This window comes from Borostomias antarcticus, assembly GCF_949987555.1.
Source record: "Borostomias antarcticus genome assembly, chromosome: 6".
NCBI classification, from domain to species: domain Eukaryota; kingdom Metazoa; phylum Chordata; class Actinopteri; order Stomiiformes; family Stomiidae; genus Borostomias; species Borostomias antarcticus.
Genome location: NC_140239.1, coordinates 28,244,813 through 28,316,901, shown reverse-complemented (window position 1 = coordinate 28,316,901; position 72,089 = coordinate 28,244,813). Strand labels below are relative to the sequence as shown.

Sequence of the window (72,089 nt, the reverse complement as noted above, 5' to 3'; positions counted from 1 at the left end):
TGAAAGACAAACACTTTGAAAAGATTATGCTATAGAATTAAAGAGGAACTATGCAGCAAAACCACTCTTTCAGTGAAATATATAGGCTTAGACGTAGTGAAACACATCAATCCTGGTCCTCATTTCAACAGTTCCCGTTAGATGGGATGTTCCACATAGAAGGTCATCAGTTACAGATGTATTGTGTCTGTTGTGTGTAATGTGCCTTTCCACGATTTCCAGTTTTTATTGTAGAATATCTCCAACATAGAGAAAGGTAGACATTGATTTGGTTGTTACTCTCATGGCCTCTAATGTGGAAAAAGATCCACATCCACTAATTTTTATTCACACACTTGATAAAGATGTACAAAACAAATGGTATAAGAAAAAGTATACTGAGGTAGCCTATATTGATCAAACTTATTCACACAACTATTAACAATTAACTAGCCTATTATATACACACATTTTAGGGAATCGCCATTATTAAAGTATTAAAGTATAATATCTATTATTTAAGTATTCTATCTATCTATCTGTCTGTCTGTCTGTCTGTCTGTCTGTTTGTCTGTTTGTCTGTCTATCTATCTATCTATCTATTGATCTATTATTTGAAATACAATCCAACCAAAATGTATATTCATCATACATGCAACGTATTTGAAGTTAACTGGAAAGTTAGAGAAGGTATATAGTGCCCTACAATGGTTTCCTGTTTCCCTATGGTATAAAAGGGAGTGAGCACAAGTTTGAAACACTGTTGTCAACCATCATCATGGTGGAAGGCAGAGAAATCAAAGAATTCAAGACCTCTACAGATCGATAGATGGCAACAAAAACATCCATAAGAGTTTAAAGATAAAGCTTCCCAGTGTTATATCCATATCAGCACTGGAACATATGAGCTGGAACAGGTAGAGGTAGAGGTAGAGGTTGCAGGTTTATCTTGCCCCCAAGGTTCAAGAGGCAAAAAGAAGTCCAGGGGCACAGTTCACGATCTCCAAAACAACCTGGCATCTTGGGGTTACAAGGTGTCCAAGACAATTCACCAAAAAAGGCATCTTGAATTCGACAAACTACATCTTGTCTTATGGTCAGATGAAACAAGAATGTAGCTTTTTGGACATGCAGCCTTATGTTTGGCTTTTGTTTTGCATCCACAGGCCCTGGAGCCCTTGTTGAATACATGGAGCCATTAACTCTCCAGCATTTTGTCCAAAAACCTTGTTCCTGCAGATGGATCTCCCAACAGGACAGCAATCTCAAACATACGTCCAAAGCAACTACCAAATGGCTGACAGAGCACAACATCATCATCCTGAAGTGGCCACCTCCATCTCCACACCTGAATCCACTCAAGAAAGCAGTCCACAGACATCAACCCAGGAATCTGAATGAACTACAATTATATTATAATTGTAGTTATAACGGCCAAGGGAGGAACGACAAAGTACTGATAACAGGGGTGTGAATATTTGTGATTGTTGGGGGGGGCTGTTCGAATGTGATTCATGCCAATGCATCATTATTAAAGAACATAATATATGTATTTAATGAGTATAAAATAAAGCCTTTTAAACCTAAAAAATCCAATGAAGTAGCCTAATCTGAAATCTAACAGGAAGGATGAGCTATGGCTGCTACAGAGCAAGCTACACTGAGACAATGTTTCAAAAGTTATGCAGGCCTATGACTGGTGATAATTACACTCTTGTGATTATTTAGCATGCACATTTGTATGGTTTATTTTATATGATCTATTTTGTTCATCTTTATCAAGGACAGTGTGAATGAAAAGGGAGTTTATTGTATGGATGCCCAGGGCATAGCACTGTCCGGCGGTAGATTAGCGACATCTGCTGGACAACCTCAAGCACTGTTTTACAACAGATTTGTTATTGCCACTTTACACCAGAAGGAGGCAATATAGGACATTAAATGAAATGAAGTAGCCTGATCTGAAATCTAACAGGAAGGATGAGCTATGGCTGCTACAGAGCCAGCTACACCGAGACAAAATGTTACAAAAGATATGTAGGCTACTAGTCCCATGACTGGTGATAATTACACTCTTGTGATTTAGCATGCACATTTGTATGAATATTCTAATCCAACCTCACTTTATGTGATCCCGGTCTAAATTCCTTAATGTGCAGGGGGGCACATGTATCCTTAGTGGCGTTGATATTGAGAATAGATAAACCTAACCTAAACAAAGAAGTGTTTCGGAAATAACGCAAAAGAGACTGGGTCTCGCTGTATTACTCCGGCTGCACTCCAGCGTCTATTCACAGGCGCGATCCCACTACTGAGCGGCACGGGGGCTTTGACCTGCTCCGTTTCCGGCCTGGGCCGGTGCACCCCTCCTTAGACGACCTGGTGGTCCCGGGCTCCCCCAGGAGCACCATATCGATACCGAACTTAGCGCGGACACCCGATCGGCATAGTCCGCTGCAGCGCAGAACTCCTGAGCTCAAACGATCCGCCAGCCTCAGCCTCCCAGCAGCTTGGATTACAGGCGCGCGCCAACGCACCCGGCGAGAACGGAGGGGGATTTTAGAGCGTATGAACCTTCGAAATGTGACGTCATTGGGTGTCTGTAATGCCCTCTAGTGTTGGCTGGCTCTACCTACAACCAAATACATCATAATATGATTAAAAACTATGTATGTATGTATGTATGTATGTATGTATGTATGTATGTAGGCTAGTCTATATATTTATGTATTTATTTGTTTGTTTATATATTTAACAGTCCTTGGAAGAAGCTTGTTCATGTTGGGTGTTATTACCTTGTTTGCATGCAATGCATAGCCTAAAAATGTTTTAGGTCAGCATTAGATCAGATATATTGAATTAGATCAGATATTTAATAACACAGATATTGTAGGCTATTGTATGATTTATGTTATTATGATATGTTTATATTAGGCTATATTACACTATTGTCCAACTACTGCAGTAGATAAATTATATTCCCATAGAAGTAATTTCAGCTATCTTTCAGATCAAATGCGCATAAATATCTGAAACTTTGCAATCGCCTACTGTATGGCAACCATGGATGTATTAATAGAACGGATGGCAACCCACACAGAATTTAGTATTATCTTAATGTATTTCGTCTTTCCAACCACAAGGTGGCTCCCTTTACCGCCTTTGAAAGGATTTTAGGAAAAAGGGCTGAAGATCAAAAATGAGTCCGCTCTTGGTGCACCTGCTGTTGCAGTGATAAGAGTAGCCACACTGGCTGGGAGTGGGAGTAGGGGTCGAACAACCGGTTAGGGGGTTTTAACGGGGTTATGTGAAGGTCCCTGACACCCCGCTATACCCACAGAGAAATGCCATTGTTACTCTGACCCAAATTAGTTGACCTGGAACCACAGTCAAAGGGTTTCAATGAATGGAACCAACTATCAACATTTCACAACAGACCGTGACATCAACCAGGACAGCGCGCCGTTTAGTGTTGTGAATGAGGCAACACGAGGACCATTCTGACAGGAATCAACTGAAACTACACCAAGTGGGCTATAGCCTATTATGCAATAGCCTAACAGTAAATGGATGAAAAATGTTGGCTAGGTTAATACAGTGCAAGCTACGACGAGCACTAGTCTCAGGTAGACGAGGCTACTGAGTTCCTGACTCAAGACTGACAGCCTCCATTCCAGACACTCCGGCAACTCTACAGCGTGAGATTATTATGGTTTCCCTGGACAGGCGGTGTCGCATTTATGAGTGTATCTTTGATAGGCCCGTTTTTTCATTTTTCTTCCCCCGCGGGCCGTCGGGGGAAGCACATACATCTCGTCTACTTTTTCATTACGCTGACTGCGTTCTTTATAACCCTTTGATGAGACAGGGGAGCAAATCTGTGTGGGGATCGAAGATTTACTGCCGAGAGGAGTGTGTCGGCCATTAAGCTTCGTGTCCCGCTAATGAACAGTGCAATCACACTGAGGGTGTCATCCCAAAGTCAGGGGGAGCACTGAGTGCACTATGATCCTATCAGGTCAAAGGACATGGCTAGGCCACTTTTACACCCATATCTCCTTTGAAATGTAAACACACGTGTCAATGAGAAATAGCATCACAGGGTCAATTGTCCTTTTTTTTTCTTTAAAAAAAATAATCAGAATCAGTATATATATATATTTTTTATCAGAATCAGTTTTATTTGCCAGGTAGTTTTTACACATAGGGTAGGCTACTAGGAGTTTGGTTTGGTTAGCCTAATGGTGCATAACACTGATGGAGATTTGCCTATAAATTAGGGTTATGTTTAATATATAGGCCTATATATATATATATACATATAGTTTTTACACATAGGGTAGGCTACTAGGAGTTTGGTTTGGTTAGCCTAATGGTGCATAACACTGATGGAGATTTGCCTATAAATTAGGGTTATGTTTAATATATAGGCCTATATATAGGCCTATATATATATATATACATATATATATATACATATATATATAACCCAATGCAATATTCAAAGTACAATCACACATTTTGATAAGATAGTCTAGTGACGTTATTTCGCCTGATTTTGAAGGAAAGCCATTTGCTTTTATGATGAGTTGTGTGCGCCTCGTGACCTAAGATCAAAAACCACATTCAGCGGATTAGATTACCAGGACTCTAATAGCCAAGCGCTTACAGCATCAAGAGAGGATGTCTGGCGAACAGAAAGAACAATCAACCCCAGCAGAAAGCATCGCGTTCCTCACACTTCCGACCCGTCTCACTGCCCCGCCCCCTCTGGTCCCTGCGGGGTTTGACGTGTGCAGGATTTGGCGAGCCCAGCTGCTGCCTAGCTGGTGATGCCGCAGTACAGGTTGATGTCAGTGGGCCAGCGTCCCTCGGGAGCAGAGCGGAAGATGAGTGCTGTAATTAGAGGCAAAACGGCCCAGACGAGTGCTCTCCTGGGGGCCTCCTGGGGCTGCTGCTACTGCTGGAACACGTGGTTAACCTGTGGGGCACATAGCGACAGGTTCTGGGCCTCTCTGTCGCTCTTTGACCTCCATGTTGAAATTCCCTTAATCCATGGTCCTATGTTCTACAATAGGCTAGGTACTATGTGTTGAGGATACTTTTGCCGACACAACTGGTTAAAAGCATCAACTCACTCAAAATGTTCTTGTATACAATTTCCCAGGAGCTTGCTAGATCCTCTTGTTGACAGAGGTCAGAGAAGAATTTTTATAGTTCTCCTATATTGGCTCAAATCGGTGAACTGTTTTTTTTTTTTACTTCCCTCTGGAAAATTAGAGGTAGGATCAATATATGTTGCATCCTCCTTTCTTTCTTTCTTTCTTTCTTTCTTTCTTTCTTTCTTTCTTTCTTTCTTTCTTTCTTTCTTTCTTTCTTTCTTTCTTTCCTTCTGTAAAGCGCATTGTTTTGCCTTTGTGTATGGAATGCGCTATAAATAAAGTTTTTGATTTCATGATTTGTCCAAGGCCACTGGATCATGACTACTAGAGTCAGGTGACTAGTTGACTAGTCGGCTGCAATAAAAGCCTGCACACTTTCCCTGACTTCCAATTCTACAAATTGTCCAGCGTAGTGTCCACTCCTCTTCATGATCAGATTAACAATTACCCCTTGAGATCTAGAGACCCCTGCCCTAGATGGGACATCAAAAAATCTAACACACAAAGGGGGGAAACATCTAGAAATCTAACATACACAAAAAACTTTTTGATTTCTAATATCGGGGGGGGGGGGGGGGGGGGGGGGAGAGCATACCTGTACTAAGAGCATGCCGATGAACCACTCACCAGAGCCGTGTCACAGAACCACTTCCAACAGAGATCAATACTTGCCTCCCTGTGACCACTCCATGATGATGGTGATTTTTGACAGCATCTCACAGCAAAGGGTTGATGTCGATTTCTCATCCCAGGACAGGGGGGTACTGTGTCAATGAAATCTGCTTGCGGACAACCTCGCGTTGTGACTCTACCTCGCCTCACCTGTCTCTCCCATGATGGCAGCGATCGATAGGCCTGTCTAGAACACTCTCGTCTAAGTACTACAGAATAGACGGATGCTACTGCATGGAGCTGGGAGATTTTGTAGCACTTGAAATACTTCATATATGTGTAACGCTTGTATGAAACAATCGCTGTTTTTTGTTGTACTGTACGTGATTCCAGGTTTCCAGGATTCCTGTCTTGCACTACTGTATGTTTACGGTCATGCACCAACAGAGATAAATTCATTTTTGCCGCAAACCTACTCGGCCGAATACAATTCTGAATCTGAATGCGGAATCCTGATGAAAACATCTCAACTGAAAAACGTCTCTCTAAAGCAGTGTGTTTCATTTCTCTCATCTTGGACATTCTTTTTTTATGTTTCAACATATAGCTTACAAACTATCCTGCATGTGTGTGTGTTTTATGTGTGACCACCCCCTTCATAGTACATCTGTGCCAGAGGGCTATGAGTAAAGAGACGAGATAGATCCAGCTGGAGATGTGTGCAAGGGTCTGGAGCCCCATGGGAAATCATCCCCTCATGTCCACATCTTTAGCACCCCAGTGAGGTATCAATAAGTGGGTAATTGAATTTTGAGCACAAACACACGCGTTGAGTGAGAGTCAACAAGGTGTGTGTGTGCGTGTGTGTGTGCGTGTGTGTGTGTGAGTGGTGGGGGATGTTTTTCCTGTGCATGTTTGCTAGTCGGAAGGAGCTGGGGGAGAAAATGCTGGGCCTGTCATCGGACCTCTCTGGGGATTTGAGGGGAGAATTAATGTTTAATCCATTAAATAACAATTAGACTATGTAATGACACAGGGTGGTTGTTGAGAGAAGGGAGGGTGTAGGTTTACGGTAGGCGATGCCTTGCCTAATGGATCTCTCTCTAGGTACACGGTGAAGACAGGGAGACAGAGAAAGGGACTCCTAGCAGTAGCAGCTGAAAAACAGCTCTGAATCTTATCTAGGTAAATTCTGCTCGCTACGGTACAGTGTCATAGGAAGCGGCAATAACTCTGCTCAACACAAATCATTAGTGTTGCATCAAAAACCTTACAATGTTTTCTAATTCATTAAGGCTGTTAAATCCCATCCATATTTTCTTAGCTTAAGGTGTTCATAGATTTATGACACTATTAACCACCCTGGTCAGATAAAGAGAGGGGAACATGCACTGTCACGTCATACAAATGGCCATAACAAGGTGCTGATTACCCAAACACTGAATTAATAGCCCAATTGACCTTTCTAATCAACTAAACAAATCTTTCCCCCCTATTAATCTCTCTCTATCTCTCTCTATCTTTCTCTCTCTCTCTCTCTCTCTCTCTCTATCTATCTATCTCTATCTCTCTCTCTCTCTCTCTGTCCAAGTGTGTGTGTTTGTAGTGTGTGCATGTGCGTGTGTATGTCTGCACTCAGCACAGAAATCCAAACAGAAATAAAGAGGAGCATAACTGAAAGACTCCTTTCAGTGAGTCAATCATTCATCTCCACTTCTCCCCACCACAAATTTAACCATCACGTTACACATCCAACTAGAAATGGTGTTCAGAGAGCACAGACCTCCGCCCCTGAATGCATTTCGTAGCTCTGTGTGTGCCAAAATTGAATGGGTTCTAAATTGGCCCATGTTACACCCCTTCACTGAGTTTCAGGAAAAGTGTTGTTGTGGTAGTTTTTGCATGAAAAAAATGAATGGAGGTGAATGGCCAGCTCCGTCGGGTTTGGGTGACTCGTGGGCCGGCCCTGTGATTTGGATCTGGTCCAGAATGGGTTGTTAGTTGACCCATGCTACACCCCTCCACCTTCGTATCCCGCTAATAAACAGTGCAATCACACTGAGGGTGTCATCCCAAAGTCAGGGGGAGCACTGACTGTACTATGATCCTATCAGGTTATCAGGTATCACCCATATCTCATTTGAAATGTAAACACACGTGTCAATGAGAAATAGCTGCTTCAGAATGGGTTGTTAGTTGGCCCATGCTACACCCCTCCACCGAGTTTTTTGAAAACCAGTCTGGTAGTTTTAGCGTAAACCTGGTCTAAAAAATGAATGGAGGTGAATGTCCGGCCGTGTTTGGGTGGTTCGTGGACCCGCCCAGTGATTCGGATCCGCTCCCAACTTTAAAGCGTTCTTAGTTGGCCCATGCTACACCCCTCCACAAAGTTTCTTGAAAAACAGTCTGGTAGTTTTTACATAATCCCGGTCCAAAAAATGAATGGCGGTGAATGGCCGGCTGTGTTTGGGCGGCTCGTGGACCTGCCCTGTGATTTGGATCCGCTCCAAAATGTAATGGGTTCTAAGTTGGACCATGCTACCCCCTTCCACCGAGTTTGGTGAACATAGGTGCAGTAGTTTTTTTGTAATCCTGCTAACAGACATACACACAAATGCACACACACACACACACCACCGAAAACAACCCATGCACCTTTTTGCTTGACAGCAGCATGGCTGCAAAGCAATCGGTCCCGGTCCAGTTAGCATCATGTTTAACCTGCAGATAAACCTGGAAGTCCAGACCCAGTTGAGCAGCTGCACAGCTCCAGACTCCATCCCTGCCTTTCTGTTTATTAATTTTCACTGGCCATGTTGAGTGAAGGTTACCTGCAGATTTCATTGAATAAGACTATTAGCTGGCTAAATATCACTAAATTCATTACACTTTTTTTTTAAGGAAAATAAAAAAACAACAAACTAATTGAATTGAATTAGACAGAATGTAGCTATTGCTATGCTTTGCCCATCACAGGGGTGTAGGACATTGCTTTTAAAGTCAACTGATGTTTATATAAATTACCTCCCCATACTGTAAATTACCTACGTGTTTTGCATTGGAAAACAATCTTCTACAGCTGTAGGATTGGAGGTAGATAGGCGGGGGAAGGGGGGGGGGGGCAGGTTATTAATCCAAGAGGATCATAAACTAAATTGAGGGTGGTTGTCTGGCTTGCAGTTTAAGTCCAGTGTCAAAATAAAGACTTCCAATTGAATATGGGGGCTTCAGACCTTGAGAATGAGTAAGGGAGGGGTAGCTGACTGTCAGAGATTGATTTGTATTTCTTTGAATAAATGCATATTAAAATTCTAACTACTTGACCCGGTACACACTCAAATGTCTGATTAATCACACCAGGTTCAGAAAACTTGGAGCTGTGAAACTGTCATATAGGCATGATCTTAATTTTGTGACGGCCTTTATTCAAGTTTCAAAAATGGACATGTTGGCGTTCAAAAGCATTGAAATCATCAAATAAATATAATTGAGACCAATAGGTAGTATTTTGGAGATTAGTAGATTACATGCATTTAAGGCATAATCCTGGTGGCGAGCTGAGTGCTTGAGTGAGTGTGTGTGTGTCTGTTAGGGGGGGGGGGGGGGTTATGTGGATGAAAACGTGCATACTAGCAAGAGAGGAAAGTGGGCTAATCTCTTGCTCTTAATACTTGTTTTCTATGTGAATGCCATCATGATGAAGAATAAAGACCTACCATAGTGGCCCTGAACAATATCGTTTTGAGGTTCATTTACTTAAAATAATAATAGAAATCATAGTAATCATTTAAGCTCTGAGTATGGTCATTTACACATATACAAATTAGAATGTTTATCCACCAGAGTTTAAATTTCCATAATTCCTTGGAGTTGATATTTGCAGAAGACTGATACAGCTTTCTAGAAATGTTTAGTAATCACATTCAAAACAAAAACGCAACAATACTGTGTGCATACAAGACTTACAGTATTGTCAGTCATCACCTCTCAGTCTAAACCAACTTTTGTTTGTCTGAGGTTATGTCCTCTTCAGCCATAAAATGGCTTCTCTAATCTAGCTAATTGCCATTTCCCAGCACTGAACAAACAAGTGAAGGAGAGGGTCACGAAACAACCGTTGATCAAAACATCTTATTGAGGTAAAAGACAAAGGCCTATAGTCCCTCAATGTGGCACCAGTGATTCAACAGTTTGTGCTGGAGCCACAAAGCATTAATTAGGGCAATAACTTCATGCTAGTGTCGTTCCATAGACTTCCTCTCTCGAGGGTCTGGAGGTTTGCTGCGACTCCCACATTCCACTATAGCAAGTGCAGATGTGTTTAGGACATAATGAGAAAGTTGGAAAGAGCAGGAGGGCCCCTGAGAACCCTTACAAAACATTTCAAGAAAAATAATATCCCTCATTGTCTTGTCTGGCAACGAGAGCTGACATAATTACTCGGGCCCATTTCTTGTCTAATTAGCACACTTCCACAGTGGACAGGGGCTAGCGGTTCGGCAGGAGAAGGGAATCGGACAGGCATGGCGATGGCAACGCAAAAAGGGGGGCCCCCGTGTTTCAGCATAATTAGGTGAGACAATGCCCCTGACTGTTCCCCGGCTGTGGCAGAATCTGGGGCCAGGCAGGCGAGCGGGCACCCCCATGAGGGACCCATCTCCCCAGGACCCTAATAAGCCCCTAATTGTCTTTTTCGATTCACATGGCCAGAGCCAGTAGTGCGCTGAGACGGACGGTTCCTGGACTCCTGCCGTGACCTCGGGCCTCTGTGTGCGGAAAGGGAGAAATTTGCGATGAGTGGTTTGAGACTTTTTCAGACTTCTTTCAGCCCACAACTCCAGATGTCTCAGCAAAACAAGATGGAGTCCGGACCTGGACGGTTGCCAGAACGGACTGAGTAGGAGAACTGACACAGCCATATTGCTCTAACAAGACTGGAATGCCAGCAGTCCTCGTCCACTAATAACAAGGAAAGGTTCCCCTTCATCCAAAACAATACTATATATCATGTTTTTGGTTTGAGTCCCTGATTTTGACTTGTTTGTGTCCAAGACTCTTCATCTGTTCGACAGCTCAATTATTGGCATCAGCACAAGTCGTTAAGCTCTACAGGTTGCATTTCAGCACTCTAGGACTGGACCATCTCAACATGCAATCACACACACAAACCCTTCCCGCCAAGGGAGACTGGTTCGGTTCCTCTCCAGACATGTTGAATATGTTTGGGGTCATTTCCCACGACAGGTGGTATCCCCACGGACTCAGTCTTCCATAACACATATACACACACACCTCTCTCCGACCCCAACAACATCCCCACTCCCCCCCTACTGTCAAAACCTCGCGGCTCAGACGAACGTCAATTTGATGTGCCCTCGGCTCTTTAATTAGCTGTCAATTAGTGCAAATGAATCAACTCTTCGCCTAATTAAGCAATGCCACCAGGCAGCTCCCATACATGCCATTGTGTGAGCAGCATGAGAAAACCGCAGCTAGCAAACTCACTTTGGATCAGAAGTGCAACTCAGGGATCCCACTGTCGCTGGCTGTGTCCAAGACAGTAGGTGGTAGGGGTAGTGTTCACAGAGTTTAGCTGAGACTACAATGCACTACAAAAGTAGTTTTCCAGAGCCCGAGGACTGACTTTTGATACAGTTCCCTGTTTGCTTTTCAAAGCAGTGAATAACTGTAAAGACTAGTACCCAGTGGGAATTCATGCTTGATTTCTTGCTCTACAAGCCAAAGCATACAAGCTTTGTGGAGGGCTACCACACCACAGGTGCATCACTGCTGAAAGCCTGTAAAAGCAAGGACAAGTCCTATATACTCATTCACAGAGGTTGTGTTAAGCTTTAAAGCTGCAGTATGTACGTTCTGCGCTATGAGCCTGCTACGAGCTATCTATACAGGGAACGATTTATCATTCTGCTTCAATCTCATGGTTGTGGGTTTGGGTACCCATAAAGCCATAGAAGAAGGGCTGTGTTGCTGATTGGATCTCAGCACAGGCACAGGCTTTGAACCAGGTGTGGCCACGCCTCAGTTTTTTATGCTCTAGTGACACAAAGCACAAAGCACAGTTTTCATAGAGAGGCTCCATCACAAATTCCTATCAATTCATCATAGCAATATAGCAATATTTAAATACATAAAAAATCGTACAAAAATCTTACATACCGCAGCTTTAAGCGCTTCCAGCTTTGCAGTAAAACTACAGAACAGGAGAATCAAGGTAGACTCTTCACAACATATGACCATTCAGCCCATTTTTTTCTATCTTGGTTTAGATTTCATTACAAAGCTCACATGATGATGACCTCTGTGATACTGAATAGAGTGTCTGTTAACTGCCGAGCATCAAACAGATGCTGCCACCACTGGATTGCTTCTTTACATTTGGGAAATCAATCCTGTTTAATGGTGTGTGTGAGCATGTGTCTGTGTCAGGAAAGGGTCGGGGTGTCTCCTGACTAAGGTACAAAATATTCTCATCGCCTTCATGTACATCCTCCTACTGTATGTTGTACAAAGCTATAAGGTCAAATGTCAACCCTGTTACAGTGGCCACTCAATAATCCACTACAACAAGATGTCAGACTTAATGCTATATGCCACTCAACCACTTATAGTTAAGTGGTGCCAAAGGAAAAAACTTACAAAAATGTGTATATCTCAGCGTTAAGTTTTTGATTAAGGCGATTGGTATTATTGGCTTGAAAAATCACTGGAGTACTCTTGGCACACAAGATGTTAGTGTAGCGAACTCTAATAGTTACACGTTATTCTAGATGTACATAATTCACCCTAGGCTGTGAGACGAACTGTTGTTGTGACTCTTCATTATGTGTAAAGACTCCCTGCTTTCTCTCTCTCTCTCTGTTCCTGTCTTGTCGTAGCTAGCAAATAAACAATGCACAGTTCTGCAGTGAACTAGAGAAGTCGTTGCATGTCATTCTTAGAACCACACTGGTGACCTTGACAATCGTCTCCTGGAAATCTCCAGAGACAACCGTAAACGAACATGGTGACAACAGTGGTTCCTGTGCGACACAGGCGAGCAGAAGAGTGTCCAACCCTCATCGAGAGTGGACATCCTGGCTGGAGGACACAGCCCCCCCTATGGAAGCCGCTAACGGCAGCACCCACTCACACGTACAGCACGAGACATGTGGAGCTGTGTTTCAGAGGACGACGGTTCAGCTGGGCAAAAGTCACCGTCCCCCTGTTCGGCACTGATTTCCTACGTTCCCATGGACTGCTGGTGGACGTCAAAAACCGCCACCTGATCGACGCCGTCACCTTCTGCTCACACCCATGTACGGACGCCATCAGACTGTCTAGGATGCTCTCAGACGTGGACTTGTTCCTTTGCCTCCTCGCCCAGTTCCTGGACCTCTCACTCAGCCCCCCTTTTGATCATCCAATGCTAAGAACGGGGTGGAACACCACATCGCTACCACCTGCCCGCCGGTTTATCCCCGAGCCCAGTGCCTCGATCTTGCCAAACTTGCAACGACACCTGATGCTACCCAGTCCTGCACATCCAGCACTTTTCGGCCCACCTAGAGGCTGTAGGTCTATCCAAAAAGCCATTTTTGGTGGCTTTTTGGCCACCTGGGCAAAATGCCATCCCAAAGAATGGAGTTCTTCTGGCATGGGCTCAAGAAGGACATGAGAGACTGGGCTAACACCTGCGAGTACTGCCAGTACGCCAAAGTGTACCACCACACCAAACCCCCCTCTGCTCCCTGGTCCACGCCCTATGTATGATCCGGCCGACTCACTGCGGAGGTAGCTAGTTACGGTGCCCCCGAGAGTCTACGGCCTGAGCTGAGTCCATACATTTCTTGGAACAAATGCTTAGGTTAACATACACAATTTTGGAATTGCGCATATTGCAATACCCCTGCTCGGGCACGCTCACCTAGAGGCTCACAGGCGAGCAGGGGAATTGCTCAAAGCATTTCTTATCAATGATATTAATCAAGATATGTCAAGCCTCTGACCTGATAGCAGGTGAGGAGGCGCCCTCCTGTGCGATTCTAATCGGCTGATTGACTTAGATTTTTGCCAAATAAATCGGCTGATTCCGTAACGGGTGGATAAAATGGCCGTCTTCTTCCATGTTTGTGCCACGTGGCGGTGCGCATCGGGCGGAACTGCTTTAGAAAACAAACATTTGGAATTTTAAAGAAAAATATAAGAAATGTTAACTAGCAGCGCCGAGCTTTCAACACACAGGGCAAAGCCTATGTTAGCGAAATCCTCATGCAACAGCTTACCTTTGAAATTTCTGCAACACTTATTCAACGATCTTTGCTTTGCCTACCTACAGGACTGAAAGGAGCTATGATAAGTGAAAATAATTGTATTAGTCCATCATCCTTGTAGTAGGCTAGCCCACTGCTGCAATTAGGACTTACATACCATGTTCATTGGCAACAAATAATGTGAAAATGCACTTCATACAATAAGCAGCCAAGCCATAGCCTTGCCTATAGGCTAAAGCTAGCAGGGGAAAAAGGACTAAACCATATCGACATACAGGGGGAGAGACAGAAAGAGTGAGTGGGTGATTGGGAAGGATTACGTGTTGACGTGACCTGATTTTATAATCTGAGTCTGGGTGGGTCATGCTCTGAAGTGGGTGTTGTCCACTGTAAGAATATGTTAGCATAGCATTCATTCTAATGAAATCCTCCCCCTAATAGCTTCTTATTAGGTCCCGCTGGTGATCAGGTAATTTAATTCCCTATTTCCCTTGTACCGTCTTCTCTATACCCTTTCTGCCATATGCTATCCTACTACTTTCAGAATCTAATCAAAGCAATTAACTTAACTAATAACGGCCCATTATTAGACTATAATTATGAATAGCCTATGTCTAACAATATTTTTTTTTTTTTTTTGATGTTGAGATTTATATGTGATATTACTCAAATGGTTTGTGTATTATTTGTTTCCATTAAAATAGCCTATCCATAGGTTATGTGACAGAATGTTCCCTATAGTTATTTCTTACCTCTTGCAAGCCGGCTATGGTCACTGGAGTGAAGTCATAAAAACATATTTCTTATGTAAAAATAACGGTGATTTTGATCATTATTTTCTTCTGTAGATGGGACACAGTACACCTGGGGATGACCTCAATGGCACGAAAGACAAAAGACATGTTGGCGCTTTACTTCGTGTGGACCTGCTGAATTCTACTGGTGTCAATAACCAGACCATGTGCTACTCTAGTCCCTGTTCAAGCATGGCCAATTTTAGGTATACCGTGCACATCGCACCCGTGATGAGACAAATGACGTGTATCCTATCTATTCAACATCACAGGGGATTACTAGCGCCAAATCCCAAATCTGTTGTGGTTGGTGCCGCCACCACGCGCCTAATGACAGCCTGACGCGTGACCTGCGATGCCAAACGGTCCCTGATAAATCAAGTATTTATTTATTCATTGCCACATGGCACTTTGATAAGGTCGTGTTATCTCCGCCTCCATCGAAGGCGTCTGCTCATTTCCATAAATTGTCTCATCGACATAATTATCTGTCCAGATGTCCAAAAGTGTGCCACAAATGATCTCTGAACGAATGAAACTCCACCATAATTGAATAATAGCTGATTAGAGAGGATTGGTTTTGTAGAAAAAATGACAGTGTTTTCCCTCTCTTCACAAGCTAACACTTTTAGGTTGGTGAGACATTTCCACGATATTAATTTAGCAAACGTTTTATATGTGAGCAGTGGTTTACGGTGAGATAAAGTAAAATGTATTTGAATCTTAAACCCAAATCCGTAGCCTAACCTAAATATGTAAGGCGTGCTGTCAACTTCATTAGCGTCACTTTCGATTTGGGATTTTTGTGCTCTTGAAACGCCATGCGCCCTTATTTCCTGTCTGTATTGTCAGAAAGAAATAGGTCTTTCAATGTAGACCATTTGCTAACTTTTTTTGTAGACATTTTTTCTTTTTCTTTTTTTCAGACAATGGTTTTGGGACACTACTGCCTTGTATTTAAATCGTGTGTGGTGCTGTGTCCTAAATACCATGAATTGGGACATTGTATTCTTAATCATGTGACCTGTACAAAAAAAGTTAATATCAACAGATGCGCAGAGACCGACGCATCCTCCTGAACAGCAAAAACAAAACATTTAGGCCTATGCAAAACTAATTAGAATATGCAAATCAAACAGCCTCCTGAATAGACGTTAGGGATTAATGTTTATGAACAGCTTCTAACAAATTAATTAGTTATTCTGCAGGCTACTGGTAGTAAACAGTTGAATAATTTCAGGGATATTTTGTTGAACCAAGCGTAGGCAGCATGGTTTTTGTTTTTTGTTTTGAGAAGTTAGGCTACTAATTGCTCGCTTCAAAGAAGCAAGACTTTTTTGTTAGGCTGTTCTTAACCTGCATAACTTAACCTGCATACACCTACAGATGGCTTATCTTATGAATGTCAATAATAATAATCATAACAATAACAACACCGATAATAACAATAATAATAATAATAGGCTAATTATTCTTATTATTTTTGTTGTTATAGCAATAATAATGACAACAACAATAATAATAATAATAAAATAATAATAATAGCTCACATTTTGCCTATTTCCACTTTATTGTTGAGTTGATAGGCCTGTGCCTATTCGATGTAGGGCCATAGCCTCCTACTCAGCGGGAATGATTATCTAAATCCAGTTAGACACAGACCAAACCTGCCACAAATTAAGCTGCTTTGCCTCGAGTTGAGGACTTAATCCGGCTGATTGGATATTTTACAACCCGATGAGTCCTGGATGAAATCACCAGGACAAGGATAGACCGATAGATAGCATTGGACGTAGGCTCCAGTGAAAGTAATATCCCATGTTTTTTTATCGATTGATTTATACTACGACGGCGATTTCATTAAAGGTTTTACCCAACCCCAAACACGTTCTCTTCATTTTCTGCATGAGTTCACGAATTCAATAGTTAGGCTACGGGGCACAAAGTGTCTATTTTGAAACCATATGTGGAGATGCAAACTGGAATCAGCCAGACAACATGCTTGGATTCTCCTAAAGAAAGAGGTATTGTGCATCTAGCCTGAAATCAAAAAGCATCAGCCCATTAAAAATATCCTTAACATATTTTGGCCTATGTTCACAGGCCGATTTTGTAAATGTTTCATCCGAGTAGCAACGTAGGCCACTAATCTATAATTTAGGCTACATCGAATTGCAAAAATAATTGATAACCTATAGGGTGTAAATCTATCGCAGAAATTATGGAAATATTCAACCCCGATGTTGATTGTGTAATTGGGCGTACAATCGTTCCCCCTCAGTGATTGGGTGACGAGAAGTGACCCTTGCCCAGATGAACCTGTTGGATAAAAAGGGAATTTCTGGAGGGAGAAGAGCAGTGCTCGTTGGTGATTGCACATGGGACAAGCTTGTGTCGGGAGAAGCTAATCAGACACCATGACAGGCAAAGAAGGGACTGTGCTTTCAGACTCTTTGAATAAACAGAAAATGGCCTCACCCGCAAATCATGGGGGACCCCAGCCTTCAAAGATCGGGTCGACAGCGCACAGGTGCACTGGGTTCGGGATACAAGAGATACTTGGATTGAACAAGGAACCGCCTGCGGCCCCACGCCGTCCGCTGGAATCCCTGCCGCCCAGGGCGCACCTACTGGCCGCTAGGTCGGCACTCGGCCCCGCAGGCGTCGGGGTTGGTATGGGAATAATTGGGCCAGGAGGTATACACTCGTTTTACAGCCAGCCTGCGTTTTTGGAGGTTTTATCGGAAGCGCAAAACGTCCATCTGCAGCCGCTCAGCAGGGCAATGGGGCAGTTGGATACCCATCACTCCGCCAGCTCCGGTAACGCGTTCAACAGCACAATCTGTTCAATTTTAGGCTATTGAGAATTGTCATTAAAGTCTATCGATAATTTGATAATAAAATCTTCAAGTTCTACATGTAGAAATAACTGATCATGGCTATAGGTGACTGTAGGTTAAATAAGATAGCCTACTGTTAAGCCTACTTTGGAAAATGACTCAAAATAGGCTAAAATACTGTTGGTTAGTTGTCTCTTTATTAACCAGGATAATTGATCAAAGTAAAAACGAAAATGTCATTATGATTGTATCACTGGCTCCTAACGATATTCTTTAGACCTTTTTTGCTACACCCGGCTAGTGGGCTGCCTATATTAATATTCTCATTAGAATCGGATTTATAGCCAACTAGGTATTTGAGGAATTTGCTTTCATGTTTATTTACAGACTCAGATGAAGTATCATCCAGTGAGAAGAGGTTTTCAAAATCATCAATGTGCCAAAGCAAGAAAAGAAAGAAAAGACGCCACAGGTAAAATCGTATTTTTTATTTCATTTTATTAATTTTGCAATTTGCTGTAATAGCAGGAGGGTTTGTGATAGAATCGAATTTTAAAATACAATTCAGCCAACCAATAGGCCTTTAATAATATGTAGTCGATGTTAGACTTAGAGAATAGCACTGCTGCACCCGTGGTCGAACTGCTATTGAGATAGCCCGGGCGAATGTATAGCCTGATGCCAATGCATAAAATACTTTAAGCATTAGCCAATACTTTATGATAATAACGCTTAATATGCTACCATATTTCATGTTAGTTTTTGAAACGAGAAATTCTGGCTTTGGCTACATTTCTTCTTCTTTTTTATCCATGCATTGTTATAGAATATCAAAGGGCCCATAACAACGCATGGGTGTATTAGCCATATCAATAAACAATATACATATCAATGGATACATGGTAATGCAAAATATATTTCCAGTATGAGTGGAAACAAAATTAAAGGTTATGACGATAATAATTAATTTTCTCCTTTCAATATTTTTGACAATATATTTTCATTTTTCCTGTCATCTCTGTACAGAACCATTTTCACATCGTACCAGCTGGAGGAGCTGGAGAAAGCTTTCAATGAAGCCCACTACCCAGACGTGTATGCACGAGAGATGCTTTCCATGAAGACAGAACTGCCAGAGGATAGAATACAGGTACCTATCTCTGTGTGTGTGTGTGTGTGTGTGTGTGGTGTGTGTGTGTGTGTGTGTGTGTGTGTGTGTGTGTGTGTGTGTGTGTGTGTGTGTGTGTGTGTGCGTGCGTGTGTGAGTGTTAGGACCAATATAAATGCATGTCCTGAGAGTATTACTCACAATAATTCTTGTGGTAATGGTATTGCAAATATTATAGCCTTCAAACTAAAATATGATGTATACAAAATTTGGGGAATCACCCCTTTCAGTGCTTATGTCATGTGGTTTGTAGATTTTATCCACCAAATTGTACTGAAAACATTTCATCATCCTCCTTTCTGTCAACTCCTTTGTCTCCAATATCTACATCATCTCTGTCCACAACTAAATCAGGGAATTCAGTCTTCAGTCTGCCTCTACACACCTGGGGAAGAAAAATAACATACTGTACTGTGCAAATAGATAGAAAAACATAGCTGAGAATAATTATGTAAATATTCTAAAAACTAAATGAAATTTAAAAATAAAACATACTGTTTGGTTAAAATAGATGAAAATACATAAGCATAATCATGTACACTATATAGACTTAATGAAAGAAAGGCAATTCGACCGAGAGACAGACACTGTGACCAGACAGACACATTCCCATCATCACTCTACCTTACCCCTGCAAAATTAACACCCAATTTACTCATCCAGAGTAATTAGTTAAATAAGAAGAGCTTAACACGCTTCCCCTGGGGAGTCAGGCAGGCCAGAGGAGCTGAAAATGAAATGATAACTACATTGAAATTAATTAGCATGGGTCAATGGTAAAGGCTCTCCTGGGCTCAAAGCGCTTTAATTTCCCGTGATATTTGAGGAGCCTGTCGGCCATCGATTGGCTCTGGAAATTAACTGATTTTTCAATCAGCCTGCCCGCGCCCCAGGGGTCACCTCGCTCTCGGCGCTACACACAGCCCACTTAACACACACACATACATATGAGCACATGCACACCCATACGCACACACACACACGCGCACGCATGCACACACAGGTACGCATACACACACACATACTGTATGAGCACACGGACACCCATACGCACACACACACGCACACACACACACACACACACACACACACACACACACACACACACACACACACACCGTTTTTCTCCAAGTGTTGCCAGAGATGCAATTCCTAATCAGAGGCCTCTCTCTATGAGATGGGGTTATCATCAGATCTACCTGAATAGCTTTCCAGGCTTGGCGCTGATGGTTTTTAATTTCATTTCTGTGGTCCGCCTGTCCCCCACCACCTCCGCCCCTCTCTCACACACACACACACACACACACACACACACACACACACACACACACACACACACACACACCAACCCCCATTAGCCGCCTCCTTGGCTACACTCTTGCTCATTTTTTTCACCTAACCTCGTTTATGCACAAGGCAGAAAAGCTATTACTCGGCCTGGTTCTTGCACTGTGGAAATCAATTTAGGCACTTGAGGAGCGTGGGAGGGGCAGTCTAACAAACTCCCTCTCGCTCCATACACCCCTTTCTTTCTTTCTTTCTTTCTTTCTTTCTTTCTTTCTTTCTTTCTTTCTTTCTTTCTTTCTTTCTTTCTTTCTTTCTTTCTTTCTTTCTTTCTTTCTTTCTCTCTCTCTCCCCCTCACACACACACACACATACAAGCATCCCCGCTTAGCATCATTCCTTTGTGTTGTTTTATATCTTAGCCTATACAATATCTATAGTTATGAATATACACTTTAGAGAGGAGCAGGCTCTGTCTGACACACCACAGATCATCTCTAGCCTACTGTATGTTTTCTTTGGACACAGTTAAATGCCCTCAGTATTTATAATGCAGGCTATGGGCTATTCAGTTTATATTGATGTAGGCTACTAATGCAGACAGTTTTGCCATCACTAAATCTATCAGGTGATTTAGATGAACTGAAAACGAGGCGTTCCCCCCTTTTTTCTTCTCGCTCCAAAAGGTCTGGTTCCAGAACCGCCGGGCCAAGTGGAGAAAGAGGGAGAAGTGCTGGGGTCGCAGCAGCGTCATGGCGGAGTACGGGCTCTATGGCGCCATGGTCCGCCACTCCATCCCCCTCCCCGAGTCCATCCTCAAGTCCGCCAAGGACGGCATCATGGACTCCTGCGCCCCCTGGTTACTTGGTAAGGAACTGCACGGATACCTGACGCTTGCCATGTACAGTGGCGCTAGTACAGGAAATGCATCATCACCACCGACACCAACTGTAGTCAGTCTGAAAGTGGTCCGTTGGTAACACTTCACCCATTAACTAGAGTGACTGTCAGAGAGCAAGGCCTCATCTTTCTTTTAATGGATTTCACATATGGTAAAAATGGTAAATGGACTTTTATTCAAAGCGCTTTACAATGGCCTCTCATTCACCCATTCACACACCAATGGCGGCAGCTGCCATGCAAGGTGCTAGCCTACTCATTTGGAGCAATTTGGGGTTACATGGCAGCTGCCGCCATTGGTGTGTGAATGTGTGTCTTGTCGAAGGACACTTTGACATATGGACAGAAGGAGGCGGGATTCAAACCGACGACCCAACGATCACTAGACGACCCCATAGCCGCCACACCCGAAATATATATTCTATACCAGTGCCTTCATTCTGAGATTTGACTGATACTGTATGTGCGGAAGGAGCCTGCGCTGTTATAACCATACCTGTGATTGGGTGGAGATAAGGAGCATAGGGGAATATGGGTTATTTCCAGACATTTGAATAGAGATGTGATCGCCACACATGGCTTAAAAAAAAGTTTATTAGGAGCCAATAAGGCTTTTCCCTGTCAGTGATGTAGGGTCAATCAATAGGGTGTTAATCCCACTTGATCAGAATGGATTAAATAAAACCCTCTCTTGGCTGTTGCACGTGTCAGTTGATTAACATAAATCAATAAGAGGGTGACTGTAATTGAAAAAGAAGTAAAATCAGCATCAGGAAAACTGTAGAGGCCCAAAACACACACACACACACACACACACACAAGCATAGACGGATTATGAAATGATGGGCCCCTGGGCACAGACACGTAAAGCCCCCCAGCCATTTTATTTATCGCCTTTTTGAATTTGCCCAATGAGACAGCATCCATTTTGAAGATAATTTGAGAAAACTCACAATAAAAGCAACTTTACCCAGTTCGGTTTTGACTCGAGGGACCTCAACTCTGTGGGGAGGACTTGCTTTTTGGATTTCTCCCAAAAGAGTTAAAGGGACCATATTGCATAGAGGACTCAGCCCCTCTAAAGTACTATAGATAAACACTCACTTACAAAGTATCGTGATGGTTTCTTTCTTGTGAAGTCTTCAAAGTGAATGTTGAGGCTATTGCTTCAGTTCCTCATTTTTGGGGCTCTCTTATTGACGTGAATGACTAAGCCCTTAGACTATACAACAAGAAATGCAAAGGGCCCCCTGAGCTCTTGGGCCACTGGGCCCGTTCAGCAATATGTCTTTGCACACAAGCAGACATGTGCACACACACACACCTCATAAGTGTTTACATATTGGTGGAGGTCAGAAAAACATTTCACTTACAGTACCAGTTTGGCTTCTGCTACTGCCTGATCCATGGCTGGCATTCCAGATTTTGCTGCGTTAACTGTAGACGTGTATTCCCGTGTGTAACAATGTGTTTCTAAATGGAATTCCAACCACTCCTTCCAGGTATGCACAAGAAATCCATGGACACAGTCCCCACATCTCCTGGAAAACCAGATGCCTCCCAATCACCTACTAGAGAGAGAATGGTGGAGAGAGAGATGGAAGAGGAGGAGGAGAGGAGGAAGGATACCCGGTCGCCCATATCCAAAGAGGAACTGAGGGAAAATAGCATCGCTGCACTCAGGGCAAAGGCCCAGGAGCATAGCGCTAAAATGCTGGGGACAGTCTCTGGGGACAGAACACAGGTCCACGCTTTGGAGACAGTGGAAACGGAGGACCAACACGCGGGACAGACAAAGCCAGCAGAGGTGGAAAAGAGCCAGTGAAAATGGCTACTCTTTTAAGACTGTGGGGCCTGTTTTGTTGCAGTGCCTTCAATGTACAATTAAACTGTCCAATTCAAATTGTGAGACACTCAACCATGTAAAGCTTATTAGCAGAAATGCTTTATTAAAAAAAGGCTTATTTTATTTTATTGGCAAATTATTTGACAAGGATTTAGGCATTTAATTATAATCAATGTAATTATCTTTTCAAAACATGGCAGCTAGGGCCTACTTGTTGTTTGATTTGCAACTTTTGGAGGATAAAATTCATGATATTATGGATCAACTGACCTAATACTGATCATATGAAACTCACAACCTGGTCTGGTCGGTGGTCTCGAAACAAGAGAATCCATCAAGCCTTTATGAGTTGTTCTCAGCTTACCTCTGATGTACATACTGTAATTATTGAAAATGAAACATAGCTGTTAATGTATAGTTGATTGAATGGTACACTGTGTTTTGTCCCTACGTTCTGTATAATGAAATAGCCTAGTAATAAATCAGTTGCTGTTATTTAGATTGCTGATTTCTTGGGGTTTTTGTGTTTTAAAGCTTGGTAAGAGGTAAAACTATTCAGGCTAATATTCAGGCTAATAGCATAGGCCTATTTCGCATAAATAATGGCCTACATATAATTAGATATTTCCATCCACATAGTCAGACACACTGTATCGATAGTATAAATCATCCCCATCAACAATAATGATTGAAAACAAAACACACATTTCAAAATGTTTGCCTATAACAAATTAAAATCAAAGCCCAACCTGAACACATTCAACTATGTTTCTTTAAGTTGACCAGTTGATATTGGGATCCTTTCACTGTCTTGATGTCCTGATGTCATTGTTTTGGAGAAAAAAAGGGAGGCTATTATCGTCGGCCCACAATGTTCTGCAACTTCCCTTTAAAGGCATCAAACCTAAAATCTTTAGCTCGATCTTCTTCTTTAGTTTAGTTTAGATTTGCTTTGCCGTAGATGAGTAGTAGCCTACTTTTTGAAGGCATACACCAGAAGTAGCCTAATTATTATTTTTTTCTGTGATTTAAAAATGTCATGTTAATATTTTGTGATAGGATACGCCTATTGACCGCTTTTATGTCAACAGGATCATCATGTGGAAGCTGCGATGCTCCGCTACAACAATAATTTCTTCCTTTTATCGACGGCGAGTTTTAAAACACTGTCGACTCTTGGGCCGAAATTACAATATAGGGGCATGCATGCCAGAAGCAGTCGGATTTCAAGGTGTAAGCGATCATTCGGGACTTCAAGAGTTTTCTGTGAAGGAAAGTGAAAGTTTCTGGGGCGCTGTGGCGCGTCAACGGCTGATTCAACGGCTGATCTGGATAAGTCCTTTTCACACTGTTCACAACTGTGATCTGGCTCAAGGCAAGATCAAGTGGTTTGAGGGGGGGAAGCTGAATGTATCTGGTAAGATGAGGCTATGTGTATTTTTTCCAACCCCAGTAGGCTAAATGGAATTCACTGCATTAATTATGAACATGTCATGACGCGGTTGCTACCGATGAGCCTAGGCTACCTGGATAGAAATGGTAAACGATGATTTGTTTTGGGAATTTCTAATTAGTGGTCAATAAAAACGGAGTCGCTTCAGACCAAAAGATCATGACTTGCGTAGAGGTCTAAAAATAATAGTTCAGACGTGTGTGTGTGTGTGTGTGTGTGTGTGTGTGTGTGTGTGTGTGTGTGTGTGTGTGTGTGTGTGTGTGTGTGTCTGTGTGTGTCTGTGTGTGTGCCTACAAAGGAATGTAGCACGTCATGGCAGAATAGTGGACTTCAGAGTAACGGACATATCTAATTTTCCAACCTCAGTGAGAATGTACAAACATTCCTGTGTCAATTCCACCATGTTCCATCTCTGCAGTAACCCAGAGACTTTTACACATCTGTCTGCAAATACACCAGATGTTGTTGTCAGTGAAGTATCCAGAGAGGTGTTTGTTCTGGGGGTAACCTGCATATTAGACCCTAGCCTAGAAGAAGCCTTCATGACCAAGGTCAATAAGTACCAACCTATTCTGAATACCATCTCAGAGCTAGGGTACAGATGCAGACTACTTGTGTTCATATTTGGCAGGCTAGGACACACACACACAGGCTGGTAGGACACACACACACACACACACAGGCTGGTCGTAAGAAGGTTCCAACAATTGTGAAAGCCCAAAAAGAGACTAAAGGCCTTGCTAAGTATTTCTCTGTCTCTGCTGTCATAGGGTCACCATATATGGATGAGACAACGCTACTTGAACCCTTGAAAGATGTGTGAAAAGAAAGTTATGTCACTGGTCCATGAATTGTGATTGTATACTGATTGCACCTTTAGTATGTATGTCCCTCCCTGTATGTACTTTTCTCGTGTGCGTGTGCGTGTGCGCGCATACAGTAGGCTACCTCACGTAATTGCCTGTCCATGTGTGTGTCGCGTGCAGTAAACTGCTTGGACCGTCACGTTCACACATGTCCAGAGAGAGTTGCCCTGATCTGGGAGAGAGACGAACCAGGGTCGGAGGTCAAGGTCACCTACAGGTTAGGAAAAGTTTTATCCATATCTAAAAGAGCACATGGCTGCATGAACAGTCCCATAGTTCTCCTGCAGGTAACCTGAAGCAATATGTATGGCTTTTAACTACGTCCACTTACAGTATTAATGATAATCACAATGCCTGTAACACATGATGTGCAGTAACAATACATCCAGATCTTTACTTATTTATTCCAACTCGATGACATTTTCCTCCCCAGGCAGCTGCTGGAGCTGACCTGTCGCCTGGCTAATCTGCTGAAGAGACAGGGGGTCCGATGCGGGGACTGCGTCACCCTCTATATGCCCGCCTGCCCTCTGGCGGTGGCGGCCATGTTGGCCTGCGCCCGCATCGGCGCCGCCCACAACGTGGTGTTTGCCGGGTTCAGCGCAGAAGCCCTGGCTGACCGCATCAGAGACGGTGAGGCGGGTCCGGCGGGGAAGGGTCACTTGCACACAGGAACTAAAATGACTAATTGATAATATAGCCTGCGGTACAGTAGCACGCGCAGTAGCATCACCAAAAAAGTCATAATTGATGGTTTAAGTAGCTACATTATTAATCAATGTACTATTAGTAACCTAGTAAGTAAGTAAGTAAGCTTTATTTATAGAGCGCTCTTCACAGCACGGATGCATCGAGTGCTTTACAGTAATAAATTAAAATGGCAATACAACACGAGACAAAATTAAAACAACACAGAACAGAAAAAAACAACATTGCGAGCAGCAAGGCGTTATAGATGGCCGAACCTGCAGCAATACTGGGTATATACTGATTTTATCTTATTGTTGAATCAAATGTATACTTTTTTAAATACTGTATAGGCCTGCTACAGTGTACAAGTCGATATAGTACATTTACCTCAGAAATGACTGGATGAAAAGAGTAAGACATTCTCAGCTGACAAGTGAGTAATGATTGGTTAAGTCAGAGCTCTGGATTACTTGATTGGCTGGGTCAGGTTTTTTTAGTGGTTCTTGACCTTACGCACGGGCTGGATTCAATGGTGGGTCTCCCTGTTCACCCCATTGAGCAAAGACCATGTCTCCCTAATCCCTGGATTCAGTGGCAGAATAGAGATTGAGCTAAGGCAGCTCTCTCTTCTCTGTCATGTCCCATTCTGTGATGAAAGTACTAATAAAAAACAAGGGATGATAGCTGTTGAGGGGTTGAACTGCAAGATCATGCTGAATTTTACATTTACAAGTACAATACTTGTAGATATGTGGTCTAACTGCAAACAGGACTGGTGATGATGGTAGCAGGATGTGAGTAGTGTACTCAACTTACTTCAACCTTTCTCCAGCCCAGTCGAGCACGGTCATCACAGTCAACCAGGGAGTGAGAGGCGGCAAAGTCACCGACCTGAAGAAGACCGTCGACGTGGCCGTCCAGAACTGCCCCTTGGTGAAGCAGGTGCTGGTTGCCATGAGAACAGAGAACCCAGTCACCATGACAGATAGAGATGTCCCCCTGGAGGAGGTAAGGAAGTAGACGCTCCAACAACACTTCTTAATAGAGTGGTGAGCTCTGATGTCACTTTGTAGGCTTAAAAGCTAGCATCGCCGCCATTTAGCTTTGAGTCCAAAATCCCAGAGGGAAAAATGAATGGGAGTTGCGAAAAATGCAGAAAATAAGGTATGTGTTTAAAAGAGACTCCCAGAATACATCATCTCACCACTCTATAAGGCAGTTAATATGAGATTTACATAGGCCTGAATAGTTTACTGTAACGTTTTTAATTATTAAATAGTATAATTGAAAAATACCTGCCTTCAGTGTGTAAAGCGAGGGAAAATTAAACAATTTAAATTGTGAATCGGTACCTTTGCTTTGACCACACCGTTGAATGAATATAGGAAATAGAGGATATCTAATATTAGGGTGTTGATATTAACACACGGCTGTGTTAAGACTCAAAATGGCCGACCTGCCGTCCCTATAGGAGATGATGAAGGAGGATGCGGTGTGCGAGCCGGTGGCCATGGACAGCGAGGACGTGCTGTTCCTGCTCTATACGTCTGGAAGCACCGGGAAGCCCAAGGGGCTGGTCCACACACAGGCTGGGTACCTAATCTACGCCTTGCTCACACACAGGGTAAACCCGCTTTAGAGATACACTACAGGGTATCACTACAGGGTATCACTCACCCTCAATGTTTGAAGTCTGAGGGAGGCGAGCGTGAGAGAGAGATAGACACCGTCTCTCAATCATAAGAAAGAAAGGGCAACTCTGTTGCTATAACTTGGTAGTGTGATGGATATAAATTAGCCCAAGACAGTCTTAGAATGTAAATGTGTTGATATACTCAGAATGAGCCATGCTGCTGACAGGAGTAACTGTTCACACTATTCACTGCCAATAAAGATGTCTTTGTACAATGCACGATTAGAAACTAGACATCATAAGACCTCCTCCCACTTCAAGCAAAACAAATATGTTGGATTGCTGTTGATTTCACAACTTCCCTCCATACATCTAAGCTCTTCCCTTTCAAATTATTTTCTTACTCAGTATGTATTCAACTACCATGACGGGGATGTGTTTGGCTGTGTGGCAGACATTGGCTGGATAACAGGGCACAGCTATGCAGTCTATGGACCTTTATCCAATGGAGGAACCACCGTCCTGTTTGAAAGCACCCCAGTATACCCTGACCCAGGTGAGGATTGGGTCAAGGGCCACGTTGAGGCCGAAGTTATGGCTGAATCGTCATATTAACTTTGAATAGAGTAGGGCAGCAAATTCAACATCAATACTCAGTGTGTTGTTAAAAAAATAAAAAACGGTCAAACAGTGCTTAATGATTTTTATTTTTTATTTTTAAGACAAGGACAAGGTACAATAGACATTAACCCTATAAAATAGGGAGAGATGCACTGTACAAGGTTATAGCTAAACAGCTAATTTCCACCCGCAGTCCCTGGGCGTGAGGTAGTGGAGAAAGTGAGGTAGTGGAGAAACAAACCTATTCTAACAAACTTAACAAACCTATTCTAACAAACTTAACAAACCTATTCTAACAAACCTAACAAACGCATTCTGAATACACTCTTGTAACCTCAGCTGGCCTGCAGTTTTCAAATGTTCTTTGCTGTGTGAAGTGGGTTACAGCTTGACCTGACCGTACCTTCCCGTCTAAATATAGCCCATTTGTTTACATTAACGACTAGGCCTTCCCTCATCTTACATCTTGTGTTGACTTTTGCTTGAGAAGTCCCGGTTTGTGACACAAACTAACATTGTTGTGGGGTCTCACAGGCCGATACTGGGAGATGGTCCAGAGACTGAAGGTCAGCCAGTTCTACTGCGCTCCCACGGCCGTCCGCCTGCTGCTGAGGTACGGAGACCAGTGGGTGCAGAAGTACGACCTCTCCACCCTCAAAACGCTGGGCTCCGGTATGTCAGACATCCGCAGTGCTAAAAATGTCCCCTTCGAGCCACCTTCACCTTCGTCTTTGTGTTTCCACTGTTACTGTGCCTACATACCTAATGACGACACTGCAGCACATGATGTTATCACATGACGTTGTCACATTTCAAAGAGTTGTGTGGAGGTTGATAGTAAACAACATTCTAACCAGGGTATGGTTGGAATGCTACTTACTATTTATATGTAATTTATATGTATATGTATATGTTATATGTAATGTATATGTCATTCACAAATGTTATTTTGTTAGAGTCACCCCACTCAGGAGGGCCACATGCCCCAGGGGAATGGATCATACTGTATGAAGTACTGTACCAAGGTCTAGCCACTCCATATGTTTTCCATGCACTGTAAAATATGTGGTAGAGCGTGCCTAAAACGTTCCAAGAACCTTTAGATCAACTCTATTATCAACTCTGTCCAGATGTGCCTTTGTGCTCTCTCTATCAGCATGATGTTTAGGGTGTGTGTATATACTGAACTATAACTCAGGACTAATGGCTCTCTCCATTTCTCTGACAGTATACATATACAGTTCCACACTAGCAGGCACTATGGTTCTGGCGTACTGTGTAGATAATCTCCTGGCATATTCCTGCTTCATGCTTTCTGTACTCTCCCGAGAGGTCAAGCCAAACTTTCCCTCGTGCCATGTTCATGAATTGTGCCGGCTGGACTGTCACAAAAAATTAAAAGCTTGGCCGACTGAAACACAATGCCCATGGTCAGTTTCAGTGAAGAGCGTTTAACCATATCCTGTTCCCATTGGCAGTGGGGGAGCCAATCAACACAGAGGCATGGAACTGGTACCACCGGGTGGTCGGCGACGGGCGCTGCCCTGTGGTGGACACCTGGTGGCAGACAGGTAATTGTTGACCTCAGCCTATTCTCTAGTTAGTTTACTTCCTGTCAGAATTCACTATATGTGATTATTATGATGACCAGTACAGGTACATGGTAATGGTGTCAGTGGTGCTAAAGGCGTAGTTCACTCAAATATTCACGGAGAGCGCAAAATTGTGTGATCTTTGTCCTTAGGGCCATTTTGTGTCGAGAATTAGACCATCTACATTTCTCAGACCTACTCATACACACGTGTTAGCTATGCTGCTGGGTGAAGAGTGAAAGTGAAACAACTCCTAGATTTGAGAGTCGTATCCGGTGCTCGGTAGGAGGGATAGTTGAAGAAGCAGAGAACAGGCATTCGATGATGATGGTTTAAGGCCGAAGTGCCGTTTGCCCAATAAACAGAAACACTATACTGTTTATTCTGTGAGTGTCGGCCCTCTGCTTCTTTAGCTAGGCTGCTTGGCTTCTGAATCTGGGGAAGCTTGTGGGCTGTGCAGCTCTGCAGTTGGGACAGCTGCCAACTGCCAGCAAAGGCATTCTCCACATGGAAGTGAGAAGTTCATGAACCGTCGTGAATAAAGCCTCAGCTGCAAGCAGTTTAACAGACTATCAGTCTTAAAGGGGAGAATGGTCTGGTATTCTGTCCAAAAATAACTGTGGTATGTAATAGAGCAGGCACACACACATGCACGTACTGTACATACACACACGCACACACACACACGCACACACACACACGCACCTCACTAACACACTACAGACACTTCAGTGAACTACACAGAACTACACATATTACACAAATCCCTACAGCCATTGCAACATTGTAATGGAGTTTTTTTTATTCTCTTCTGGATTCCATCAAAGCAAAGTTGTTATCATTAGGGGCTCAGCTCTTGTATTTGCCAATATTCAGAATCTGAATTTTCAGAATCTTCCTAGGAATTATGTCATCCCATGCATGAAAAATAACCAAACTTGGACCATATGTCCAGTCCTATGCCAAAGGTCTAACTGGCATTGCGGGCCAATAGTCCTGATGGTGGCGCAAAAGCAACTGTCTAAAGTAAAAATAAAATAAAAAATCATAACAAATCAGCCATACTTGCTATCACTTTGCAACCACCACCAAAATGTAGGCACAAGTCAGCAGAAAAGTCCATATGCTTAGGGCTGACACTACTATTGCTACACTGCGTCTTCAGACTGTCCTCCACAAACTCCCCGTCCGGGATTCTTGAAATATCAAAAATTGAGCCCATAGTGCATCAAAATGTTTTATTTTAAACAGTATTTATGCAGCTACTGTACATTCTCACTCAGTAAATCTCCAATGTTCATGAAAAAAATGGGCAAATTGTTGTGACATTTTTCAGAATTGTTGACAGTATTTTGAATTGTGTCCTCATTTTGTCTCCTCGACTAATGCTGTCATATAGGGGAAAAATACACTACCCACAATCCTATAGTGCAACAGCGCGAGCTCCACCAGTCAGAGACGTAGCTGTTGGCAACCCTGCCCAGCCCCCGCCTAGGGCCTACATCCGTCCAAATTAATTGATTGTCCACTGATTGAGCACATTCGCAGTTAATCTGCAATTAGCAAGACAAGCCAATAAACATTTCAAACCCCTGTGAGTTTCACACATGGAGCAGATGATAGATAGATAGATTTGCTTAGATAGATTCATAGATAGATAGATAGATAGATAGATAGATAGATATTTTCTGTCGCTGTGCATTTGTGACACTATTTTAAAGGCTGCCACATGCCTTGTGTGTGATTTAAGTTTGTTTGAGAACTTTCCTTTGTAGAACCTATGAAGTTTTATTAGAAGGCCAAGCAAATGCTAGACTGCCAGCTTGTCACTTGGCAGGTAGAGTAGCTCAACAAGAACATGACCTTCCCCTGTTGTCTAAGGTTGTGAGTTCAAGCCCTGGGTGATGCAGAATAAACTGACTAATGCCTACTCAGGCATTGGAATGTATAGATCTCAGACACATGATTTGAAAGATATTTTTTAACTTAATTTAACTAACTAACTTTTTTTTATAATTGGGGCCTGGTCATAGACCCTCATGTATTTGTCATTTGTCTCCTCCTCTTCCTCGTCTTCCTCTTCCTGACTGAATCAAAATGGTAGAATTTGAATATGCAGAATGCCTTCCAATCCACTTGTCGAAAATGTTTACTGTCTTAAATTATTTTGTTAAATGAACTTATTAATACATATACTGTAAATAATAATGTATAATTAATAATTATCCACAAAAGTAGCTTAGCATGGGGAATAACAACAGGTTTATGAAATCAAAGCCGATTTCACTAAAAAGATTTCGAGGCTAAGTAGAATATGCAGATTGACCCTATATATTTCAGCTTCATTTCCAACAAATTTGACTAATATAGTCATTACAAAATGCACCAAAATAATGTTAATTATCACGCCAAGTCGCCCATATTCATAATTAAACAGGCGCATCAGCCAAGCATTAAAGACACAGATACAGTGTGACCCAAATACCCTACTTCAGACAGAGGATTATTACCATCGGTGGCGTGTGCTTTTTGTCTGTTAGCAGGATTACACAAATGTAACTGGACCGATTTTCACGAAACTTGGTGGAAGGGTGTAGTATGGTCCAACTTAGAACCCATTCAATTGGAGTGGATCTGAATCATGGGGAGGGTCCATAAGCCACCCAGACACGGCCAGCCATTCACCTCCATTCATTTTTTAGACCAGGTTTACGTTAAAACTGCCAGACTGATTTTCAAGAAACTCGGTGGAGGGGTGTAGCATGGGTCAACTAACAACCCTTTAAATTCTGGAGTGGATCCGAATCACAGACCAGGTCCACAAGCTGCCCAAACACGGCCGGCCCAGCCATTCACTGACATTCATTTTTAGGACTAGGATTACGCAAAAACAACAGTACCAGACCGCTTTTCATGAAACTCCGTGGAGGGGTGTAGCTTAGAGGCCAATTTAGAACCCATTCAATTTTGGCGCACACAGGGCCACAAAATGCATTTGGGGCGGAGGTCTGTGCCATTTCCAGTTGGATTTTATTTACTTACTGTATGGCGGTAATTCACCTCATCAACACTTGCGGCAATGCTATATTTCAATGCTACTGTATATTTCCTTATTTTTCTTTTTTTTACTTTGCTCCCTTGTTTACCTGTCCTTTCTCTCTTCTGTCACTGTTTCTTCTTGTCAGCCATTTTGTTACGTTCTTTGTCCCTTCCAGCCTGTGTTCACTTTTTATGTCCTCCAACTTTCTCTCTCTCTCTCTCTGACAGACACACACACACACACACACACACACACACACAGACACACACACTCACACATACACAAACACACAAGTAATATTATTTGATATTGAGTTACAATACTCATAATTTACTTTACGGACTAGCGGCAGTTGAGCAAAAGGGTATGTCAGAGTCTGACCATGTGTTGCCCTCAGAAAACGGGGTTTGACCACCTATCTTGTCATGCTGTCTTCCCCCTCTAACAAAACATGATATTTGACTACTTTCTATACTGTTTCTCGTCCCCCTATTGAATTCCTACACGTCTCCCTGCTTTTCCAGAGACCGGCGGGATCTGCATCGCTCCCAGGCCGTCGGACCCGGACGGACAGATTATTCCGGGCATGGCCATGAGGCCCTTCTTCGGCATCAGGCCGGTGCTCATGGACAGCAAGGTGGCGTGCCAATCACCCGGGGAGGATTCACACACACACACACACACACACACACACACACACACACACACACACACACACACACACACACACAGGGGCTTTGGACAGGGATTATAAACAGGCACCAGCTGTGTCACTTTTGATACCCCACCACCACTTTTACCCCCCCCCCCCACCACCACCCCTCCCCATCTCTCGCCAAATGCCCTATCAGCAATCTGCTGCCGGCCGTGTGGCCGATGAGTTGCTCTTGCTCTCGAAAAACCACAGATTGGTCAAGCAGTTGGTTTGGTCTCTGAGCCTCTCTCTCTCTCTCTCTCTCTCTCTCTCTCTCTCTCTCTATCCATCCCTTGCTTGTAGACACACTGTCCTTTTTGGGTGATAATCTCCATTTAGAGGGCTACAGCTGTGCCTGTTTTGAGTGACTTTGAGTAGCAGAGTGGAGGAGGAGACATGGTGCTGATGACCCACCATGTCACCGATATACACACGGTGCGAAGTAAAAGAGTTCAAGGTCAAAGAGTGGGATTTCCATATGAATATAGTTCAAGCAGTTTTAACAAGGCAAGGCAAGGCAAGTTTATTTGTATAGCACATTTCAGCAACAAGGCAATTCAAAGCACTTTACATGAGACATTAAAAGCATCAAGACAAAGTGCAACACATAACAGGTCATATGAAACGAAATGCAAATCAATTAGTGAATGCTAATTAATCTTCACATTTTTAGCACATCAATTTCTACTCTTTCGCAGCCTACAATTGCCAATGGGTGACTGAAGAAGTGGGTATACTCTAATGGGTTATTTGCTTTATCCATCAGTCAGTATTATTCCTGCATGTCTATGGAGAAACAGGTGGGTATACACCCCGCCTTCTTGATTGCAGTAGTGGTTTGTCCTCTTTTTGAGGGGGCAGCATTTTCCACTGAAAATGAAAAATGCCCAGTGGGACCTTTTTGTATTGTTCTGTGTGTTTTCTGTGTTCAGGGTGAGGTGATTGTTGCTAACGAGGCGTCAGGAGCCCTGTGCATATCTCAGGCCTGGCCTGGCATGGCTCGCACCATCCACAACAACCACCAGAGGTTCACTGAGACCTACTTCCAGCCCTATCCAGGTACAGTACATTACATATTACATTACATAATAATAATCATAATCATAATAATAATCATTATAATAATAATAACTTTATTTGTATAGTGCCTTTCTTAACATAGTTACAAGGTGCTTTTACAGAATAAAATCCAGTAACCATACTAAAAACAGCATACAGATTATCAAACAATACATTGCAGTCACTTAGCTGACGCTTTTATCCAAAGCCACTAACAATAATTGCATTAAACGTAGGAAAAGCCAATGTACTACTACTCGCCAGAACTCTCAAGTGCATCTCCTTTCAAAAACAAGTGACTAAGAGCATAATCTACGCTGAAGGCAAAGTGCACGAATAGCACTAGACTGTAATGCTCTCTTCTTTTGAGTGGCCATGATACAGTAGAGATAGATACCCAATTATCTACCAACCCTTCACTCGTTGTGGGTGGCATATCAACGGAGTTGCAGTAGATGGAGCCACCAGATCTTATATACAAAGATATACTGTATCTTATACTGTATCCTATTGAGCCTGACCTGGATAAAAAAAAGACTGCAAATGTAACTAAAGACTCTAGAGATCTACAGTGCACAAATGGTTGCTTGTGAGCTGCGTCATTACAATTGAAATTACAATGTTCCAGGGTTGGATGTTCCTTGCTCTGTGTCACATCCATAGGTTACTTCTTCACCGGTGATGGCGCTCACCGCTCCGAGGACGGGTACTACCGGATCGTAGGCCGCCTCGATGACGTCATCAACGTGAGCGGACACCGGATTGGGACCGCAGAGCTGGAGGACGTTGTGGTATGTCAATTGTAGGAGTCAAAGAAATAGTGAAGTTAAAGCTGTATTCAAATGAAAAGAATTCAGTGCTCGCCAATAGAATAGGCCGGGGTAGTAAATATATCCTGATGCAATCATTACAACGTGTACTGCGTGAATATTGATGGTCGGAATAGGTGTGTGGGTTATGAGAGGTATATACAGCGTATAGATATACAGTACATAGACAGGTTAAAGTCCTTCTTTGACCCTATTTTTTAGAACCAGCACACTGGGGTAGCGGAATCTGCAGTCATTGGTTACTCACATGACATCAAAGGCCAAGGTAAGGTCACATGGCTCTTGAGGGAAGCAAGAATTGTCAGATACAAGCATCACTTAGCACTTTTTATACTCAACCGAAGCACCCTATGTAGTTTAATATGAGACCACAGTATTTTCCCTTGTCAAGTCGTTAAGTCCGGATTTTTAAAAATCTGTGCTCTATACAGTAGATACAGTATACTGTTCAGTGAGAACCATGTCACTAACCACTGGGTTGTGTCTTCACATGGCTTCCCAGGTGTGTATGCGTTTGTGGTGCTGAGGCAGGGGGTAGAGGTCCAAGAGGCGGTTCTGACCCGGCAGCTCAAGGAGATGGTGTCCAACAGTATTGCCAAGTACGCCTGTCCAGACTTCATCCAGGTATTTAGTCCCCCTCCCCCTCACTACACAATTTAATACTAAACAGTGTTATGCGATTATAGTTAAAGGTTGTCTGGTGATAATATGTGGCAATGTTTTATCTAAGAGCTTATGAATGATTTATCTTCCATTGGAAGAATTTCTGAAGTTTTCTAAGAGCAACTTTAATAGAATAGAAACTGTTGAGGTTATTTGCTTTTTCATGCTGCATTGTGAACAGAAGGACAGGGTTTTCCTACACCCACAATCCAGGTAAAACAAGTTTTCCTTCTCACAACCTGTCTTGATGGGAAAGAAATGCAAACACCATCATCATGATAACTGTACCAATTTACACAGCAAATGTATCTTCAGCTCAATTGAATGTTCTCAATTCATAGTCCACAAAACTAGTATACAATTGGCACAGGACCAGGTTGATAGATCTAAGCTCTAAGCTGCTGACTTTCCACTCATGACCAGTTCTGAATCTGTCATGTCTGAGAGTTCACATTGAGACAAGAGGTTGGTGGCAGGGGGATTATCCTTCATTATCGGCCAATAAAACAATAACACTGGCCAGATGGAACAGACGTCAGTGACATAATCGTCGTGGGACAGCTCTAGTGGGGACCTAGATTTAAATCAACATCATGTTGTCTATTCATCATTTGTTTTTTTTACTCTGTATCTTTAAATGGCTTTTTCAAACTGAAAGGTATCCTATAGAGGTTTGCTTAAAGTATCTTATATACAACGGGATATATAGGACCCCCTCGTAAATGAGATGTTGCATCTCAGGGGGCTATCCTTCCAATAAATAAACAACAAATAAACTCAAATCAAAATAAACAACAGTCACACTGCGGTCCAGTGGAGAGTTGCTGGTGAAAACGATTAGCAACCAAATTCAAGTTCATCATCAAATCATCAACACTCACCAGATTATAGTTCAAGTTCAAGTTCAAAATATTTATTTGTCCCATTGCTGGGCAATTTGGGTAGCAGGCGAGTAAAAACATAAAAACAAGTGATACAACATGACAAAATACAATACAAGTGCAATACAATTATCTCATCAGTGACCATCATTATCACATCACATCACCCATCACCACCACCACTCCATCAACATCATCATCGTCGTCATCATCATCATCATCATAATGATCATCTTCATCATCATCATATATACAGTGCAGTGTACACAATCACTACATTTAAGATCATAATGAAAATCATGATGATTATCACACTAACAATATTCCTCATGAGTCTGTGGTGATGATCATGGCCATCATGGTTAACAGTGACCTTTTCTCCTCAAGGTGGTGAAACGCTTGCCGAAGACGCGCTCAGGGAAGATCATGCGTCGGATCCTGAGGAAAGTCGTGGAGCAGGAGACGGACGAGCTGGGTGACCTCAGCACGCTGGACGACCCCTCGGCCATCCAGGAGGTCATTCGAGGCCACGCCCGTCTTTGTGGAAACAAGCAGCAGTAGCTGACGACTCGTCTTTAACCCCGTGTGACATTTCCCCCTTCGTCTATCAGCGCACAAAAAATGACCCATCCCATAAAACTAGCTGGGACAGTATTTGAATAAAGCTTTCTAAGATCACGTTCCAGATAAGCCAAGCAAATATATTTGTTCTCTATTCTTGTTGTGCCTGTAGTTAGGTTTGCATTACACTCAGTGTATATATGCATGTATATATGTAGCTCATTAACATTTTAAATCTGGGACTGCTGTCTTGCATAATGTTGAAGACGATGCTGCCTGCATGTTACTGTATATCATGAAGTGATTTATGAAGCTGAAAACATTAAATCATTAACCATTAATTCACATTCAATTTGTCACGGGTGTAATGTGCAACATCAAATTTAAGTACATGTCATCCCCCTCCCCCCAACCTGTATAATAGCATATCTGTATTTCTATTTTAAATCTAAGTATAATTTTAATTAGATATACATGATATACACCAACATGAACCAAGAGAGAGAAAAGAGGCATCATTTCAAATACAAATTTAATCGTGGTACAAAAAGGTAAGTCACAATCATTTCACAAAAACAATACAATAATAAGACACGATTTTAGTCCAGCTGTAATTTCTCTTCCCTTAAGTCGTGTTTTCAATGGCAGGTAAGCTGCGTTCACATCCCGTACTACCAGACGCTGTATGAAGGCACTTAACGGCTGACTGCGCTCCTGTGGAAACTGGTCAGTCAGTCCTCAGCTTGGTCAGCTCCCAGCGGCCCTCCCCACACAGCTTCAGCAGGACGTCATGGTGCTGGTCAGGGGAAGACGGACACAGCTCAGTTCCCGTCGAGCACAACGGTCTACTTACTATAATATCCTCTGCGGCCAAAAGTATTGTGACTGTGCTGCTTTCTAATAGCTAAAGACCATCCATTTATCATGAAAAATGTTGGTCACTGCAATACTGTAATTTTCTCATTCATGCTGTAAACACTGCTGTTTGATCAAATGGGTCACAAAAAGTATTTCTGCTGGCGAAATTTCTTTGAATTTTACAATTTCTTAGTATTTTACAATCAGGTAATTCGAACTGTGTGTGAATGCTTTCTCTATCTCAGTTGGGTGGTTCAGTTTGGTCAGGTCTCAGTTTGTAGTTTCACCTTCTCCAGGCTGCTACGGTGGCCCAGACTGACCAGAGTCATCCCCAGCTGCTTACAGGCGCGGTACAGCTGTCCTTCAGCCTCCTCCGTCAACGCACTGGTGGCCTCATCCAACACTGAAACACAACAGGCCAGCAAGGAAGTGTGGCACTCTGTAGTACCCATATTCAGGAGATGACATCTACATCTCGGCCTGTCATTTTCATCTGTATCAAACAAAAAGTTCATCGTTCTCAGCTATTTGTGTCCTTTGAGAGAGTAATGTTCACTGTAAAAAAAAAAAAACACTTGGTTACAATTCATATACATAATGCTGAGATGGAATTCATTCCAGCCCTGTGTAACACTAGTAGAGTCATCATTCACATACATCCTGGTTTTGAACGGAAGGTGCATTTGAAACTATGGTAGCTTAGCATAGCTTAGCATATTTTAGCAAAGCCTAACATAGCTTTGCATATCTTAGCAAAGCCTAACATAGTTTAGCATATCTTAGCAAAGCCTAACATAGCTTAGCAAAGCCTAACATAGCTTAGCATAGCTTAGCAAAGCTGTTGGCGGGAGCGCTGACCTGCGTATTTGGGCTGCAGGTAGAAGAGACGGGCAAAGCTGAGCCTTTGCATCTCCCCCGGCGACAGGACGTCGTACCTGCAGAGAGGGAGGTGGAGAGAGAACGGGGGAGGGGTTCTAAATAAAATAGTTTGACTAGATAAAGATACTCTTTCGTCTCAAAACACATCTCTTCAAGAAGTACTACAATGATCCACCCTCTTAAGCACCTGTTGTATTTTAGATTGCTATTCTTGCACTTTCACTGCCTTCAGCACTAGATTATGCTCTTTGTCACTTGTTTTAGAAAGGAGATGCACTTGTTCTTGCACACCGAGTTCTGGCAAGTAGTAGTACATTGGCTTTCCTACGTTAAATGCAATTATTGTTAGTTGCTTTGGATAAAAGCGTCTGCTAAATGACTAATGTAATGTAATAAAACGCCGACAGGTCAATAACTACCTTCACAAAAACGCCCCAATGCCAAACATGGAACACTCAATCTGTCTGAGAACCTCTGCCTTCCAAATATATAAGAGAACGTGTATGGAGTTAGTCTCTCTCCAGACTCAAATATATAAGAGAACGTGTATGGAGTTAGTCTCTCTCCAGACTCAAATATATAAGAGAACGTGTATGGAGTTAGTCTCTCTCCAGACTGAAATATATAAGAGAACGTGTATGGAGTTAGTCTCTCTCCAGACTCAAATATATAAGAGAACGTGTATGGAGTGTTATGCCGGGCTCAGACTACAGGATTTTTAGGCCGATTTATCCCCGATTCACCCCTCCCGACAATCGGAGGAGAAATCTGGTCTGGAACGTTGGTCGGGGCCGATTATCTTGTAATGTGAGGGGTTTACAGATCCAATTTTATACCTCCCGATCGGCTCGCAGACCCATCGGGGCAGCCCCGATAATATCAAACATGTTTGATATTTAAGATTATTACGTCCCGACTTTACAAGTGAGACGGCGAGACCAGTGGTTCGCTGCTCCCTCGGGTACGATAAGATCCTGTAGTGTGATGAGCCGTTATTTTCAAATCTTGCTGTGTGTGCTTGTTTGAGAAGCGCAAGAATATCTGTTAAGATTCTCCTTATGTGCGTGATGTAACCCGATTTCGAAATTGGTTAGGATTTTAAATATCCTGTAGTGTGAGCCTGGCATTAGTCTCTCTCCAGACTCAAATATTACATTGAATCGCTGCGCTCCGCATACTACATAATAGAATCTGTGCCACTTCACCGCCCAAGCTGGTATTCTGAGGGCGTATCGAGTAGCGTATCGCATAGAATAAGAAGAAGAAGAATAGGACCGTCTCTCTAGTTTCCTCCTTACTCACCAATTCCAGTCCACCTCATTGTCCAGCCCCCCTGTCCTCTTCAGAAGACTAGACTAGAACAGACAGACAGACAGAGTTCATGTTAGGACAAGTTTTAAACAAAACACAATGTATGGTTTGGCATTTATAGAATACTACAGAAGTAGGCTAATTTAAATATACTCACCACTCCTGCCAGTTTCAGATACTGTATGATTCTTTCGTCGTCCACTGACCCTGCAAACATGCAGCCATTAGGCCCCAATGATTGGGAGGTTGCGTCTATTGTGGGGTCAATAAATAATCCTGACTGATTTTTTTTGTCTCTACTGACAAAGGACAATCAATTTCAATACTCTACAGTAAATTGCATTTTCATTTAATTATCTCCAACCATACCTGATACAGGGTATATCTCCTTCAGGGGGTAGATCACCTGAAGAGCAAGAGGTCAAATCATTTTGAAGAGAATATTGTTAATACTGTAACTAAACCCATTGCTCCCAGTTCCCAGATAAAGACAACTGCGGCAAGATGCATGGTGTTATAATGGGTAAATGCAATTTGTAAATCTTTCGATGCTGCACAACACAATGCATCAACACCTTTGACAAGATGGCCGCCAGTGCAACAACGACAGCTACACATGTACTAGTTTGTGTTGCCGTGGTGATGCTCAGACGGATACCTGCTCTCTGAGTGTCCCATCGGTCAGGTAGGGCTTCTGAGGCAGGAAGAGGATCCCCCTGGGCCCGAAAAACGAGGTCATCTGGACGAAACCTGGGAACGGCCCCCCACCACGCACGCACGCACAGGGACAAAATGATTGGTAAGCATCAGACAGACCATGTACGGTCTACGTAGGAAACACAAGGACTGCATAAGGTAACGGCTGTTCAGAGAATGCAGCAGCTTGTAACTCCTGGGTTATTAGGGGTCAATAGCGCATTAGTACTAATTATGCCAATTTTTTTTTTTTTTTACCAGTATATCAACTTAAACCCAACCCTAAATATCTCCTCCTCCATTCCTCGGGCTTTCTCTCGCCTACTTTACCTGCCCCTCTGTTCCTCACCATCTCTCTCTCTCCATCATTTATTGCTACTAGAGCTGGGTTAAAAAAAATCTATTAATCAAATGATTCAGAATCGATTCATGAATTCCAAAATCGATCTTTTACTTAATGAATGAATGAATAAATGAAGGAATGAATAGTTCATCAATTCATTCAATGATTCATTCATTCATTCATTTTTGGAAATCAGTATCGATACCCAGCCCTAGTATTGATGTGTTACATAACTTGGCAGTCATGTAATTAAGGTTACAGCTAAAAAATAAAAAATAAAAGGTTTTAGTAACACTAACCGAATCGATATTGAATCGAATCGAGATAATCGATTCTGAACCTTGTGAATCGGAATCGAATCTTGAGATTCGAATCGATACCCAGCCCTACTCACCACTCTGGGCTTCCCAGAGGCGGTTCAGGACCCTAAGCAGGGACGTCTTGCCGGTGCCCGTGTTTCCCACTACCAGCATGTGGGAGCCCTGGCTGATCTTCACACTCAGGTCCTCCACCAGGAGCTCGTCAGAGAAGGGGGACTTGTAGGACAGGCGGTCCAGGATGAAGGCTGTGTCCACTGGGCCGGCATGGATCTCTAGGTCACTGAAGGACATCGCTCAGTCGGTCAGAGTCGGTTGTGGACACAAACGCATGCATAGATGTTACACTTGCGTGTTTTTTTCACCATTTGCGTTCGACAAAAACAACAAAAAGACATGAATTTCTCATGATGGATATTTACAATTACAGGTCCATTAGTTATTACATACTTAGATAACTAGTTAAAGGGATAGAAATTATCTTTAAAATAATCTAACCTAAAATAGGTCTACCTGTCAAAGTCGTAACTCTCCCCTGACGCGGGGTCATAGTCACACTGCCTCCTCAAGATGTCATCCATCACCTCCCTTAGCTCCCCGATCCTGTCCATGACACACACACACACACACACACACACACACACACACCTTTAATTGAAGAACAGGATCTCACACATTCTCATAGGAACATGCACTCATACATACACGCACACACACACAGACACACACACACTCGCACACACACACTTTCCAAGGTGATTAGAATGCACTGTGGTACCTGTGGGTGTAACCAGCCACATCTGACAGAGTGGTTGACAGGTCTATCAGCTGAGTGAAGCCATTTATCAGGTAGATGCAAACAAAGGCATTCTGAGAGAGAGAGAGAGAGAGAGAGAGAGAGAGGGAGAGAGAGAGAGAGAGAGGACTAAACTCGAAAAATGGCCACAAAAACGCAAGCTCCATGGTGAATGAGCGTTTAAACATAGATTCACTACAACCTGTACCTGTATAACCTGTATTTTATTGCCCACTCTACATGTTGACTTGAATATGTCTGTCAGATTATGATATATATTACCACCTGGTGGCCAGATGTAGAATTACAGGGACAAGTTTCTCCAAAATCAAAGGTTTACTCAGATTCAGATTTGTATTAAGCCAAGTAGGTTTGAACCTATGAGGAATTTGCCTTGGTCTGTTGGTGCATTACAATAAATAATAATAATAATAATAATAAACAGTGCAAGAACAAGACAGATGTTTACCTTTATTTCTACATATACAAAAAATACACCTTGCCAGTATGTATAACACATAAGTAATCATTATCATCACCATCAAATATTGGGCCTGTATAAAACAGTAATTCAGGCTGTGAAGCTGCCGTCTGTAACCTATGTATCCCGGCTGCTGGGATTTCTGTGCTGTTCTGCCCCATTGCTTGCGGCCCTCCCCCCTTTCATGCTGTCTAAATACTCAAAGCGGAGGGTGCACTGCGTACTAGCGTACCTTACTGATGAGAGCACTGAGCTCGCCAGGGTGGACTGCGTACTAGCGTACCTTACTGATGAGAGCACTGAGCTCGCCAGGGCCCAGGCCATCATAGACCCCGGTGAAGATGGGGATCGCTATGACGATGTAACTGAGGAAGCCACCCAGGTAGTCAAAGGTGTTCACCCCAACTGAGAGGAGAGGAGAGGGGAGGAGAGGAGAGGAGAGGAGAGGAGAGGAGAGGAGAGGAGAGGAGAGGAGAGGAGAGGAGAGGAGAGGAGAGGAGAGGAGAGGAGAGGAGAGGAGAGGAGAGGAGAGGAGAGGAGAGGAGAGCGATTTGCAGGTAAATATGTCACTGTAGTAAAATAGAAAAAAATTGTTGAAGGACTTGTGTGAGTGTTTAGTTGGTCGTACTGTAAAGGACTTGTGTGAGTGTGTAGTTGGTCGTACTGTAAAGGACTTGTGTGAGTTTGTAGTTGGTCGTACTGTAAAGGACTTGTGTGAGTGTGTAGTTGGTCGTACTGTAAAGGACTTGTGTGAGTGTGTAGTTGGTCATACTGTAAAGGACTTGTGAGTGTGTAGTTGGTCATACTGTAAAGGACTTGTGTGAGTGTGTAGTTAGTCGTACTGTAAAGCCAGAGTTCCTTGTTCATCAGGCTCTTCTGAGTATGCAGCAATGTCTGTAATCTGCGATCAGTCCGCATGTGCTCCACTTTTCCAGCTCTATACACACACACACACACACACACACACACACACACACACCGAGGCAATCAAGCAATCATAAAACACAAATACAATGATTTGGAACTGTAAATGAGGTTATTACAAATATGGCTGACTGACCTGTAAAATGCAGCAGACTCAGCGTTCACCCGGATCTGCATGTGCTTGAACCTTGTAAAAGTAAAAACAATCTCTAAACCTTTTGATGTTTGAAATGTCCTTTGACCTGTTAAGTTAATTTATAATGAACGTTTTCTTCAGCTGATATCAGAAATTCCACTTGAAAGCAACCTCAGGCCAAAGTCTACAATATACACTTCCTTTATAAGTGACTGTGACTTGAGTTCTATGACTTAATCGTTTTACAATGTCTTTCCCAATGGCACAACACTTGAGCGTGTCACATTATACATTTGTCTTACTGTTTTGTTAATACGTTTCAATGATTTCCCTAATGACGTCAACATTTGGAGAGCATTGTACCTGAAGTCTCCCTCCAGTTTCTCCTGCTCATACAGCGTTGACACAATGGGCCCCATCAGTACTTTGTTGGCAATAGTCCCAATCACAAAATATCCAAAGATACTAACAGGACCGATCCAACCAGTGCTGCAGGGAAATAATTGAGGAAAAGGCATTATGTGATATACAGAATTTGTCTTTCACAATCTCTATCTTTTGTTCAAATTCTTTTCTTCTCAAAATATTTTAAAATCTACTGTATACTTGACTGAACTATTCAGTGCTGAGTTTGAGGGATGATGAGAAATAGCTCCGGAATCTGCATTACATAAGTACTGCAGACAGAATTGCTGAGTACTGTACATCTGCCTCCTGGATTTGACCCTATGCTAACCTGTGGAAGCAGTGGTAGGTGTAGTACGTCAGGGTGAAAGGTGACACGATTAGCCTGCTAGCCATCGTGCTCATCTGCTTACATAACCTCTCTGCGTCTTGGCTGATCCGCTGGTCTCTGAGAATACACGAACGCAACATGCAACAATAACAAAACACACGATCTACCGCAAAACTCACATGAAGTACAATAGGGGGGAAAGCAACACAAAAAGTCTGTGTGTGTGTGTGTGTGTGTGTGTGTGTGTGTGTGTGTGTGTGTGTGTCTGTGTGTGTACACATACGGGTTATCAATGTCCTCCCTGAGCACATTGAGTGTGTAGTAAACCCTGCCTTGGAAGTAAGCCTTGTGTAAACTCTCCGTCAGCGACTTCCTCCAGCTCACATACATCTGACTGCAGATGTACTGGTCCATACTCTTCAGCTGGAGGGGACAAGAAGGACAGACAATAGAATCATAATATATCACCAGAAACACATCGGCCTTACGTACGGTAGCAAAGTGTGGCATACAGAAAAAGGCCATAAGCCGTATTTGCAAAGTATTGACTCGAGAAAGCTTCTCTGAATCTACAGTAAAATATGTCTCTCAGTCTCGGTGAATCCTGCTGACAATGTAACATCTTCAAATTCAGTCAGATGTTTTTGGAACTACAAAAATAGGTGGAGATGGGTCTGTATATTACAGGCCTACTGTACATTACAGGATGAAGATGTAAAGATTAGAGGAGTCAAGATGAGTCACAAGCGTAAGTAGCAACATGAAAACATGTCGGAAAACCCCACTGAGTGTTCCAGATTGACAGCTGTGCTGAGTAATGCTAAGTGCCCCCACTCCCCAACCAAGACACTCACAGTGGAGTTCAGCAGTATAAGCAGGGCCGCTAACCCCACAAGACTCCTAAATCCTCCATAGTCCTTGTTAGAGAGAACCTCGTAGAACTGGCTCGGAATGACGCCCACTTGGTAAATGATCAGCTGTTCTGAGGAGAGAAGACGAGTCGGCACATTTTTAAGAGTAATTTGCAAAACTGATTAAGCAAATATAGTTGGTTCATCCCAACCCTTGTAGGGGAAACTTGGAGGCTTGTACTATGCTTGTGTAATTGATGTCCAGGTAAAAGTCAGTTTGAAAAACTGGACAATAAAATTGTAAATAACCTAACTATTCTGTTTTCGACTTAACAGGAATTGATGGTTGAAAGCCATATAGAAGTAGAAATATATGAATAAATAGGTGCACACATGTCTAAAGTCAACCCTTTAACTATCAACCATTTTCGCTCAATAAGACAAGATGATTTTTCTGTATTGTTCAATATCTAAAACTATGTCCTGTCTGTATCAAGCAGACCAACTAACAGTAGGCTACAACTACATTAGAAATCAAATCAATACTGGTTGTTGGCACTCATTAGGAAACTAGTCACAATTCCTTAAACCCACAAGTATTCATTCATTCATTCACAAGCCTTGAGGGAACCACCTGTGAGTGTGACGACAAGCAGCGTTCCAAACATCAGCACGTTCTGACTGGACCATGATGGAAAGAGGACACGTTGTATACTGAACAGTCGCTGCACAAACTTCCAGTCTAATCTAGGCCTTGGAAAAAGAAAGAGAATTTTATTACATGCATGTTACATTTTATGACTGATATCTTCAATGCAAATCTGCTAGCCGTTTAGTAACCAAGTCGCAAAGTTCACCGTGCTGCTAGTACAAAGGAAAAAGCCACTTCAATTTTGGTCGAAAATGAGTTATTATAACATTATAATATGTACAAATATCTTCACTCTAATATGTTCTATTTTGGAGAAAATAGATGGTCGGATTTACAGTAACTGCAAAAGGTCCTAGAGGCAAACAGTCATTTTTCTCAGTTCCGCAAGTTTTGGAGGGCAGCGGTTTGCTAACTGGAACAGGCAGTAGGCTATATATAAATCAATGGAGTGAGGGTATTTCTTCATAGACCCAGATTGTGAGTCCTAGCGTTACTAGGCCTACTTTTTATAACTGAATGAGGCAGGCTAGTTCTCACTCAGTGAAAACACTCAAATGTGCCATTGCTCCTATGTCAGCTGCCAAAAGAAAATCCATTCTTACCTTTGAGTTCTTCTGCCACTAGCACTACGCGGTGGCATCTGCTTGCTTAGAAGAGGTGACCTCTTTAGTTATAAAGCAAGGGTCCAAGTTGGTTTAAACGGACACGTTGAACTGGCTAAGCAGACAGACAGCTGACCCCTTCTATTAGTCAGTTGACAGGACACGGGACCCGGTGGAGCACGTATAGGCTAGTGATAACGTCAGTGATTTCGCTGCATCAAGAAAACAGACAACAGATGTGAGAACAACAATGATACGTTGAAGTTAATGCTAGCAAGCAAAGAGACTTTTCCAAATCGAATTAAGTAGTTAACGTAAAGTAGGAACTATATGTTTGCTTTGAAATGTTAGCTGTGCATGTTGAACTCGCCGATGACGGATACTCGCGGAGAAAAGTGTGAATGCGGGTTTTTGAGTTGTTGTGTGTTTACATTTTCAACAGCAGAAGAAGATTGTTCGCTGGATGTCCGGCTCTCTTCATAAATTACACTGCCATCTACTGGAGAAACATCTGATGTTCTTTTTTTCTCGACTGAGGTCTGAAGGTCTGAGGGCTAGGCCATGGTCTGATAGGGTCTGAGGGCTAGGCCATGGTCTGATAGGGTCTGAGGGCTAGGCCATGGTCTGATAGGGTCTGAGGGCTAGGCCATGGTCTGATAGGGTCTGAGGCTGTTTTCTCACCCGATGGTCCACTTTTATTCCACTTATTTAGTTTGCACCAGATGCTGTTTGGAATAATGTTCAATTTTTCAGCGGATTCGGTCGCTCTCACACATATTTTTTACCAGATCCAGATTAATAAAACTAAATCATATAATGTATTCATGTATCATACTGTATTTTATTTAGGCCTTTGTTCCAGGCAGATATTCACAAGCCTCGAGCAGTCAGTGACACCCGCTTTACATCTAAACAAATCTACAGCTATCTTTGGACTGACCTCTGTCACTGACTGGGAAGATTATTGTGTATTGTTTGCATGAAAGTAAACAGCGACCCGTTCAGAGGCTGAGTTTGCAAATAAAATGTCACCAACCAGTGTGTGAGTTTGCAAGGTAAATTTCACCATGCAAATTTACATAGGTCTGGACGTTATTCTCATGCCGTCACATCAGTGAAAGCTTCAAACGCCTGCGTTTCTTCTAGTCACTGAATTATATAGTCTACCACAGGTAAGACTACAAATATCTCTCCCTTTTGTCTTCACAGTAGGCTATATTATAGTTAAAAATATCAACAAATGAGACAACTTGGTTTAAAGGTGCTTGTTTAATAGCCCAAAGTAAGTTTCAAACGTGATCTACTTTTCTGTTGATACAGAGAGGAGCTTCTTGGACCATGGCACTAAAGAGACCGTTGGCTTTGTTGTTGTTGGTCGCTTTTTGTTGGATCTTTTCTGTTTGTGAGTAGAAAATCCATAATGACTGTGTTTTATAAAAGCTACATTGTGTTCAGCTGAAGATTGTTGACCTATTTTCAGTGTTGAGTGCATCTATATAAAATGACAACAGTAGGCCTACAGTCAGTGCCTATACAGTAAAAAGCCTGCATTACATATAGATCTATGCATAAAACATATTTTTTAAATAAGGTATTGTGTTATGTCCCTCCTAATGGGAATGTTTCAATCTTGAATTCTGACAACAACTGTAGACTGTTTCATCTTTCATTGCTTTACAGTGTGAATTTTAAATGGATCAAATCAAACTTTTTACACCTTTATTTACACATTGGAACCTACAACTTCCAAGTCAGAAAAAATCAATCCATTCGAAAAAATATATAGAACTAGTTGGATAGTTGGTGTTCACCCTGTGCTAATATTTGGTGGAAGCACTTTTGGCAGCAATTACAGGTTCTACTTTCTGTTCAGCTTTCTACCAAATTTACACACCTAGACTGGGCAATGTTTGCTCATTCTTCTTTACAAAATTGTTCAAGCTCAGTGAAGTTGTGTGGGGAGTTGATGGCCAGATTTTCAGTTGGATTCAGGTCGGAACTCTGACTTGGCCACTCAAGTACATTCACCTTCTTGTTCCTTAGCCACTCCGGTGTAGCTTTGGCTGTGTGCTTTGGGTCATTGTCATCCTTAAAAATAAATATATGCCCCTATTTCAGTTTTACTATCCTGTTGAGCGCCCCCTGCTGATGAGAACTAGTGCACACTGCACAGTGAACCCATCGTCCAGCACCCATGATGCATGTCATCAGCATGTACAGTTGTTGAAATGTTAAAAAGTAAATTCTCAGCTGATGATCGTGAATCTCCACAGCATCTCTCTCTACTTCTGCGATCACTGATTGGCCGTGCTTAGAGAGCGCAGATCTGCATGACCAAATCAAACCCACAGACCTAACGGCATGACTAACTTTGTTACGGTTGGAGAACATATATGACCTATACTCTATATATCTCTGATCTATCCAATAAGATCAAATTGCTTTAATAAGAGTCATCTGATCTATGTTGTGAAAATAACACAGAATCCTTTAGAACAAGCACCAAAAGAGCTACAGGAAGGGCCCTCTGAATTTTTATGTACCCCTATAATATACCAGAGTTAGAACAAACCACAAGATTTTTGGGGGTTATTCTTTAGACCTACCCCGATCTCTGAAAAGAGACAAATTAGGCCAGTCCGGATAGGGGAAAGGTGACAAAAAAGCCCATAACCTGAGAACTCTCTCTCTCTTATCTTCATCAGATTTGCTGTGGTAAGAATCAGGTGTCGGTCCCACATCAGGGTCAGAATGTAATGTACTTATATAAACACTGAAATATAGTCTTGTAAACATAACCCACAGATCCTCTGGCACCTCTTTGTGTATGAGGCTCAGATCTCTTCACAGTCGATGGCTTTGAAAGGAGTCAGCAGGTTCCTACAGAAGTGACTGGGACTACCTCAGATTAGCAGCATCGCCCCGTATAGTTAGTAAGAATGTTAGTAAGAATGCTATCTAGCTAGTAAGAATGGTAGCTAGTAGCTAGTTATATTTAATGATCTCCATATGGAGTAATTTGGCACTTCATACTAAACTGGCTAATACGTGTCAATGTACTCAATGGAATGGTACAATCAGTTCTTGCATTTGTTATTTATTTGTAGGGCCTTGCAATCTCGACAATTGTTGGGGAAGAGATAAGCGTATTTTCATTGTGGACGAAGGCTACTCTGGACTCCTAAATAAAAAACCTAAGCAATGTGGTGAGTTCCAAAGTACTATGAACAATAACTGGTGCAGTAGACTGGTGTGGTAGAGGAAGGGAATTTTCTTCATATTCATGTTATATGTATGTATAAGATGAGGCACATTTAGGTCAGTTCAGTTCAAACAGGTTGAAGATTAAAGGTCTCCTATTAAGAAAAACTCCCTATTTCAGTCCTTGTACATACATGTGGGTCTCTGGTGGGTCTACTAACACACAAACTGGGAAATAAGACGACCCGGTCAGTTTTTTTGTTGGCAGACAAATTCTGAAAATGTGAAACGTGGGGTGCAGCAGCTCTTTAGCAGAGCAAAACAACTACCATTTGAAGTTTTTCCATGATTCCGTCTTCCCTGTAGGGAAACAGCTACACTAATGGTGATTTTAAAAAGGCCTATACACATAATATAAGTATGTAATCCAAATAATGTGTGGTGAATGTCCCCCTTTAATCTGAGTGGTATTTTCAGCACAAATAGTCAAATACATGTTTTGGGGGCCCAGAGACTTGTTGAAAAGGAGAATAATAGGTGACCTTTAAGAAAATGTTAATTTATCAATTAATGGCAATTGCATACAATCTGACACAATACCTTAGGATATCATGCAGATGTGGCAACGATGCAGGGAATTTACTAATGATTCTATTCTACTAGTTGGTCTTCTTGTACTTAATGTAAGATGTGTTGTTTCCTTATAAACTGCATCTATATTAACAAATTAACCAGGTTAAATCTGCAGGGTTGGTAAAGTGAATACTTGTCAAAGTATTTCCATACAGGTATGTTGTCTTTGGCAACAATGTCGCATGTTGAGATTTCCTGTCAGGTTTGTCCGCTGTTTAGAAATGAGCATGCACAACATTCATTTAGTAAACAGTAAGGACAAGCCAGGAAAACACATTTTCATTCTAGAACAGTTATAAACTGTATTGGCTGTTGTATGTGAACCAGGCGTTTCATTTAATTGAATAACTTATTATATATTTTCTTTATCTTAATTATTTGTAGATAGGACGCCTGCTGGAAATTCCAATGATGGACTTGACTCATGTGGTGAGTTCAAAACTGGAGCAGTAAACTAAATTATATATAATTTGACACAACACCTTTTTACAATTACATTTTATGTTATTGTTGATTTATTTTTTGTTTTCATCAGATTTAATATATATCTTAAATGATGTAGGCTTATATTCAAATGTCTATTAAGGCATCCACTAAGCTTTTTTGCTACTGTAAGTGTCTGGACTAGCAGTGGTTCTCTTATCATCAGTCAAAACGAGTGCATAGTGCCCATAGGGGCGTTTGTTCTGAGCTTTCTTTCTATCTATCTATGTATATATCTATCTATCTATATATCTATATATTAGGGGTGTAACAATATATCGTGCCACAATATATTGCGATACATAAACGTCACAATACGTATCGTCAAGGTGAAAACAATATCGTGATATGTTTACTGAATATCAGGGAACGCTGGCTACACAACGCTGGTAACAAACACGTCTTTTCTCTATGCCTATCCATGATATTACAACAGTTAAGCTCTAAATTCACAAAGTGTATTGGAGTAGAAATGTGGCGAAATGCACTATTGGTGTGAACAGCAGCGCTACTGCAACGCTTCACACCTGCCCTTAGTGTATCGTATCGTATCGTTATCGTCAACCCAATATCGTGTATCGTATCATATCGTGAGATTAGTGTATCGTTACACCCCTACTATCTATCTATCTATCTATCTATCTATCTATCTATCTATCTATCTATCTATCTATCTATCTATCTATCTATCTATCTATCTATCTATTAAATATCATTGATTAAATCTGTGACCCATACAACATCATGGTCATAAAGACAATTTTTATTCACAGGGTCCTGCGAGAGAGATGATTGTGTAATTTCATTTGACACTTCAAATGCACCCAGTGAGTACGTCAGGAGCACGCTCTACTGTGTCAAAATACTTTCAGCATGTGACCGAAATTGACTCATTCTTTATTCTATCAATAGAGAAGTGGAAAAAGCAGCATTTTTGGTTGCAGAAAATGAACAATTCCTATCTTTTGTTCATGTCAAAGAACCTTGTCAAATGTCCACGTTCACTCGAGCTGTGTGTATTACTTGGAGAATGCAATGCAACACAACTTTATATTACAGGTAATGTACAATAAGAACCTACTGCTGAAGCAAACTATATTTGATAGGTCTGACCTGTAGGGCTGCACAATCATGACTTGAAATCATGATCATGAAAATTTAGATTCACCTGTAGTTTTTGCACACCTGGAGGTCAGAAAGACTGGTAAACAAAGGTGGATTTAACAAACAGTAGCTCTGTCCTAACCAAATATCATCACTACTATTAACAAAACAAAAACCAAGAACAGTTCTCTCTCTGCACATATTTATTTTTTTCAAATAAACTGGATAAACCTCTGTATTTCCCTGAACAGTGAATGAACTAGTGAATCACTCTTCTTAGCAGCTAAACAATTCAGTATGCTGGTCTGCCTGGTCCTCCATCAGGGACCTTGCTAGGCCTATGTTAGGAGGGCTGAGGCCCCTCTAAAATGTTCTCCAGCCCCCCCAAATAATTTGGCACAGACACTCCACTTGGGACTAAGCCCCCCCAGTATTTAAATCCTAGTGGCGTCCCTGCTCTCAACGCATTTTTGTGATTTGTAGTAATAACCAAAATCTTTTAAAGGAGCGGGAAAACACAAGACTGCATTAATCGTGGCTTTTCATGTTGCAGAGGCCAAAATCGTGAGAACGATTAATACACGATTAATTGTGCAGCCCTACCGAGGATAATGCTGTTATACAATACAAAGCTGTATTTTATTAAATGTTTACACTATGAATGTTTTTTTTTCTCAATCAAATACTAGCATTTTATGGTTGTGTAGTTTACTTTAATTGTCTATGTAATCAACTTGATTTGACAGAGAGAAGACATATATTCAAATGTTAAATACACTTTTAGTTCTGGTTTGTCTCAATTTGACTTCCTTAGATCAAACTTTACCTAAAGTTTTCATCAATCTTTCATACACGCATATGCTGTAGAGGGAAGTGACGTCAATGACAATTGCAATATTACTTGTTTGAATCGCAAAAAATGTGGACAGGATGCATATTCAAAGAAAACCTGTCAAAGTAAGCACATTCCTTTTTTAACAATACTCATGTTCCAAAACACTCAAATTAACATAAACCCTGCTCACAAAATCCTCTCATTAAATACAATAATTTTAACTTACTGAGAATGTTTTCTTGCTTTAGGTATTTTCACAAACCAAGAGACAAAAAACCAATACATTGTTAATGTAACAAATTCAACTGAAAATTGTTACAACTGTGATAACCCAGTGAAAACACCCGGAGAGGATATAACACCCACAATGCAGTTTGACACTGAGGATGGAGGTGACATCGATCCAGTCCTGGCTTCGTAAGAAAACAATACATTTTAATATAATAGTATTTTTGGGGCATATGGCCAGCTAATCAATACATGTTTACTACCCACATATTTGTGAAGTTAAACCTGTTAAAATGACAAGTCATAAACAAGGAGATGGCGATCGCATTCACTTCAATGACGGCCGACCTGAACGTTTTCATCCTTGTCACCAATCTGCGTGCACGTGCTACACAGTGACGTAATGTCCCCATTTTAAATTCCTTGTTTGCTGTGACGATAACTGTCAAGTTTGCTAACGTTAGCAGAGGTAGCTAGCTAGCTAACATTAAAAATGGCCAGAAGCTTAAAAGTTAAATTGTCATTTTGAAAAGGTTTTCGACTTTGACTGCATCAAGTCGACTAGCAAGTCGAAAACTTTTACAAAATGTCCAAATTCACGTTGGGACCTTGTTGCTCGGTGGTGGGATTATTATTTAAATACCTCGACTGTTCTGCATTTGGAGAGGCTCAAGAAATAGCTGCTTGTTATTTTTAACAAGCTGGGCGGGGCGGCAAATACTGTATAGATATGCAGACTGGTAGAGGCGAGTCATTGAAGTAGGACATTATTGGGACGCTATGGCTCAATGAAACAATCTGATATCAGACAGGTGGTTTTACTTAGTTTTGACAATATGCATAAAAACAATTGATTTGACTTTAATACATTTTCCCACGCCCCCTTTGAAAAAAATCTTCCCTGAGCTCATCCTCCCTGATGGCAAGAATGGATGAGCTTTGCCTCCTAACACTTCCATTAACAGCTCCACTTCATTTGAGGGAAACATTGCGCTATCCTGGAAAATGCACAGGCAGGTGCCTGTCCTGGCAGGTGGCACAAAAATTCCCAAATGGTGATTGCGTTAGCCTTTGATGATAGAGACAGTGATTTCGCAGTACCATGTGTGGGGCCATAGTATGACTTTCTGCGAACCTAGATGTGCATACTTAATGTATTTAACTCTCAACAGCAACGCTATGAAAGATATCTCCTCTCTCATCTCCCAAATGAATGAGTCTTCGGCATCTGTGGATATGGGGGCAGTAACTGGAATTCTTGTGAAGCATAAAGAGGTTGAGGATATCAGTGAGGTCTCCTTTGGTTATGCCTCCTTCAACTCCACCATGAATGTGGGTGCATTCCCCTTCTTTACCTTTAGGGGTAGTCTCAACTTCCTGCTACAAACATCCAACAAAATGGTCAGCCAGGGCTGCTGGCATGGTCTCTTTCAATTGCAACTACCAGTGCTAGTCCTACCTAGACACAGACTACTCATGTGAGGCCCCGCAGCCAAACGAATGGTCTAAAAAATAAAGACAAACATTTTAGAATAAATATTTTTCTAGCCAGTTTCACTAGTAATGTTGTTAGGTACCAGTTAATCAGTAAGGACCAACAACAACAACAAATCCCAGAGAACATTAAAGGTGCTACATGCAAGATTTGAATTTGTTTATTCCTACATCCAAGTATGTCCTTGCCACACATTTCCAAGACTGGCCATGGAAACTCAATATGCAATACAATCACCCACAATAACATCTGTAAGAAAATACTTTGATAGCTATTCGCTTCACCAACCCTGCAGATTTAACCTGGCTAGTTTGCTAATATATATACTATATGAAGAAACAACTAAAATCATACATGTAGCATCTTTAACCCTCAAATTAATTTGATGGATATCATCATAATAGTTCAACAATAACAGATGTTGCTAGCCAGGTGGGTCTAAACATAGTGATGTTTCACCAACAGAGGATTATAGCTTTAAGCTTGTATATTGGGGTCTGTGATATCTTCCCTCTGGATAAACACAGAGCATTTTACCATTTTCATTTCAGATTGTAGAGAACAGGGATACATTGAGTGAATTTTCCAGGTCTGTATCAATCTCAAAAGAAGCATTTGAGAAAGCGTACAATTTAAGCAAAGGAACTTCATTCGTTGGTGTTTTACGGTTCCCCAACATGGCAAAGGTAAAATAAATAAAAAGAGGAAAACATTTTACAAGAATTAGGATTGGGAAAATAATTTTAATGGACAAAGACATTGATGTAATTGTGATTCTGTGCAACTTACCTCTCTTTTCTCCTCTTAGGATCTGAGAAACAGCACAGTATTGAATAATGAGGTGCTGGGAATTGAGATGGGATCCACGATCGCTAATCTTACAGACAAAATAAATATAAGTTATAGGAACGTAAATAAGGTAACTGGGGTTTGTACTTGGAAAATCCTTTAGAAATGGGATAAATAGTGTGAGAGTGTGCTGTTTTTTCTGTTTAAAGTCTGTGTCATGCTCAAGGGATGATCATGTTTTTCATGATTTATTGATTATTTCTTATTAGGAGCGGGGCACTCCATCTTGCCAGTCATGGGACGGTGAAGGTATTGTGTTGCAATTTTGGACTTGCTAGTTTTGTCAACTTTTTGATCTGAACCATTGTATATGATCATAAGTAACCTTAAAACAGGGCTAAACATGATTTTCCCTTTACTACTCCTTTAAGCTTTGTTGCGTTCTTGTTTTTTATGCAAGGTATCACATTCTGATGAGTTAGTTTCATAACAATAATCTAAGTGGCTACTTTTGTGACTTTTCACACTATGAAATAAAAGTGACATTCCATGAGTTATTTTCACAGGAAATCATCCTAACTGGACAGCAGATGGCTGTTTGACTTTCACACAGGGACATGAAATTCGATGCCAGTGTACACACTTAACATTCTTTGCTGTACTAATGGTAGGTCCCTTCCTAAAAGCAGTTTGATGGTTAGTTTTGTCATTAAAGGTGCGATGATGGATGTTTCTAGATATCATACTAATATACCAAAAGCCATGAATTCAAATAAACTTTTCAGTCAAAGCCATGCAGTTTATATGGATACTAAAAAAAAAAGTATATGGCTCTGGTTTCTTCCAAATTTGCAAATTTCAAAATGGCAGAGCCATATTGTATGAATGAATGGGTTACCTGTGTTGTACGTTGTTTTTTCAGTCACCTCCAAACAGGACCATCTCCAGCACAGACTTAAGCAACCTCACATACATCACCGCTGTGGGCTGTGGCTTGTCCATGTTCTTCCAGATTGTGGTTCTCTTCATGCACTACCTGTTAAGGTAGCGCTGATGTTGTGACGCCCCATATTAATGCCTAAGAAAGAGCTCTGTCAGTTCCCAGGTCATTGTGATCAAATGTCATTGATAGACCGACGATTGATAGACCAGTAATTCAGAGGCAGGTTAAGAGGCTGTCAGTATAAATATATAATTATGGACCAGCACACAGCTTGAAAATGTGATACACTACCAAGTAGATTTACATACTCAGATGAGGCAGCTCAAAAGAGGGATAGCATCAGTCCCTATCCAACACCTAACATCTCTAGACTAGTGTACTGTGTACTGAACATGGGCTTCTTTTCGTGGTGAGTCAAGAGAAAACTACAGAAACACAATTTCAAACTACTAGAAATACAATTCAACCACTTTGCACAAGAAAATTACTGTACGAATGCATGCTCCAGATTAGTGTTCCTAGACCTGAGGTCACAAGGTTGAGCCGAGTGCATAGATAAAAAATCAATGTCCCCTTTGACCTTAAACTCTGAAACCCTAGAAGGACCAAGACCAGCAAGGCCACCCAGATCCTCATGCAGCTCTTCCTGGCTATGTTTCTGCTGAACCTCACCTTCCTGACCAACCAGTATGTGGCTGACCTCCGGAGCAATGTGGGTTGCCAGATAATGGCCGCCATCATGCACTACTCCATGTTGACCACCTTCACCTGGTTTGCCTTGGTGGCCTTTCACCTCTGCCTGCAGATCTACATGGTTGGAAACATCACCATCCCTCGCTACATGCTCAAAGTCTGCATTGGCGGTTGGGGTGAGTGTGTATAGGAATGTGTACTTTGGGGTCTGAGTTAATGGGACGGTCCACCCCAAAGTAAAAGCCTTTTCTCAAACATCTTTTATACTCTAAAAACGAATGTCATACTTAAAGGGAACAGAATACAGTAGTACTTAGTATAAGCACTATTGAAGTGGATATATTTACCTCTGTCCCAGTGACAGCGTAGGGCAAGAGGTAATGTTTTCAGTGGCGTGTTTGTTCATTTGTTAGTTTGATTGTGAGCAGGATTGTGCAAAAACTACTAGACCGATTTTCACAAAACCCAGTAGAAGGGTATAACATGGTCCAACTTAGAGCCCAGTAAATTTCGGAACAGCTCCGAAGTACAGGAAGGGTCCAAGCATGGCTGGCCATCCACCTCCATTCATTTTTGGATTGATTACGCAAAAACTATTAAGACTACTTTTCATGAAACTCAGTGGAGGGGTGTAGCATGGGCCAATTGAGATCTGAGCCCACAAAATGCATTCAGGGGCAGAGGTCTGTGCTCTGTGAGCACCATATCTAGTCTGCTATATGCTTGAAAGCAATCAATACTCAACTGTTAATTCTTCCCCATGATTCTCTTTTCAGTCTTGCCAAGTGTGGTTGTGGTCACCATTTTCAGCATGGGGAAATACGGCGAACAATTCATTCAACCCACTGAGGGAAAGGAAGTGATCATGTGAGTTACAATTGAGTGGCTATTGTATAGACTGAAATCTATATTACTTACTTACAGACCCTTACAGTAGCCTACCTGTTAGGACCTCAGTTCTTTGTTGCAATTACATTTCAGTGCTACAAGTTTTTTTTTGTAAAAAAAAAAATAAATAAATAAAAGTCCCGGCCAAGCTTCAGATTTAATCAATTTAAAGTCAATATGATCAACTGTGTGTTACAAGAGGCAACATAACATTTCTTCCCTCCATGCTGTACCTAGGTGCTGGATAATAGACAGTGATGTCCACTACATAGTGAACATAGGTTACTACGCCCTGGTCTTCCTTTTCACGTTCACCACCTTGATCGTGGTGCTGCGCTGGATGGTGTATCTGAAGGGCAGCGCTCAGCTCGGCACGCGCACCAAGAAGATCTTCATGGTCCTGGGTCTGTGCTGCTTGCTAGGTATAACATGGAGCTTTGCCTTCTTCGCCCACGGGCCCATGCTGGTGCCATCCTACTACATCTTCACCATCCTCAACTCCTTTCAAGGTGGGTAGGATAAGCGATTTAGGTAATAACTTAAGCACTCATTTGAAAAATGTATAATAAAGTTTAAAATAAAAATAAAAAATCTGGTTGGGTTTCATCGCCCTGACAAACTCACTAACTATGCATGATTTCAGTTTAAATGTGAATGATCACTGTGACTATGACAGAGGCACAAGTGAATATTTACTTTAAATAGACGAAAAATTAAAAATAAAATAAAAATAGATTAATGATAAGCTTGGTGTGTTGGAACAGTCACACAAATATACAGGTGCATCTCCGAAAATTAAAATATTGTCATGTAACTTTCATGTATTCTAGATCCATTACACAAAGTGAAATATTTCAAGCCTTTTTTGTTTTAATCTTTATGATTGTACAGCATGTTCATTTATACACTCAATATTTGGTGGGGGGTCCTTTTACACAAATTACTGCATCAGCGTGGAGCGTGGCATGGAGGCAATCAGCCTTGAAATATTTCCCTACATGTGTAATAAATCTATAATATATTAAAGTTTCCCTTTTTGAATTAAATTACGGAAAATAACTAGCTTTCCACAATATTCTAATTTTCTGAGATGCACCTGTACAACATAAATATGTTCACAACTCTCTTGCCAGGCTTCTTCCTGTTCATCTATTACTGCAACACCAGCGGGCTCATAGGAAAGACTGAAGACTCCAGCTGCAGCGAGAAAAATTCCATCATCAACACATACTTTGACACCTTCAACCCCCATGTCAGCTTTACTACCAGTAGCCAAAGCCTTTAAATAAAGGTTATTGGACTGAATGAAGCCTTGATAATGGCATGCCTTTAGACTTCAGGTATTTGTAGTTTGTTATAATTCATTGTTTATCATGTTCATACCTGTATGTATGCGAGACAATCCAGCTTTTGATGTTCTTTGGAAATACCTGTAAACTATGACAACTCTTATCTATGACAAATATGTGCAATTTTATTTGATCACTTTATTTTGGATTTACACTTTAAAAGTCTCAAGACAAATATACATTACATACAAAAAACAATACACAAAAATACACTATTCCAGTAAGAGCATCTCTGCCTCCTCAAGGGCCTTCTCCATTTCTTCAACTTCCAGAGAAAAGTTATTCCTCTCCTGCATGAGATCCTCCCTAGCTTCTGTAAGATCCTTTATTGTCTTCTGGACTTCCTAGTAGATATTGATAAGAAATGGCTTGAAACCACACTTTGAGCAATATTTTAAATAAGTGTACACCATTTCCCACTTAATCTGCGCTACATGCTGAAACACCAACCAAACATGCCAACCACATGCTATTACAGGTGGAAATTCTTTTAATTATGGTTAAGTTAAACCAGGAAGTGTGTAAACAAATAAAATACTAGAATACTGGTATTTTAAATAAGGTGTGCATTAATGAATACAGTTGTTTGCTCCAAAGAAATCGCACTTACATCAAGCCGTGACCTTTGCTCCGTTGTCATGTCACAGAAAGTCACCAGTTCTCCCAACAGATCTCTGGATACATTCTGCACAATTAAGGACATTATATAATACTTAATTATTATGATTATGATATAATAAAGCCAATTCCTGAATTCCCATTGAGGCCCTCATGTAGATCAGAGAAGCTATGATAGGTATAAGCTATAGTTCGGGGTGTCCAAGCTACCAATTAGCGACTGCAACCAATGGGTTCCTATAGGACCGGCACTCCAAAACTTTTTGCAAGCAAACGTTAAGACGTGGATGTTCATATTGCACCTCCAGTATGTTGGACAAACTCATCAGCTTAGTTCATTCTGAGCCTAAGGGACAAATGGGGCTTGGTGGCAATTAATAGACAAATAAGATTTCATATACATCTGTTTATCATTACCATTGCCTAATTTAATTCTGCTCAGAAATGAGGACACACTCTGACCCCCTCCTGTCCTCTAAGATTTCCACAGATCAATAGAACTTTGGAACACGTCCTACAGATAGGGTTTAGTAAAAATTGCATTCTGGGGGAAAAAACAAAACAAAATGCACGAAGTTCTTACCACCATCTCTCTCTGTTCATTTTCATTTTGTCGTGTAGCTTCTCCAATTCTTTCACCCAAAACTATGGAATAAAAGTTGTTGATGTCAGTCATTTGTATTTGCATAGACAATAAATAAATAAACTGCACATTAAACATGTTATCTCCGACCCTTGATACATGTTCCTTTGTTGTAATGGAGTGGAGCTTTTAGATTGACCCTTGTAGGTTAGTGCATGCATCCATCACATGTACCAGAGAAATACTGAGAATATTGCTGACCTTTTAAGTAATGAATATGATTATTCAAGTATGTTAGTAATTGATTTGATCAAATATTTAGGCAACATTGCATTTGAACTGAAATGCGAGGGCCAACATCACCTGGATCAATATTTCCAGCAACCAGCAGCACATGGCAGTCCTTAAGTCTTTTCTGGATGTCTTCATTCTCTCCTTGGAGATCCCGGTTCTGCTGTTCCAGCTGGGCAATCCTTTGCTGAAATACAATATGCCAGAGGATGAGAGTTGGAATCACATTTAATAATCCATAGACAATATTGTGGGTATTTGACCAGGTAATCAAGGCATTTGCAGTAATATATCTCACATACAGCCTTTATACTGCCATGTAACACAGCTCATTGATTTTAGTTATGCTCACATAAACACTTAATAGTGGACACAGAATGAGATGTCATTTTTTATGTAGTTTGGAGATCAGTCAGTAACAATAAGTTGGCAGTTCTGCGGTTGGCAAATAAGTGAGATTAAATGATCCCTGCTGTCATACCTTTGTCTCAGTGAGGTTCTTCTGCAGTTCCCCATTGGCAACCATGTGCTGTTTCTGGTCCCTCGTTTCTGTCTCCTGTCCATATCTGCTGGAAGGTCTATCAAAACACAACCGTGCTGTTAAGTTTGTGAAACAATATCATGATAACATGTTGCTGGGTGTGAGCCTGGATGACCAACTGTCGTTTAGGGCGGTCTCCATTAAGTCGACTGGTCGATTGGTTGGTCCGAGGTGTTTGTCAAGCACAGGGCAGGTTCTGCTGAAATCCTGTATCGAGACTCGCTTCGTTTGCAGAGGAGCACGTGATTGATGACAAACGAGGCCTCGGTCACGTGATCGGTTTGGTTTGAGATTCGAGAGGTCGATATAAGGCAGCAAGACCCGCCTTACTTTGAAGGTTGTAGTAGTTGGTTGGTTGGTTGTTGCGTCGCGTTGGAAGTGTAGTAGAAGTGTTCAGGATTGTTTCGCAGGAACTAGGACTCCATTGCTCCTCAATTCAATGCAACATTATTTCAGACTCAGGGTCCAGATAAATAAGACATCATACAATAATATTCCCCTTCCATTGGTTTATATGCAGCATACACCAATTAGGATAATACAGCAATGCCAGACTTTCGGTGCAACGTGCCAGCGGCTGCTCTAAATTATCTTTGCCAGCTGGTGTCAGTAGTATTACAAAGCACCTAATGAGGCTTCGAGTAATGAATCCATTTGCGCTACAACGTGCCTATAAGCCTCTGTGTTTCAGGAAGCCTCATTGTGCCATCACTACCTCCAGGTCATGGTCAAGTCCTACACCCCTTCCCAACCACTACACTCTGTTACCTCGGGGTAAGTGGTTGCCCTGTCATTCTGAAGCCCCTGCGGTCGATCGACACGGTCAACGGCTCTTTTCTGCAGTGGTGGAATGAACAGGCCATTGACGTCAGGACAGCCAAACAAAGACAATAGGTTTATTGTGATGTTTACGGTTTGCAAAGCGGGCTCTGAAAACAGGAAGTGCTTCATCAGTCAGAGTCCACTTTGCAAACCGTAAACATCAGAATAAAGAGTCTTTGTTTGAAACCAGCTTGACCGACCACTCAGCGTGTTCTTGAAATCTAAACCAAACCAAGATTTTTCATTCATAAGTCGCTGCCCATCTTTCACAGCAGGCTCAAAATGCACCTCTTCAACAAGTACTAGGATCCTCCACCTGTTGTACCAGTTGTATTTATGTTTTGCTACTCTTGCACTCTGGCTTTAGCACTAGATTATGATCAGTCACTTGTTTAGAAAGGAGATCCACTGGTGAGTTCTGGTGAGTAGTAGTACACGGACTACCTACACTAAATGCAAAAGTTGCTTTGGATAAAAGTGTCTGCTAAATGACTAATGTAATATAGGAGGAAGATCTTACCCTTTGTGAATTTTGGCTGCAGTGTTCTTTCTGCAAAGATAGATACATTGATAAATGTATGCGTCTCAATGACATGCTACAGGGTAGGGTAGAGAGAGAGAGAGAGAGAGAGAAATTTATAGAAAGATACTGTAGGTAGATAGATAGATATCCAGTCTGTATAAATATGTCTAGGAGTACACATATATACTGTAAATACACATGCATACATCCAGGCTGTATAGATATATCTAGTAATACACATATATCTACTAATACACATATAAGCCTGTATATACACACATTCACAACTCTACACTCAGAACACTCAGGCACTGTTCTACCGTCTGATGGCTGCTGGCACAAAGGGACGTCTGAACCGCTCCGTATTGCACCTGGATGGGATGAGCTAGTGTGTATATATATATATATAGTGTGTATATATATATATTCCACTGGAGGGGTCACCTACCTCGGTAAGTTTTCATTGTGAGGCTTGAAGACGCCATCTGTTGTAGAAAGAAAATGTAAGATTGATGATACTGCTCCATCTTTAAATTCAAATGTACCGCTAATCTCTTTATTTCTGCATTTCTACCTTGCATCTGAAATGACTACCACTACTTGACATAGGTTAGGCTACAGTAACGATACTTGAGAGGTTGGTGCTGGATGGGGCAGCTAGTGGTTCTCAAACTGTGAGGTGCGGTAGGCCAAGCAAAACAAACATTTCATGTTTGTTACAAACATGTGTTGCAAACATTTAATGTTTGTAACGTTAGCTAAAATAGGTCACTTACGCTGTATAGCTTTGGGGAGTTTGGAAGTCATCTTGATATCTGCAATGCAATAGCAAATGTCAACGGATATTCGCAATAACGGAATGCCTATGTTAGCTATGTCACAGCTACGGGACTGTAAGGTAGGTGACCAACAACAGTACATAACAGTAGGCCGTGTACAGTATTAGCTAGTTAAATGATTGAGCTAGCTAACATTGCAGACAGCAGCTCAGGCTAATGCAAGCGGACGGACGTTACGTTAGCAGGCTGTATTATGGATAGCTAGCTGGGACTAGCCAGTTATAACGTTGAATAAAATCTATAACCTATATGAAGAACTGTTCTACAGTTAAGTCAGATAAAACGAAAGTTTGCTATTCGATAATTAAAAGTCACTACCGTCGATATAAACTGATGACTGAAAAAACAACAATAGTTACCGCGCCGAACGTTTGAAATGTCTTCTTCTTCTTGGGGTTATTTATATATTTAACAACTTTTAGGTGCATTACCGCCACCCACTGGTCTAGAGTGTGGACTAAAACGATAGGCTACCCATCAACCCAGTCATAACACCATTGAAGAACAATATCACACTCTCCTCAGATTCTATACAGCAGCCTAGTTGATTTTAAATATCCCAAAAAGGGTTTCCAACACACATCTCCCGAACATTTCTTAAGGACATCCCTGATGTCGTCTTCCCCCCCCCCCTCCCCACACACTTAGAGTTTGCTGTAATACCCCCCTCTCTGGAACATACTTATGGCAGTAGCCTACAATAAAACATGATTAACCGTTTCCTCCACAGTGTGCTATCTTCCTGTATCATGCTTCCCTACCAGAAACAGAGAACTGTTGAGCACTGTGTGACCATTCCTCAATCGTGTAACGACCTTCTCCTCTGTCCTGTTCCGAACTATTGTCCTCACCCACCCAACAAGTGGGTGATTCCGGAACAGACACCTTCTCCTCCTTTCTGGGCTCCAGGCACTTTTCACATTCTTGGATGTCACGGCCCGGGGCTCTTGAAAAGGATAGGGTCTAGGATGTGACATGGTAGTACACACTCTTGTACAGTAGGTGGCGGTATGCACCTCTAAGCTGTTTGCGATCCGCCATAAAACCCAAAGAAGAGGGAGGGCTGCTACTACGCATGCGCTTGGGGCGGCGGTTAAATTCAAAACCATAACGACAACCTCTTCTTCGATAGCGCAGCACTCGAAATGATATAGCTAGATGCTTGCAAGAGGGAAATAAATTGCTAATAAACGCTCAGCAGGTCAGTGATGAATTCCGGCATTTTCTTGCATATGTGTTAGACTACCAAACTATTGACTGGCCATCGTGTCATTACGTTGGCTGTCTAACGTTAACATTAGCTACTGACCTGCTAGACTGAAATGGTGCGTTCGTTTCTAACTGGGAGGTGGCAATTTGCGACTTGCTACTAGGAATGATTAAATAAAACACCTCATGAACTCGCACTTCCTCGTCGCAAATTCGGATATGTTTCTCAGCCCCCAGTTGCTCGAATGCACTAGATATAACTAGGTAACTGTGATATAATGGTATATAGATAAAACTAGGTAACTGATATAATGGTATATATATATAACTAGGTAACTGTGATATAATGGTATATAGCTCGAATGCACACAGGTCGGAAGTAGGTATTTTGCCACTTGCGACTTGCCACCTCCGACCACAAACGAATGCACCAAAAGACAGACAGCTATTTCAGGTTGGAGCACTAACGTTAGCTAGGTAGAATAACCCTACTAACAAAATCCGGTTGCGGGACCGTCGTAGCTAATTAAGTTATGAAGTGTTCGTTATGTTCGTTATGCTTAAAAAGCCAGAAGAAAAAGAAGCTAGCACTAACGTCAAAGGTTTGCGTTTGACTTATAAACGGGCTAGCTAGCCTAACAACTAACGTAAGCTACGCTATTAACGCTAGCCAACAGCAACATCTTTTTTTTTTTATTATACTAACGTTAAGTCCTATATCTTTCTAAACCGTTCACTGGTTCATCGGATATTTGGTCAGTGTGACACATTCATTGGCCCCATGTGTGAACTCATTCTATACGTTACGAGCCTAACATTTGCTAGAGTAGCTGTTATGGAGTCAGCCCCGTATGTACAGGCAGTCGTATTAACCTGAACCTTTTGTTCTGAACTAAGTAGAAAGGTTCCAATCTGCCATCTTGCCAAATCATATCTTTATTTGTCTTAGCAGCAGTCTGAAGATGGAGCCGTTTGACGCATCAAGGACTGAGTGAGTGACACGTTGATTTGCAACACCCAAAAATCTTCATTAGCCAGCCACTTTGGTCCTTCCTCTGTGTAGAACTGCAGATGGGGAAGTGGTACTGTGACACATTGGCTAACCAGCATATGGCCACAATTTGTGTGTATTGACCTTCTCAGCACGTTAACCATGTCTGATTTCGTGTTGCAGTGATAAAGTTGGATCTACCAGACGGCGCTCCTCGGTCAGTGTACTTTTGGCTCTGTATTCTGAATGGAAAAGCTATCTTAATGCTACAGTCAGTGGAGCCTTTAATTATTATATTCCTATGAAACAATCTAGATTCTGAAAGCGCCGCGGACATCTATCAAAGTCACACCCCCAGAGCGAGAGGAGTGCCAGGTAATCAGTGGCCACATTTCCAAATAGTGTATCAATGCTAAGTGATGTCATCGGAGAGAGTTGTTGTTCGAGATGTTACTAAAAGTTTTTTTCTCTTTAGGTTGAAATTAGAAAGCCAGTGGAGAAAAGGAAGAGTTCAAGAAGAGTCAGTTTTGCTCCCTCTAATGACGTTCTTATGTTTACAAAGTAAGTGGGAGGCTTTTAAATCTGTCTGCCCTGCCACATTGCTTTTAAACGTACTTCAAACAATACATTATCCAAAGCGACTTACAACAATTGTATTTAAAGGAGTAGTAAAGGGAAAATGCATGTTTATCCCTGTTTTAAAGGTTACTTATGATCATATACAATGGTTCAGATCAAAACGTTGACAAAACTAGCACTTTTGAGAAAGTCTTATAATTGCTCTACCACCGTTTTGGTCATACAATGGATGTGGGTGGGCATCTTGAAAAATCTTTCAAAAACATGTTAAACTCTCGATTTCAAAGACAAGAAACTCACCGAGGTGTTAGTTGGCGTTCTGACATATAATTCGCCATAAAGTAAGATTCTAGTTCATCTGGAAAGGCTTTTTTAAATATTTAGCATAGAACTATTTAGTCGCAGCACATAAGTGTGTAAACTTCCGCAAACTAGGTTGCCTAGCAACATAAACAATAACAATAGCTACCGTAAGTAGTTCCGCTTCCTGAATCCCCTCTGCGGATTGATCTACACATCTACAACGGTCGCTTCAATACAAGTCAATGGATTTCATAAAATTATCAATAAAACCCTACAGGATTCATACTTTGCGGCAAATTTGATGTCAGAACACCAACGGACACCAATTACCCCCTCGGTGAGCTTCTTGTCTTTGAAATCGAGAGTTTAACATGTTTTTGAAAGATTTTTCAAGGTGCCCATCCACATCCATTGTATGACCAAAACGGTGGTACAGCAATTATCAGACTTTCTCAAAAGTGCTAGTTTTGTCAACATTTTGATCTGAACCATTGTATATGATCATAAGTAACCTTAAAACAGGGCTAAACATGCATTTTCCCTTTACTACTCCTTTAACGTAGGAAGTCAGTGTATTACTACTCACCAAACCTCACAAGTGCATGTTTTCAATTGAAAAGAATCCTGCCTTATATGCTGTGACCTATTGATTTACAGAGAAGTGAAAAATGGCTCCCCTGTCCGTAGTCCCCTACAGGACCTCACTACAAGTACGTTTTTGTGATTTTGTGTTATGTTTGTCCTTTGGAAGGGATATACCAATAGTCTGCATGATTGCTTTTTTAAATGAGGCCTCTACCACATATCAAATACATTTCAGACATTGTTTTTTCAGTGTGGCTTGTGAGCCAAGTTCAACAACTAATAGCTATTTTCTTCTCTTTTTTTTTTTTTTTTACAGTGGCAAAACATCTTGATCAAAGGTAAGTTTTATTCCACATCCCATGACTGGCGTATTAGCTTGCTACTGGCATTAAGTTACAGGTTACATTTTTGGGAAAAATGTTTACTTCAAGGCTAAATTTGATCAAACTGCAACAGATTTCCTCATGCATTATTGAAAGTGGAAGTGTAGGTCTATATGTTTTTAAGACATTTGGAATGTGTGTACTATGTGATGTGTATACTATATGCATGTAATGTTTCAGTAATGGAGCTATGTTTTTCATAATCATGTACCGTTATTTATTAGCTAACCCAATCCCAGTAGAAAGAGGATTGACAGTTTTAAGATGCAGAACTTTTACTTCAACATCCCTTCCACTAACAGCAATTCATTCATTTCTTGGCTTTCTCCATTTCTAATGCTGTGTTCTATCAAAAGGGTGAACATTGGCGTTATAGAGGACAGGATACAACCAATCACAGGTAAGTCAAATGACTTGGGTGTCCCAATTCCTTTTGGGTTCGAGGGGTAGGGAGGTGGTAGGGCTACCATACATGGCCCCAGAATGCCAATCGTTGGCAAGTTGGTGGCGAACGCTGCTGCACAAGCAACAAAAGAAAGCAACATATTTTCAAAATACTGCTGCTATTATGTCACAGAATATACAGTTAGACATTTTCTTAGGCAGTAATGTAGTTGTTAAAACTGATTAACAAGATAGAGCCTACTGTACTTGAAAATTTGTTCTGACATTTGATTGATAGATAATTACTTACTTTAATAATCCCCGTGGGGGAAATTTGAACAGTGCTAAACTGTTGGGGGAAAAAGTACAGCGGAACAAAGAACATACATAATAGATTAAATTAAATTACAATAAATATATACAGTATGCATAAATATAGGATATACAGTCTGTAGAGATATGTATAATGATACTCAAATGTAAAAAAGATGTACTTCAGTCATGGTGTCATGAAACTTGGTGGAGGGGTGTGGCACAGGCCAACTTGGAACCCATTCAACTCTGGAGCGGATCTGACCCGAGGAGGCCGCCACAGAGCCATCCATTCATCATTTTTTGGACTTGAAAAATTCCCCCCAATCATTGTCAATGGGGGGGATCTAGGAATGGCAATATCTTGATGGGAGAAGGTCACAGAGACATGGGATTTGGACTGGCATAAAGCTCCTGGCCTAACGAATGCAGCAATGCCACACATATCCTGCTTGCATGCACAGAGCCATGAAATGCATTCGTGGGTGGAGGTCTGTTCTTTCCGAGCACAATTTCTAGTTTTAAGGCTAATTTGTTCATCACAGTCCTGCATTTTTTGGACATATTTCCATGTCGCATTTCCTTCCTTGGATAGCATATATGACGCCTGGATTTTAACAAAAGTCCAGCAGCAAAGTTGCTGCACTTGTTACTGCTCTGTGCAGAATGGCAGGTTGGGAGAAGGGGTTGCTACCCTACAGAGTACCATTATTCTGGTCATGATGTGACCCGGTAATGAAACAGTTCTTTTTTTTTTTTATTTGATGGCTTTTTTGATCAATTAATAGCATGAAAGTATTAAGTTGTGAACAAATCACGAGCATCCATGCTTTTCTATTAGCTTACCAATGATGTATCATGGTCTTGAAGGGTTGTCCCATTTCATAGGGGAAGATTTCAACCACAGCCGGTTGTAACTCTGTTCTGAGGGGCAAGTAAAAAAGCGAGGGCACTCAAATGAGGAGTAGGGGTGAAAATAAGATATGGGGCGCAGCCTTTGTCTGCACTGTCAGGTGGACGCTGCTCTATATGATTATGCACTGTATGAAATCAACTGTTATGGACCTGCTATCTCTCATTTCAGGCATGGAAACTTTGCTGAATGCCCCCCTCCATCTCTCCCAGCAAAAAACTAAGGTACGTTTTGAAAACTATCCTTAACCTGCTTCAATTTCCGGCTGAAGGTGGCACTCTGTGCAACCGGGTAGGGAATCATTGGTAGTAAATTACACACAACCAGGTAATTTATCATTGCTTTTCTAACTGTAATTCTTGAACACATTGATTGTAACATGCTTTTTTAAGTTAGTGTATTTCTGTTTTTTTCCCCCCTCCCATTAATAGAATCATCTCAAGCTATACGACGATGCCCAAAATGATTATGGAGAGAGAACTGTGATGTTCACTGGGGATGAAACGGCAACTATGGATATGACCCACAGTCACACAATAGTCATTGCCAATGACTCTGAATCACCTGTAACTCTGCCAGATGAAAGCTATATGGGTACGCCTAACTGTGGGAACATGGACTTTACATTCACAATGGAGAAGAGTAGATCTTCGAGTTGCGCCCCTGCACCCTCAGACCAATGTTCGGATCCAGAATTTGAAAGTTTTCTTGCAAATCTCTCTAAATCAGGTGGCTTGAAGGATACTTCATCTACGACCAAATCCTCAACTGCTGTTGCATTCAACACTGCGCCATGCCCTCCGGAAAAAATAGATACACAGGCTTTCCTTTCCCGACTTAACGCATGGAGGGCAGAAGGAGATCAAGAAAATAAGGCTTCAGCTATGTCAGCAACAAGCAGAAACTGTAGAGAGGGCTCTGTTACTCCACAAAGGCAAGAAGTTCTGCTCACCACAATGAAAACTGAACACAATGTTAGTAACCTGAACAATATGGACCTGATCAAAACTCAAACCACTTCAATGGATGGCAATCGAATCTTAAAGTCTGGAAAAGCTGTGATTTATGAGGAACAAGGGCTCAAGGGAAAGTCTTTCAGTCAGTCATCTTTCAGTGTGGATCCTGATGACATGGAAATGACAAGGAGCCAAACTGTCGCTATTGATTCTAAAATCACTGGGATGCTTGGCTCGCTGAGAAACGAAAGGAGAAGTGTAGCCTTTGCACAAGATCCCAACAGAACCCAGATCTTCTCTGATGATGACCATGGCATGGAGTTGACTGCAGCTTTCAATGTACCTCTCCTGGAGAGCAGGCACCTGACCAAGAAAGATGAATCGCCACCTTGGTTGTCTTCTCAGGAAAAGAGGTTGTTTTCTGATACATCTGCTACTGTGGTGCCAAATCATCAGCCAGTCTGCAGTTATTATGGGGCTACCACCTCTTCTGGCCATGATGACATGGAGCTGACAAGAAGTCAAACAGTTACCATTGATTCCAAAAGTGTGGCGGAAAAGCCCTCAAAGAGTAAAACCAGGGAAAGTTTATCCACTAAGAGAGGTGTCTTCTTGGAGGACTGTTGTGGTATGGATATGACTGAGGCCCTTACAGGCCAAATTGTAACAACTAGTCATACAGCCACCAAGGAGCCTCTTAATAGTTTGTTCCCCACACCAGAGATGTACAATCACCCTGGCTGTAATGACAGGATGGAGACAATTGGCCAAGAAAGTCATAAAAGTCATAAAGTATGTGAATCTGCATTCTCTGAGTCAGATGACATGGAAATCACAGAGAGCCAAACTGTTGTGATTGATTCCAAATCTGGCAGGGTTGAAATGCCGCCACTCCGTAAAACCAAGTCCAGTGCCCATGTGCCACCCTCCCAAAGCTACAATACCTCTGTAGCGGTATCTGCACCTGATGACATGGAAATTACAAGATGTCAGACTGACGCCATGGACACCAGAAGCCTTATAATGGGCAGTTCTTTGCAAAATAGACAGCGGAAAAGCATATCCTTCATGCCGTCTTCTAACAAAGCCAGCCAAAGGTCAGATGATTGTGGTATGGACATGACTACATCTCTAACAGTGTTCATTGATCATATGTCACAGTCCACTGTTGGCAAAATGACAGAGTGCTCCAGATTTGTCCCCATAACTACTCAAAAAGTGACATCTGTGAATTCCTCAACAGCAGAATCTAGTCCTGATGACATGGATATCACGAGGAGTCACACTGTGGTCTTCGACTCCAAAAGTCTTGGAACAACGCCTTCACACAGAGTGTGTCAAGGAAAAACAGTGAGCATGGTGGATTCTAAAACTCTTGTTTCAGAAGAGGAAAATGGTATGGAGATGACCCAAGATGCACCTGTAGGTAATTTCCATTCTACCTATGGGAATGAGACTACAGCCACAGTGTCCACAATTTCAAAGACCAATGCCATTACGGAGGACAGCAGTCATGTTGTTGAAGTGGGACACAGAGGTAATCAACCTCTTTCCTTGTATTCTGATGAAATGGATATGACAGAGTGTCAAATGGTT

General features: G+C 41.8%; 4 protein-coding genes across 7 annotated transcripts; 3 read left to right on the top strand and 1 right to left on the bottom strand.

Annotated features, from left to right (window-relative positions):
- Nucleotides 1–17,234: 17,234 nt before the first annotated feature.
- LOC311310610 (visual system homeobox 2-like) lies at nt 17,235–22,834 on the top strand (the record flags this gene model as incomplete). The annotated part of the gene is made up of 5 exons (XM_084440120.1): nt 17,235–17,637; nt 18,045–18,129; nt 18,684–18,807; nt 20,796–20,976; nt 22,512–22,834. 5 exons carry the CDS (start codon nt 17,235–17,237, stop codon nt 22,832–22,834), a joined length of 1,116 nt encoding a protein of 371 aa, XP_084296246.1.
- A 1,227-nt stretch (nt 22,835–24,061) lies between these two features.
- Nucleotides 24,062–37,460, top strand: LOC311310147 (acetyl-coenzyme A synthetase 2-like, mitochondrial; the record flags this gene model as incomplete). Its single annotated transcript, XM_084439572.1, has 14 exons — nt 24,062–24,272; nt 25,295–25,391; nt 25,608–25,807; nt 26,697–26,872; nt 27,336–27,488; nt 27,906–28,053; nt 28,653–28,790; nt 29,597–29,689; nt 33,275–33,387; nt 34,377–34,503; nt 35,167–35,294; nt 35,535–35,598; nt 35,836–35,957; nt 37,265–37,460. 14 exons carry the CDS (start codon nt 24,062–24,064, stop codon nt 37,436–37,438), a joined length of 1,944 nt encoding a protein of 647 aa, XP_084295698.1. The 3' UTR covers nt 37,439–37,460.
- A 528-nt stretch (nt 37,461–37,988) lies between these two features.
- Nucleotides 37,989–47,386, bottom strand: abcd4 (ATP-binding cassette, sub-family D (ALD), member 4). 4 transcript variants are annotated; one of them, XM_084440361.1, is made up of 19 exons: nt 47,021–47,386; nt 46,401–46,519; nt 45,770–45,897; nt 45,199–45,338; nt 44,916–45,032; nt 44,543–44,668; nt 44,180–44,230; nt 43,962–44,056; nt 43,403–43,524; nt 42,621–42,712; nt 42,356–42,445; nt 41,920–42,125; nt 41,145–41,236; nt 40,856–40,892; nt 40,644–40,738; nt 40,478–40,530; nt 39,155–39,231; nt 38,584–38,699; nt 37,989–38,234 (listed from the first exon to the last, which is right to left on the bottom strand). In XM_084440361.1, exons 1-19 carry the CDS (start codon nt 47,056–47,058, stop codon nt 38,166–38,168), a joined length of 1,863 nt encoding a protein of 620 aa, XP_084296487.1. In that variant the 5' UTR covers nt 47,059–47,386; the 3' UTR covers nt 37,989–38,165. The 4 variants fall into 4 exon arrangements, 3 of the variants coding, with proteins under 3 accessions (XP_084296487.1, XP_084296488.1, XP_084296489.1); XM_084440362.1 differs by having other exon boundaries at nt 40,644–40,693; XM_084440363.1 differs by having other exon boundaries at nt 40,644–40,687.
- Nucleotides 47,387–48,117: 731 nt separating this feature from the next.
- On the top strand, nt 48,118–59,704 carry adgrg11 (adhesion G protein-coupled receptor G11). The gene is made up of 18 exons (XM_084440174.1): nt 48,118–48,192; nt 48,341–48,422; nt 50,128–50,226; nt 51,239–51,283; nt 52,111–52,164; nt 52,250–52,396; nt 53,309–53,398; nt 53,525–53,693; nt 54,677–54,836; nt 55,551–55,685; nt 55,808–55,918; nt 56,058–56,097; nt 56,355–56,455; nt 56,711–56,832; nt 57,332–57,600; nt 58,201–58,291; nt 58,550–58,821; nt 59,446–59,704. The coding sequence occupies exons 2-18, from the start codon at nt 48,359–48,361 to the stop codon at nt 59,595–59,597; spliced, it is 2,121 nt and encodes a 706-aa protein (XP_084296300.1). The 5' UTR covers nt 48,118–48,192; nt 48,341–48,358; the 3' UTR covers nt 59,598–59,704.
- Nucleotides 59,705–72,089: the final 12,385 nt, after the last annotated feature.

Bases quoted from the DNA above. Each gene is read 5' to 3' on its own strand.
- abcd4 (XM_084440361.1), bottom strand. From the start codon at position 47,058: ATGCCACCGCGTAGTGCTAGTGGCAGAAGAACTCAAAG. The intron at 42,713-43,402 runs GTACGCTAGTAC...TCTCTCTCTCAG, and splicing joins TCAGTGCTCTCATCAGTAAG to AATGCCTTTGTTTGCATCTA. The intron at 42,126-42,355 runs GTAGACCTATTT...GATGTCCTTCAG, and splicing joins GAGAGTTACGACTTTGACAG to TGACCTAGAGATCCATGCCG.
- adgrg11 (XM_084440174.1), top strand. From the start codon at position 48,359: ATGGCACTAAAGAGACCGTTGGCTTTGTTGTTGTTGGTCGCTTTTTGT. The intron at 52,165-52,249 runs GTGAGTACGTCA...TTCTATCAATAG, and splicing joins TGACACTTCAAATGCACCCA to AGAAGTGGAAAAAGCAGCAT. The intron at 55,919-56,057 runs GTAACTGGGGTT...ATTTCTTATTAG, and splicing joins GTTATAGGAACGTAAATAAG to GAGCGGGGCACTCCATCTTG.